Source organism: Notothenia rossii, assembly GCF_949606895.1.
Source record: "Notothenia rossii genome assembly, chromosome: 4".
NCBI classification, from domain to species: Eukaryota; Metazoa; Chordata; class Actinopteri; order Perciformes; family Nototheniidae; genus Notothenia; species Notothenia rossii.
The window spans coordinates 26,102,425-26,164,526 of NC_136902.1; the positions used below are offsets into that span (position 1 = coordinate 26,102,425).

The following is a 62,102-nucleotide window of genomic DNA, read 5'->3' on the forward strand; positions in this document are numbered from 1 at the left end:
AGCCTAACAGTTAGCTACATAGCTAGCAGTGAGTTAGCGTTCAGACACCTGCGCACACACTCAAACTGACTCGTGCACTGTAAAAACTGGGATTGGGGTCAATTAATATTAAATAAATAATACCAAGTAAATTATACACAATATAAATGACTTTGTGTAGTTTGGAATCACATTAAGCTAAATTCAAACAATTTTGAATTATTTATTAATTGCATTTCACTTAGTTTTGCCTCAATAAAATCAGCTGTGGATTACTGAGTAGAAATTAATGGTATATTTTTAGTAGCGTCAAAAATGCAAAATATTGATACATTTGACTCATTGGGAGGTTGTCAGTTCCACTGCCTTTACACTTCCGCCCAGGCATTTTGCGGCACATGGTCATGTTCATCGTGCGTCTGCCACACTTCACTTCGAGACTGCCAGTTTACCAAAGGTAAGACCTGCTTTATTGTTGTTAATTAACACACATTTTTTAAATTACGTTGCTGTTGCAGTTGAACATCGTTTTGTGTTACTCTAAGTTACCAAACATGCCAACTTTACTGGATGTGCATGGCTAAACTAACTTTTCAAATGTAGCTAACGTTAGCATTAGGGTTTCAGTCAGTCTGTGTTGTCTTTGTCTCGACTAAAAGCATTGCAAGGAGAAAGAAGGTCGGTACTATCTGACAATAATGTTTGTGTTGACTGTTATACCAAATTCACTGAGGAACTATTTGCGTGTGCATTGCTAAGTAGCATATAGGCTAAACCAACTTTTCAAATGTAGCTAACGTTAGCATTAGGGATTCAGTCACTAAAATGGCATAATACCGGCGTAACAGTAATGGCGCAGTTCCTCCTGCGCGGTTTAAGCGTGACGTGTCGTGCTGGGGCCGTTTTTGGTTGCGTTAACACTATGCCTAGTTCCGGCCCGGGGGTACTTTTTCTCCTTTTTTCTGGCCCGACAAAATCTTGGTTCTATCGGGGCCAACAAGCGGGCCAGCAAACAGGCGGAATATGCTAAACTAGTGAGAGAATCGCTGGCAAGGGGGCTACAACTACAACAAAATGAACATATTTTACCGTGATTTAATTGTAATACACGTTTCAAAATGATGCCGAAGTAACAACATACTGATACCGGTTAGTAAAAACCATGAATTAATGCTTAGACATGTCTGCAGACAGACGGCAGGCCAAACAACTTTTTAAAATGCGTGTTTCTTAATGGAGTAAACTAAGCTAACGCCGTGTGTGCTCCGACCGTCCACACTCACAACAACGGCCTATACAGACATTAATAAAGCAGCGACTGTATTCGCCATGACACAGACAGTCTGTGGTTTGTACTTGTTTAACTTTTGTCTAGTTTCTGAACAGATATGAGGAGCTGTGGCTCTGAGTGCTAACAGCTAACGGCTGATGTTGGTTTTCTGTGGTTCGCATTGATTTTTGTAGTATGGAAATGTAGTGGTATTAAAATGGTCATTTTAATCTTAAAGGCCCTGTGAAGTGTGCACCTGTGCATGATCTGTTATGCTAATACGTATAGTAATGACCAAAATTGTCCATTGGAACCCATATCAACAATTTTTGGAATAGCAACAAATTCTACGAGTTCTGAATTTTCCGGGGAAATCTGCAGTCGACCTTCGCCTTCGTGGGCGTGGCTTGCGATCTACTGCGTGACGTCACGAGATGGACGCCGCCGCACTGTTTACATTCACCACCGTTCGTTTTTTCTCTTTTTCAAAGTCGAATTTCTCAACGTTTTTGAGCTAGTATTTTCCTGGAAAGTGTGTCGGAGTCGACTGGAAGTGATTGCCAATCAAGAAAACCTGACAATGGAGGCGACAGTGAAGAAAGAGGGATGAAAAACACAGGGGAAACGATGCATTGCCGCTGGCTGTAGTAATGTCAACTCTGCCGAAGTGGCGATGTTTCTGTTCCCAAAAGATGAAGGTGAGCCTGGCTGGTGTCATTGTTTCGTAGATTATTTGATTGATCATGATAAATAAAGGCCAGTGGTCGATTCGAGAGAGAGAGAAAGAGAGACTGACAGAGTTACAGGGTTGTTGTTAGCATCTGGTGCTAGCTCGGAGCTAACGGAGATTAGCTGTTTCAACAATAAGGAGAGGGAGAGTGCTCTCCTGTGGGACTGAGAGAGATAACGTCAGCTCAGGGAGGTAAACTGTAGCCTAAGTTATCTCAGTGGGTTTGGTCATCGATGTAAACAAATATTTCCATCTATGTAATATTAGTTGTATAAAATAGGTTAAGAAATCCTTCCAATGTTTTTTGATTATTGAAATATATGTTTCATATGAGTGTTGAGAGCTGTATCCATAAATCTCTTAATGTTGCCCTCAAAGTGCACCAGATTGATCACTTTCCTCATCTATCCTGTCCGAAAAGCTGTCCAAATCAATCATTTCTCTCACACTAGTATCACTTTCCAGAGTCTCCGCCATGTTTACAATCGCAACTGGGTACATCTTGTGACGTCACAGCCACTATCGTCTGCAACTTCCGTTTGGCTCAGACGGCAAAATTAATAATTCATTAATTCATTAATTATGAATTATTAAAAATTATTTTAGCCATGAACAGGCACAATGATATGTAAGGAATGAAACTGCCATTTCATTTTGGTGCAAAAACATGCACTTCACTGGGCCTTTAAGGAAGAAAAGATAGCAATTATCCTTGAACAACTTATTTATTATATCACCAGTAATTACTTGCTACGGAAACCTCATGCTCACTTGTTTAAATTTTAAACGAGAAAGATCACATGTTTGAAACACGCGGTGTAACAAATGTGCATGATAAATGGGCGGCGGTGGTGGCGAAGTCCTTAGGGAGTTGGCCTGGCAACTGGAACCATTTCAACCAGTTCAAGTCCCGGCAAGACCAAGTGCTACCGAGGTGTCCCTGAGCAAGGCACCGTTCCCTACACTGCTCCCCGGGCGCCATTCAAAATGGCAGCACACTGCTCCTAAAATTAGGATTGGTCAAATGCAGAGAAACAATTTCCCCACGAGGGATTAATAAAAGTCCGTCTTTTATTAAATGCATTTGTTGTAATACAAGTGTTTGTTTAGCAACTTCTAAGATTTTAATGTTTGATTTTAAAGTTATGTGTTTGTTAAATGTGACTTCATCCAATGGAATTAAAGGTAATATGAATTTCGTTTCAGGTGCATGAAGAATCGTGGAGTATTATCAAAAGTATGTTTCACACTTGCATGCCATGATACAACATTTCAAGTAAATGTTTTTGCACAGTTTGTTTTGCAATACAAAATGTGGTTATTACAGTATTCTATCAACTTTTGTTTGTTAAAAAGCACATCTACTCGAGCTTTGATCATCATTGATTTTTAAAACCTGTTGTGCAAACCTTAATTTGAGTTTAGCAGCAAACATAGAACTACTTATACATTATTTCTCAGAGATATACATATAAGTAAGCTAATATTACACATGGTTTGTACATACTTTAACATAGCCTAATTTCCATTTACATATATTGTTATAGGTTGATATTTACATGTAGATATGTACATTTCTTTATGTAATGTAACACAAGACAAAACGTTTATCGTGAAAACATATTGCGTTTATAAATGTCTAAAACAAACTTTATGTTTTAAGATTTATGCTCAATATTTACAAAAAACAAAATGAAAAGTGTCTTGTCTCCGTCATGTCAATGTGTAATTATTAAATCCATAAGGGAGGTTAATTGAATAACCAAGTGAAATAGGCTTTTTTGTATTACCTTAGGTCAGGACCTATGGGATGGCAGTGTAAGATCTGCAAGACTTTGTCTGACACAAAGGGGAATCTACTCAAGCATTACAGACTACAACACGCAACATTTGGTCGTGGGCAATCACAGCCATGTCTTTATGAAAGTTGCCCTTGCACATTTAAAACGCAGGGTGCACTTCGTACACATTTGTCCAAATGCCATCCAACTGAAGAAAGTCAACAGCCAGGAATCATCCATGCTTTCAAGTGTTTAGTATGCCATAATTTTTGTTCTACAGAGAAGGAATACTTTCAGCATATTGGAAATCATCTGGGCCCAGGAGTTCAAAACTTTTAATCTCAATCAGATCCGATCAGATTTTGAAATCCCACTTTTTGTGATCCAGGATCAGACAAGTCGGCCAAATGTTGTCCCTGGAGTTCAAAGCAATTCAGGATAGGATCACCCTGATCCAGATTACGATTTTTCAAGATGACTAGATCCTGAATATCAGTGCTTTAATCCTACCGATCGCCATCTAGTGGATATGAAAAATAATACAAGGAAGACAAGAGACCACATTGCAGAGACATCTATAATGTCTATAATTATATTTTTTTATTTGAAAGGTGATGACAGATGATGGACTTTTTTTTTGTTTAAGATATTTTTACTTTTATCTAAATTACATTTTTGATTGACAATCTTTGCTGTTACACTTTTATGAGCATCAACGTTTATGTCATCAACATTTGGTTGAAAAACAAATAGGCCACCACAAACGTGAGCAAAAATGGGAAAAATAAAATGTATTTCCCATGAAGGCTAAAAAGTGTGTATTATTTCAGTTAACGAACGTTGCCATCTTATTTAAATTGAAACATATTTTAAAATAAATTGTACAGTACATTTTGCTCTGGTAATCCACTGGAAATCCACCCCTCTGGTGGGATCAGGGTAATCCAGTTTTTTGGGATCAAACTGATCCCAATCCTGTGTTGTCGGTTTGAACTACCCGTTTTGAAGATTTGATCCAGATTAAAGCTTTGATTGGATTTCCTGATCTGATCGGATATCAAAGTGATCCTAATCCTGTTTTTTGGTTTTGAACTCCCCAAAATCCAAATCTGATCTGATCAGATAGGGATTAAAAGCTTTGAACTCCTGGGCCCTGAAGAGTCAGGAAACTGTCTTTTGTCTATTTGAGGGATGCAACTTTATGACAAATGTATACAATACATTTTTGAAGCACAAAAGCAGAAGACACACATCATATTGTTTGAGTGATTTTAAGCAAGAAGTGTATGCTAGTCACCGCAATCAGACTGTTGACCAACCTGAATTACCAGAGGTTGGTGAGGGCACTAATCTAGATTCTGATCAGGAAAGTGCATCAGACTTGGTTCTTCAAAGAATTGGCATACTACTGCTGAAGTTGGAAAGCATCTATAATGCCTCAGTTAGGTGTATTGATGCCTTGGTGGAAGATCTCCACTTCATTTCATCCTCAGCATCTGTTACAGTTGTTAGAAACGTAGTTGATTCAACATTGAGGATTTATAAGTGTAATGTTGACCAGCCCATCATAACTGACTTAGCGCGAGTTATAAGTGCATCCTAATTTTATTTTACCTGCTCCAGAAGGATAACGTTTTTGTCGCATCACATGGTTACACTGTTTATAAAGGAATCATAAATAATCCTTGGAAGTGTATATGCAAAGTCCAACATTGAACAATGACATTTGCTAGCCAAAACATTATATGCACATGCTGTGAAGTCATATGATTAAACCCAGAATGGGAAAATCATGAAACATGGAAAGACAAACAAAAAGATCATAGTAGGTGCTTTCTGCTTTTAAAATCTTGTAAGAATAATAGGTTAAATTGTAATATTAAAATAAATTCTGGTTTCATTATCTGTCTTTCAGATCCAGGATGAGTTTCACAGAATCACGATGGTGCACCTGGAATCGAAGTTCATGTCCCAACTGGATGAATATACTCCTGGCCTTCTGAAACTGTTCCACTCCAAGGGAGGAACCATGGGGTTGAAGTTGAAAGCTGTCCTTATCCAGGTACCCTTCAATGAATATTATTATCATGACAAAAGGAGGTAATGCAAGGCTGTAATTCTCACAAAAGAAGTAAAATAGTTTTCAGCTTTATTAGGATCAATACTTACTCAGGTTTATAATGTTAATTTTAAGTTAACATCTTCAGAAATGTGTGCATTCAATTAGATTTTTACTCGAGGTCAGGCTAAAAGTCTACTTGACACAATTATATTGAAGGGTGTTTCTCATTCTTAGTACTTCATATTTATATTAAAGCGGGCGTCAGAACATTTGAAATGCCTCTGAAAATAGGCTTGTCCAGGACAATATTTTCAATAGAATAGACCTCAATGTTAAAAAATATACTTAAACACTGAGGGTGTCAAAACAATTACACATTATAGAACAATTGAATTTCATCATATTGAACAGGTGCATGTATTTTCAGTAGCCACTGAGTGTACATTGTCCCTAATTACCAAAATGACAGCATTGTAACTATTTGTAATATATATATATATGTTATTTACAGCATTGGTTGGTTGGGGTTGCTTTTAACACTGAATGATTATATAAAAGATATGTATGGTGTACTTAAACTTGTTAGATTGTATGCCAACAGCTTAACTGATATTTGTCATTTACTGATGCGTTTCTGTTTTTTTTTTTTTTTTAAATCAAACTCTTATAATATAAGTAATGAGCAATAAAATAAGGTAATGTTTATTTTTAAAGTCACAAGAGAGGTTGTCATTCGCTGTCTGATTATTTACCTTGGGGAACGTACTGATCAGCTCTTAAAAGAGTATGATGTAAGTGTATCCCCCTCATCTCTCTCTCTGTCTTCTCTCCTGGTATGTCTTGGCAAGGTCTAATCATAAGATAAAATGATAAATATTTTTCCCAGAAAGAAGCAGGATCGATCCAGTTGCTGTAATTGACTGCCATCTTCCGAAATGGTCTTACAGTGAATTATCAAGATTAGTTGACCGGTGGCAAGCTTTTGCTAGAAAATGTAAAATAAGATATTCATCAATACACAGGTGTTATTTATACATTAAAATAGCTATGGATTTATTTAAATTTAAAAACATTTGACTCAATTCATAATTTATGTTGTAATTAAATTGTTGTTGGTGAAATAATCAACTAATTCTTAACTTAGCTGGGATAAAAATATGCTATTACAAAATGCCTTATGTTCTATTTTTCTAAAACAGTGATGTAATTAGGGAGCATTCATTTCAAGTTTTCTTATCCAGTAAGTTGTAAGAAATTTGGTAAATTATTATATATTAATTGTTATCACCTTCTCCTTTGGCGGAACATTCTGACATATACAATGTTTTTGTAATTTCAGGATGCAGACAGCGCATCACAGGACCTTGCTGTTCAAGGGATGGCGATCTACAGCATCAAGACAAATGCTTCAGAGGGTTCCCATGACATCGGCATTGTTGTAGAGGGCTGACTTCTCAGGGGACCATTCCAAGGGCTTGCTGCATTCTCATTGGGATTGCATATGCAGTCAATCTTGCCTATCCCAAGCAGCTAAACTACACGTTCGAAGACTTCCAGAAACTCTTTCTGGAACTGGACTGTTCAAAGCTGTCCCCAAAGTTGAACAGCCTGAAAAGTAAGCTTCTTGCTCAAGCAAGAAGCTTACTTTTGGTTACGTACCATCAAAAATGGCACATGGTTACCTTCGGCGTTTTGTTACATGTTTGAGAAGTTTGTTCCTGTTTATTTAAGGACGCCCTTTTGAAGGATACTGCATGGTTTGTCTATGGCCTTACTGGGCTCCTGGAAGTGCCATCGTGTTTTCAAATCGGTATTTGCACAAGCAACATTCATGTACCTTTAGTTCCATTGTAATTCAGGATGTGAACAAGAGATTTTAATATGCATGGTAATATTTAAATTCTTATTTTAGATTATATACGGTATTTTTATGTAAAGTTGCAAAAAACTGTTTAAATAAATGTTTACCTGTACGTTATATGCATTGTCATGTGATGACTTTAGTAAACTGTGGCACTAAGAATGCAGAATATTGAGTAGATAAGACATATAATTATTGTGGTAAAAAAGTGACAATTAATAGTATTGAATAGACTTAAAGTAATTTTTCATCAATTAACACTTGTATTTAAACAACTAATTTATGTTAAGGTAGATAATATTGGCACTGTAATTGTGTTGAATTAAGAACCAATATGCTAAAATATGAGTAGTTATACCTTATTTTATCCAGTAAATCCAAATCATTTTCAGCCAGATATTCAGTAGATCTAAATCAATTTCCCCCAGTTAATTAGTAAATCTAAACAATTTGTACTATAAAAAATAGTAAATACAATTTCAACAGAGATTGAATAAATCTAACTTATTTTTGCTCAGATACTTGGTTAATAAAAATCAAATTTCCTCGTGAAATTGATTTGGATTAACTAAATATATGTTGCCTGTTTAACTAAACATTTGGCCCACTATTAGTTAATCCAACACATTTGAATTGTTTTTTAGTTAATTTGTACTTATTTTTCTTGTTTAAATTTAGTCAATTTATTCAATCATTTTTAATCAAAGTTGTTGAAATTAAATTCTACTAATTATATTAATTGTCACTTTGTTACCCCATTTTTATTAAGTAACCAATGGTCTTATTTTTTAGGGTGTGTGCCTGACTCTACCAACAGGCTTTCATGATTCTGTTTGGATATGCAAGTATAAGTCATGACTCATGATAGCTTTTTTCATTAACACGCTAATTTGATATGAAAATCAATGGAGACTGATTTAACTTTGTAGGAAAACCTACCGTCCGTGACTGCCCCTGAGCTGTGTTTTATTTGTTAACTTCATATTTTTCATTTCCTAAAACATTTATTTCCCCTCATATTAACAGTGTGGATCATTGAGACAGCGTGGTGTCCAGAGTCTTATCCCGTTTTCCCACTTCCTCTGAGGGGACAGCACGGAGGGGGTCATGAAGAAAGAACTGCACCAGCTTCATCCACGCTGGCGTTACTGTTATCACTTGCTCAGTGTCATTTCATTTGACCAAATGTCTTTACATATACATTTAATAGATTATATTATTATCCACCTTTTTGTTTAATGTCATTTAAAACATTCTTTGAGACTTCATCTTCTGGTTCAAATTTCAATAAATGTAATTTGTATAATCACTCTTTTGTCTTTATTCTACATGGAAATGTTAGAGATTCCATTCAAACCTGTTGATTATTCATATCTTCCTCAGTCTACGAATAGTATGTCGAATTTTTAATGCTAAATGTATCATTTTCTCACAGGATATAGAATGAAACAACACAGTTTTTATCCATTGTGTATGAATGCTTCAGCTCTTCAGACCAACATAGTATACTGAGCATGTTCCTAATTGTGTTGGTATGCAAACTAGGTCTGGTCGGTTTATTAAAGCAAATCTGCCACTTTTATATTGCAGAATTTGTTAAATTAAAGCAGTCTTTAATTGTTTGTCCTAAACATAGCAATATATGCTTTTTTTTTTTAAATGTAACATGTCTTTGGAAAATAATAGTATACAGTTTATATTGTGTATCACCTTTAGCTTGAAAATACACAGATGTGTTTTTTTAATCTAATAAATAGACAGACAGACACTTTATCAATCCCAAATTGGGAAATTATTTAACAGCAGCAGTGTGTTCAGGTTTTAAAATATTTAAAGTTGGAATAAAGTATGACCTACACATCACAAGTATAATGCACAGCAATCCATGAGAGAAGTCCGATATGTTCATGAAACGCCCCAGGAGGAGACACCGACACTAACGTGGCCGAGTGGACTCCGGAGTTTGCTGCATGAGTTGCACTGTATGATCTCTGGTGTAGTGGGCTGTCACTCAAAATTTATTTTATTTTGCTTGACTTAGTTTTTTTCTTCTTTTAAACTCATAGTTTTGCTTTATTCTGAGAAAGTGTTGCTTTATCTTTATGATACAAAACTAATCCCATACTGATGGAGTGTAGATGTGGACATAGGTGCATTCGATCAGCTGACTGTTTTTACAATAAAAGTAGTTTCTTAGTGTACTGGACTTAAAATCTCAGCATCAGCTTTTAATTTTCCTCTTGGATGTTCTTCTTGACCCTCAGAGAAGGAGAACATGTCGTGTCTTTCAGGCATGTCCTTTCCTAACAAAAATTACAGGAAACATAAAACATATTATTGCAGAACAAGTGTGTTATTTATGAAAGCGGTGTGTTTGTGTGTTTAGGGGCTGTAAATATAATTATTTTGTAATTGTAATTTTTTTTTATTTCAACAGTGAGCTACAAAGACAATCAGATTATGAATGAACAGTATGAAGTTCATCAACATTGAAATATATTTTATTATCAAAATAATATTTAACTGTTATCAAAATGTAGTGCAACTGTAGAAGCTTGCTCTGTTGTCTCACTGAAAGAATAACTTTTACCACGTTTTTTACAGACAATATTGAGAGATAAATAGTAGCAGTTCTCACTGTGTTAAATATCTTTGCCTTCAATACATTAAATTAGAAAGCTGACAAAATCATATTGCTTGTTAACATCTAAATGTCACTTTTTGCATGGAAAAAACCCTCAACTTAACTGATGTGTGATCTAGTATTTTTTAATGGAATGTATATCAGTGTATTAAAGTCAATACTTCATTCATTTAAACCAATATCTTTCTTGATTCTTTGTACAGTATGAAAAATAGAGTCTTTATACCTGTGCTGAAGTTCACTGCTGTGAGGAGTCCAGTTCTGTCTCTCACTCTCTGGTCTAGCCTGTCTGCATCACCTGGAAACCTTAAACAAACAGATATATGTAAAGTACCATGTGTACAAACAATATAACTGATTCTCTTCTGTTGAACATTTTGTGTATTGTCCGAGTCAGGGTCCTTTTTATTTTACTGTAACTTTGGAAGTTGTGTTACCAATGCTTACTGTTTATTTGATACCCATTTGGTAATGCAATTAATAACAACAAGGTTTGGGTTCGTTCTTCAGATGACTGTGACGTTAACGTGTAAGCTCAATAATGAACTCCAGATCAACCAACCATATCGTAATATCTAAGTAATCATCTTGTAATATGACATTAATAATTGTGATATACACACATCTTATTTTGAGGTTGATTTCACATACACTACTTCGACATTAGCTTGTCTACATACTTGAGCACAGCCAATTTAAATTAACCTTAGCGATGCATACAGTTCCTACCTACATAATAAAATATCTCTCTAAGTTACAAGGATGACCTTATTTTATCAACCTCAAACAGAAGCCTTTTGTTGTACAGTATTATCCCACTTAACGCTTAACACTTGTCTATTTCGTTTTAACCTTTATATATAGTCACAGTGACCACCAACTGGCGGCTCGCGGGCCACATCCGGCCCGCGAGACATTCTCATCCGGCCCACACGACTGGGGTGACTGTGGCGTTGGCGGAGTGGTTACTGCGTTTGGCCCCCACCCATTTTTTTTTTACAACGTCTTGTGAGTAAGGTGCAGTACCGGAGTCCAACAGAGAGGCAGCAGCTGCGGGTCAGTAGACTGCGTACTGCGAAACCTTCCCTGCCTTGAAGAAGAAGTGATCCTTCGTTGTGAAGAGTCTGGTTAATGCGCTCCGCACCACAGCAGTTGCCCCGCTGCAGAGAGGCAGGAGCTGTGGGACAGTAGCCTAGAAGCAGGATTGGGTTGTAACCCTATGGTTGTAACGGAATACATGTAACGGCGTTACGTAATCAGAATACAAAAATCAAGTAGGCTAACTGTATTCAGCTGGCGTTACATTTGAAACACAAGTAATCTGATTACAGTCACTGTCGTAAACCTGAAGTGAATATATTTTTGGAATACTTATTGGAATTATTGGTAGAAAAGTTTCCTCACAAAATGTAATATTCATTACCGGCAGAACTGTGTGCACACTGCACAGCGCTGCAGCACGTCTGTGAGCGAGAGAGAGAATGCAGCGTGTCTGTGAGTCCCCGCCCCCGCACGCAGATGAGAGAGAGAGATCTCTTTTTAAATATTGTAACGTTCACAGATGGAGTCAGAAACAGGCTTCTAGTTATTAGGCTTTAATAACTCTTATTTCTTAGGATCACAGGTTCAGGAACAGGTACAGCTTGGGGTTTACACTTTACACACTCCCTCTCTCCATCCACACACCTATATATACCAGTGTCTACGTCACAACCTCCCCGCCCTCCCCCGTCCGCTCCCCCAACCACAGGCCCGCACCTAGACCAGCATCCTGTGCAGCTCTGTGATTGGCCAAGAGACGGGGGATGCCTGAGTGACACCCTCAGCCTCCTATCAGGGTCGCTACACTACCCCCCCACTACAAAGTTCCTTGCCCACGAGGAACAAACAAAACTCAGCACAAACACTACAACAACACACTGAACTTGATTAGGAAGGTCTGGGTGGACTACCATCCCTTCCAGTGAGACCAGGGCGCATTCTTGCCCTCTACCATAAACAAGGGGTCTCACTAAAAAACTCTCCTAACACACAAAGTCTCTGAAACGACTCGGGGGTCGTGCCTGCCTTCTCGGCAGGGGGCCTGGGGTGGCCGGATCCGGCCCAGGCGGGGAAAGGGGAACGTGAAGTGGGTAGCACTCCGTCCCGGATGAGGCCCTGTTGCTCCGCTCGCCGGAGGACCTGAGTGAGGAAGTCGAAGGGCCAGCCGTCGGGTTTCCCTGTGGGGAAGCGACTCCTCTGTACGGAGCCAATCTGTCTCTGTGGAGAACCACTTTTCTCTCCTTGGGTGGCAGCTGCACCCTGTAGACCACTTCCCCCATCCTCTCCAGTACTCTGCAAGGACCCACCCACTGGCTGTCCAGTTTTGGGCACCGGCCTTTCGTGCGTTGCGGGCTGTAGACCCATAACCAGCTCCCCAGCCCGGAAATGCTGCCCTCTTGTCTGGGTGTCGTAGTTCCGCTTCTGTCTCACCCCAGCGCTTTTCTGCTGATCGCGGGCAAAGGCGTGCGCGAAATCGAGGCGGTCCTGAAGTCTCCTGGCGTACTCGGGCCCTGGAGGCGAGTCCAGGGAGTCTGGTGGCTGACCAAACGCCAAAACAGCCGGGGTGCGAAGCTCTCTCCCAAACATGAGGAGGGCCGGAGAACAGAGTGAGGACTCCTGTACTGCCGAGCGACATGCCATGATCACCAGGGGCAGATGCTCGTCCCAGTCGCGCTGATGCTGAGACGTGAGGATGGCCAGCTGTTGTCCCATGGTGCGACGGAATCTCTCAACTAGTCCGTCGCTCTGAGGTCGCAAAGGGGAGGTGCGTGTTTTGTGCATGCCCAGTTGTGTGCACATGGAGGCAAACACCCGGGATTCGAAATTTCTCCCCTGGTCACTGTGCAGGGTCTCCGGTACTCCAAACCGGCTGAACATGCCGGCCACCAAGGCATCTGTGACTGTCTCTGCTTCTTGATCAGGGAGGGCATACGCCTCTGGCCATTTTGTGAAATAGTCTATGGCCGTGAGCACGTAGCGGTTACCCCGGTTTGACAAAGGTAGAGGCCCCACCACGTCCACCGCCACTCTCTCCATCGGGGCCCCCACGGGAAACTGTTGCAGTGGAGCATGGGAACGACCAGGGGGGCCCTTCCGAGCCATACACGGGTCACAGCAGCGACCGAAGTCCTCGACATCCCTCCTACACTGCCCCCAGTAGCAGCCCTGACGAAGGCGCCGGAGCGTCTTGGTGACGCCAAAGTGCCCAGAACCTGCGGTTCCATGCATGGCCTTGAGTACGGCCTCTTGCAGACCCCTCGGGACCACCACTTGCCACCTCTTCTCCCCCGTTGCTGGCTCCTTCCACGCCCGCTGTAGTACACCCTGACACAAACGTAGAGCCTCAAACTGAGAATACAGTCCCTTGGTCGCTTTAGAGAGCACGGACACTTCCTCCCACGGTGGCCGCTGCTACGACTCGACCCACTGCACTACAGGCTTTAGCACGTCGTCCAGCTCCTGCTTCCACTCTGGCCCGTCCACTGCCCGCTGCTCCACCCTGAAGTCGAACACTTGGAGCTCTTCTATCCACCTGGTGACCTGCCCTGCGTGCTCTTTGAACGTCATGAGCCACTGTAATGCCGAGTGATCCGTCCTCACCATGAACGCCTGGCCACACAGGTAGTATTTAAAGTGCCTGATGGACAGCACCACTGCCAAAAGTTCCCTGCGAGTGACGCAGTAACGTCGCTCTGCTTTGTTGAACGCCCGGCTGAAGTATGCCACCACCCGCTCCCCCTCTGGTGTAGTCTGAGATAGCACTCCACCTACCCCCACCCTGCTGGCGTCAGTGTCCAGGGTGAACGGCAGACGGGGGTTGGCTGGTGCGAGAACAGGGGACTCACTCAAGGCCCGCCGCAGGCTGTCAAACGCTGTTTGACATTGGTCGGACCACAGGAAATCCCTGTCCTTCTGCAGCAGCTGGAACAGGGGTGCAGCAGTGCAAGCAAAACCCCGTACAAACTTCCTGTAGTACAAAGCCAGGCCCAGGAAACTCTTCAGCTGTTTCTGGTTGCGAGGGTTTGGCCAGCCCGCTACCGCCTGCACTTTCTCTGGCAGGGTGCCGATGCCCTCACCCCCCACTTTGTGGCCCAGGAAAGTGACCTCTCTCTGCATGAAATGACACTTATCTGGATGTAGCTTCAAACCAGCGGCTCTGATCCTTTCCAGCACCACTCGCAGAGATCCCAGGGCCGCCTCAAACGAGTTGCCATGCGCCAGGATGTCGTCCAGGTAAACCACGCACTGCTGGCGGGGAATCTCCGACAGCACCCTGTCCATCAACCGCTCAAACGTGGCCGGGGCATTGCAAAGCCCAAAACTGAGGACCTTCAACTGCCATAGTCCCCGGCCGGTACAGAAAGCCGTTTTTGGCCTAGCCTCTGGGGCCAGAGGAACTTGATAATGACCACTGCGGAGGTCCAAGGAAGAGAACCACGATGACCCGGCGACCAGGTCCAGGGACTCATCGATGCGAGGCAGGGGGTATGAATCCTTCTTAGTGACCCCGTTCACCGGTCTGTAGTCTGGGCACAGCCGCCAGCCACCGGTCTTCTTCGGAACCATGACTACTGGAACGGCCCACGGGCTGTCGGAGGGCTCGATGATGTCTGCCTGCAGCATGCTCTGCACTGCCTAGTCGCAAGCCTGCTGACGAGCTAGGGGAAGTCGGCGTGGGCGACACTTGATGGGACGCGCGTCGCCCGTTTCAATCTCGTGTTCTACTAGGTGCGTTCGGCCCACCTCCTCCTCTTTCATGGCGAAACTGCCCTGGAACTCTAGCAGCAGCTGCCACAACTGCTCTTGCTGCTCTGGATTTAGGCCGCCACAGTTCTCCCGCCACACCTCCAATACTGCAGGCAGAGCCTCTTCCACCCCAGTCTGGGGTAACTGAGGGGGGGCCGTGATCGGTTGGCACCGTCCGGGGGTGACTGGTGCAGCATTGTCCTGAGTGGGCATCGCCACGGATACGGGACAGGAGGAAGGATTTTCTTCCGTTCTTAGAGTACTCACAGTGGGTGTCAGGGGTATCCCCGCAGGTTCAGCCGGGACGTGGATACGGGTCATAGTGATCACCGGCCTCCCATGGAAACTCACTGTGCCGGCTAGAAAATCCAGATGGCACCCAGACGCCTTCAAAAAATCCAGACCCAGAATACACGGGTCCTGCACCTCCGCTATCCACACGGGGTGCTGCACTTCAACTCCCCCCACCGACACAGTCAGCGTGCCTCTTCCTTTCATCTGCGCCAGCTCTCCCGTGACTGTGCGGAGACGCGAGTTTATGGGCTGGGCTCTGTATCTTCCCCTTTATGCGGACCCCCCGTCGTTTCCCTGGGTCCGGCGTGCCTTGGGGCAGTCTCTGGCCAAATGTCCCGGCTGACCACAACCCCAGCAGACCCTGGTACTTGGTCTGCGTGCTGGCTGCAAAGAAACACCCCTTATCATTTCCGTCATCTCGGTAACCCATGCCGGCTTCTCCTCCTCTCTGCAGCTCCTCGTAGCCTGTGTTACCGGCCTTCCGTTGCTCCTCGCAGCTCCCCTCCACACATCCTCTCTCTCCACAGCCATCTCCAAGGCTGCCTGCAAGGACTGCGGATGCTGCAGCTGCACCTCGACCCTCAAGTCCACAGGTAGGAGAGCCCGGATGAACTGATCCCGTGCCAGCTCGCTCTGCACTCTGCATATGCTCATACGCCTGCCGCGTCAGGCTCTCCACTACATTAGCCAGCTCCCGCAGCGTCTCCCCAGACTGCCTACAGCGGTTGCTCAGTTCATTTCGGATCAGCTCTGGCGGAAAACACTGTCCAAACCGCCTCTTCAGAGCCCCCGCTAACGCCTCGTAGCTGAGTTTGTCCTCCGGGCTAAGCAGCAGCAGAGATGAAAGAGCCTCCTCTGTGAGGCACAACGCTAGCTGTAGTGCTTTGGTCTCTACTGACCACCCTCCGGCATGTGCAAGTAGTTCAAATTGGGCATGGAAAGCCTCCCAGTCAGCCTTACCCGAGTACTTGGGTGTCTTCACGGACGCGGCGGCTGCTACCGGTTGATGGGCGCCGCCATTGTTGTTTACATCCCGCTCCGTTTTGGCGCGAAACGCAGCTGAAGATGGCGACATTCCCGTGTCTCTAGCCATCCTCACTGCCGCCTCCCTCAGGCTCTTTCTCGCCTCCCGTACCTTCACGAACTCCCCGCTCATGTCCTTCGACCACCCGCATGCTCCGTCTTCCTCTCCATCCCTACTTTCCTGCTTCACCCCTATCTTGCTGAACTCTTCCATCTCCGCTAGCTTACCGGCTAGCTCCGTGACGCAGTTACGAACTCCCGTCCCGGATAGATGTCCTCCGTTCGAAAAGTCACTTCTGACACCAATGTAACGTTCACAGATGGAGTCGGAAACAGGCTTCTAGTTATTAGGCTTTAATAACTCTTATTTCTTAGGATCACAGATTCAGGAACAGGTACAGCTTGGGGTTTACAGCTTACACACTCCCTCTCTCCACCCACACACCTATATATACCAGTGTCTACGTCACAACCTCCCCGCCCTCCCCCGTCCGCTCCCCCAACCACAGGCCCGCACCTAGACCAGCATCCTGTGCAGCTCTGTGATTGGCCAAGAGACGGGGGATGCCTGAGTGACACCCTCAGCCTCCTATCAGGGTCGCTACAATATATTGAAAGTTAGAAACGGTGATGGTTAAATAAAATGTGCAAGATAACGTTTATGTAGCATTTATTTATTGTCGAAATGATGACATTTCATAACGTGATCAAATAAATGTCCTGCTGCTGCTGAATGCCTGGGGCAAGTGACTGGAAAAAGTTTTAAAAGTTATTACATCGTTTCAGATAATATTAATAATAATAATATTAATGATAATTCATTCTATTTAGGGGCGCCTTTCAAAGCGCCCAAGGACACCTTACAATTCATAACATATTCCAAGGAAAGGTTTTAAGACAGTACAAAGAATGCAGTCCGGGTGATGTTTTTTATGTGGGGTGCAGATGAGAGGGAGCTGTCCAGAATGACACCAAGATGTTGTGTTTGAGTTCTTGATAAGCCATTAAAACAGTAAAATAAGTGTCTCCTGTGCACCAAAACATACCTATCTGTTATGGAAAAAGAAAGTATTCCAAAAGTAATCTGAATACGTTTTTTAAGACACGTAACTGTAACTGTATTCTGATTACTTTCAGAGCATGTAGGCTATTCAGTATTCAGTGACTGATTACATTTACAAAGTAACCCTCCCAACCCTGCCTAGAAGTGATCCTTCGTTAGTGTGAAGAGTCTGCTATAAGCTTTATGCCTCCCCCAGAAATCGCTGGCCTGCGATAGTGTCTATTGGATACATTTTGGCCCTTGGACAAATGTAGTTGGTGATCCCTGGTCTATGATTTTAACTTGAAGGCTACTATTAGCATCTTTAGTACCGATGTAGCTACCCCTCGCTTACACGATACGTAGCTGATTAAAATTGTTAACACATAAATAAAGTACTCGAATTTCACTTACCGCAAAACCGCAATAATGCACCGTCTGTTTTAACCATAGAGCGAGTCACAATAGTCCGATATATAAGCATGAAGAACAAACAACCACGGCCGGATCAAGTTGTGTTCCCTGGATGAACTGAGCATGCAGAGTCCCTGTAGCTAGCTTCACGGAGCAGCAGTCATTGAACGGAGCTGTCACTCAATGTGACCACGCCCTAATTTATGCATAACTTTAAGACTGAATATTAATTAAACAGATGAGTTGAGAAAGAATTCACTCCATGATCCATAGACAGGAAGGGGGAATCTAACTATACTGAGAATAAAATGTTTTGAAACCACGATGTAAACATGTTTATTTCTGCTGTAAAGTTGGGCATTTTAACATAGGGTCTATGGAAATTCCCTTCTGCAGACTGCTCCTACTGGCCACTAGATGAACTGCAGTTTGAGGCACTTCCTGATTCGCATCCCGGAAGTGGCCCAGAGTTTGCCACTTGGTCTGGATCTGCGAGCTAACCACGCCCCGTTCATTTGAATATAAGAAATGGAAATGCAATGTGAAATAAAAGTCCCCTGAAATAAATGTGGCATTATGAAATGTAAATCCCCTGAAATAAATAAATGTGGGATTATGAAATAAAAATCCCATGAAATAAATAAATGTATATTTAAATGTACATTTATTTATTGCCGTATTTATTTATTTCAGAATTTATTTCATAACCTTATTTATTTATTTCATAGGCATATGTATATATATATATATATATATATATATATATATATATATATATATATGTATTTAGTACATTTTGGCTTGAACGGCATTCCATAGGCCGGAGCCTTCAGTCATTTGCATTTTGCAGTTGGTGTTTTAAAATCTATTGTTGTTTAAATAACTAAAACATTTTTTCCAATCTTTATTTACTCAACGCATTTGCGTAAAATAAGAAAATATGCATTTCATGTTTAATTTTTTATATATTTGTATCGAATGGATGCGTGCTCTTTTCCATTGTAACACTTTTACAATACAGAGGACTGTCAGGGGGAGGGGTGATGCTGGTGGGGTGATTACAAATGAAAGTGAAACTGTAGCTCTCGCAGTTCTGCCAGTAGGGAGGAATAACGAAGCACTTAGAAGAGGAAAGTCTGCATTAGAAAAGAACGATTAAAGGATTTAATCCTCACATGCACTGGTAAGAAGGATGCCTTTTGTTTCTTTCTTAAACTTGTAGGCCTACTTGTAGCCTATGTGTAGCTGTTTTTTAATAACTTGCTTTCATGTATGTTTTGCCGCGTTTCTATAGACATGACAAGCTGTGCATGTTCTATGTAATACTCCTTTATGCTGGATAATTGACCGCATGTCATGGAGTGCAGTAATAAGGTATCCGTAGACCTTTATATGAGGCAACTTTATTTACCTAACAGGTCTTCAGCCATGGTACATAGGCCTACTTCTAGATGCAGGCTTGCATACACTACTACTTAGTATCACTTCGCGCCACATCAGTAACATCCTGAAATGTACGCGGCACTATAAAGGCTACTACTGTCTATATACGCCACATGCTTGCATACAAGCAGGGCCGGCCCTAGACTTTTGGGGGCCCTAAGCAAGCTTTGGTTTGGGGGCCCCCTCACTCTAGCGCGTTCTCACTACACACAACACGGAACCAACTTTTGTCTTATGATGTTAGCATAAGCACACATATTGTATAAATAAGCATGTAAACACCGTGGACCTAACATCGTCTAAGGGGGTCCTCACCTCCTCTAGGGGGGTCCGGGGGCATGCTCCCCCGGGAAGATTTTTTTTAAAATATTGAATTTAAAAGCATCAATCTGGTGCACTTTGAGAGAAACATTAAGAGATCTATGGATACATATCTCAACACCCATATGAAACAGAACTGTAAACAGATTTTTCTTTATGGATATCTTACAAATCACTTAAACTGTATTCTTGTTTTGTCATATAGTATTTCATAACTCTTTTTCATTTATTCTCTCTGGCTGTCCATCATATAATGTTCACATAGAAACTAGCTGTCAATAGGAATATCATTCAGAAGAATTATAATTTCTTGCAAAAATCTGTCAAAAAAAGAGGTTGCACATTTAAATTCCAGTGTTGTTATGGCAACGTCAGTGGCCAAACAGCCACATTTACTGCTGCAAATACATTCAAACATGCTGTTGACATGTAAAGCAGTGGCAACTATGCCACCATTTCAGCTGACTTTTTCTCAGAAATACTGTCACATAACATCCATATATTTCAGTGCTAGGTTGATGCTTAGCTAAGCTAACTGTGAAACACTTTAACTGAAAGGACTCCAGATCAAATGTGTACTGTAAGGTAGCTTCTAGCTTCATGTTGAACAGTAAGTCAACATTTCCCAGAGAGCTTTCTTTGAAATCACCAGGTAACGCTAAAAAACATTACATTTAGATTATATGACAAAGTGTTTATTTAATATATCTGGCTAGCTATAGCTACTTGCTAACGGTTTAGCTTACCACCGCGATTCAAAGTAACGTCAACGTAGCTGTAATTTATGCTTTGCTTACATGTTCGCATAACTTGGAAGTTTACTGACATGTACATACCTTGTTTACCTGGCTCAAGTGGTGGCTCTGGGGTTGTTGTGTGAGCCACCACTTGAGAATTGTCGTATTTTTTAAGAAAATGTTTTCTTATGTCCATCTTCAAAAACTCTGAGTCCGACTGACAGTTTATTTTAAACATTGTCACAGCTCACAGGATAGGTACCTGTCAGCCAATAAGACAGATGTTTATTTCCATTCAACTCTCTGGCTGGTCTGGTGTCTTGCCTCTGTTGCATTCACTGAACACGGGAAATTACAATCCTGCCGTCCTCTCTTGTGTCATGATGAGGTTCAGGTAAAGCACGGTTAATGTATTATATTATTGACTCAATAATATAATACATTACTTTGAGAGTAGGCAATCAAGGCATATTAACACAATTAATTAAACATACTTATCACGGCGACGGTGTACTGATATTTTGTTTATTTTATTTTTTTAAATAAAAAAAAATATATTTTTTTTTTGCTCAGCGGCCGCTTATGTCGCTTAATGGGTCGGGCCGGCTCTGCATACAAGTTGCACTTCTCTATACTCGAACGTATTGCTGATCGCCTGATGGTGTCTGAAAATGTGCTCACAATGCCTTTGTCTTTACCTTTTGAGATAATTTGCTGTGCATCTTATCTTTTATAATGTAAACCAGGGGTGTCAAACTCAATGCCTGCGGGCCGGATGTGGCACGCAAGAGCTTGCAAAGAATATAATTCTAATGGAGCCTCGCAGCAGCGAAACTAACGCAATTTAGTCCTCAGTTGAGGCTCCCTCCATGAGGCCCCCTCCACGAGGTCTTCGTGATCGGCCTGTAGGGAGGGACGGCCCTGCACATTTGCAACTGATAACACTGGCAATGATTTTATATGTATAGACTATTACAAAAAAAATGCTTCAAAAAAGTGGGGGCTCCGAATAAGTGGGGGAACAGGCACAGCACAGCAGGGTCTGGAACAGGGGGTATTTATGAAGGTAGATATGGTGCAAAATGCGAGAGCGTGTAAAACCTGATGTGAGCACTTGCAGAAAATAAATCTGAGCTTGTGTGCATACATTTACACTTGTATAAAAATATCCACCTAACTGTGAACCAAATGTACACTTGTATAAAATATCCAAATTTGAAGTCACAGAAGAAAAAAAAAGTTTTGTAGCTTGTAGAAAAAAAATTAACTTAGTGATGAAATGTTCACTTGCAGAAAAATACATATTTTTTAAATATATTTTCCATTACAACTGCAACTTGGTTATTACAACCTCTCAAATCAGTCATTACAACTTGACGAATCTGCTCTGTTGCAGTATAAATCGACGAATCTGCGGTCTTGACTTTTGCTACACTCCTTGCGATAAATGTGTCGTAAAAGTAATTTTCACCTGTAGATCAGCTGTATAGGCTGATTAAAGATAAACACATTATTATTCACTAAAAACATGTCTCTCTCTGATCGATGAGGATAACTTAATCTCACAAATTCATGGGATTTATGTAACAGTAAGACAGAGAAATGTAAGTGTGCATCCACATACAGTATTTTGTGTCTACCATACATCAATACACACACAACCATGTGTTTATGTTACCAAACTCATTTTTTAAATAAATTGTACTGTTGGTTTAATTGTTGAATATTTGCTTGCAATTATTTGCCCTAGACTTCTGCTTTCAGACGTAGTTTTTTATGAAGTTATTACCAAAACCAATAATATCCAATACAGACGCAATAATGTAATATAATTCATTACTTTATATTTATTATATATTTAGATATGTATATTTATACAGTATAGTCTTAAAGTTACAACCGGCCCTTTGTGTGCAACCATAATGCTGATGCGGCCTGCGATGATATTGAGTTTGACACCCCTGATCTAAACTTTGTACATTTATAGTATAGCTTCGTATTCAGTTGTAGGAAGGGCTAACTATTCTGGTATATGAATCTCAAGCCTTTCTTGCTAGCTTGTAAGGTGAAAATACTAATTTATATGCATTTTTGTATAGTTTGAATCTTTATCACGCCATATTTGATGTGTATCAAGCGATTATATGGTTATTCATTAACCCTCTGGAGTACAAGGGTATTTTCTCGATTTTTAGATGTTTCCTTAAATCACCTTTAAAATGTATTTGTTATAACATGGCACCCCATGTTACATATCAAAATGTCCAGGACAGTCTCTGGTCTTACTAGAAATGCAAGTCACTCACCTTAGAGCACTGTCTGATGAGATAATTAGCTTTAAAGCTGAACATTTGACATCCGATCTTTGGACATTTTGAAAACTTGTGAAAACACAGATTCACTCATGTCATCCAATTTTTTTGGTGTTTAGATTTTGTTTAGCAAAGTTCTAGGTTCACAAACGTAGTGAAATATATGAATTACACTGTATATAAATGTGTAATTCATGTCGAACATGAAAATAATTTAATTCGAATTTTGAGTAAAATAGGTGTTTATCACTCTACTTTCACCACAGCACACACTGAGATACATTAGGACTGAATAATGACTTCATATTACACACCAAGGCTCATGTGATTTGAACAAATACATATTGAGCATTAGAACTTTTTTTTCACCAACAATTTATTATAAATATGTTTTTTTCAACCAACTATTTATATAAATATAAGAAACTGGAAAATCTCACTATTTACAATATTGAACATCAGAACTTTCAACCAACTATTCATTATACATGTCAAGACAGTGTCAAGGTCTTTGTCCGTCTTCCAAGACAGTGGGTCTGGCTGCTGTGTAGGTGGGGGTGAGGTGGGGGTGATGGTGACGTGTGCTACGAGAACTCCAAGAGAACTCCTTGCTGGCTGGGTTGAAGGTGATGTTTGTGTTGGAGCCTTTGTGCTGAGGTGTATATTGACCTTGTGGCAGTCACAGATGGATGTGGAGGCAGCTGTGGTGATGCTGGTCCTCGTCTTGGTGGTGATGGCTCTGGTGAAGTCCCTTGAGCCACGGTAGATCTTGACCTGGGGGCAGGCACAGATGGAGGTTCTGGCTGCTGGAGAAACGCCGACTGTGGGCCACTAGGCCCAGGCAGATGTGAATCCTCTCTATAAAACTAATTAAAATGTAGGACAATAATTACTACTCATTTCATTGAAATAAAGTTCTGTAAAATGTTGCTCAAGCACAGATAACAATGCACACATAAAAAGAAAGTTTGGCAGGTGGAACAGGAATCTTTCTCTCTCTCTCTCTCTCACACGCAGGTATTTCCAGTTACTTTACAAGTATAAAATCACAGACACACATATACATACATACATCTGATAACAAAGTCTCATCTGTACAGGACAGTATTGTAAAAATAATCACAGGCACATATAAATACATCTATGACAAAGTCTAATCTGTACAGAACAGTATGATAAAATAATCGATGGCAAAAACATGTCTATAGCCACTGTAAATGTCTCCGTTGTAGGACAAATAAAGGATTATTTGAATCATCTACACATTATAAACTTACTTCTACACACCAAAATAACGTTTACACATAAAACACGTTAACACAGAGTAAATGTTGCTAATGGAGAGTCTATTTTGTCCCAAGAAAAAGTTAACTGTTAATTTTCGTGGTATTCCCCACAAAATGCCAGTTCACTATTACTGATATATATTTTTTTCTTGGTGGGTAGGTCCTTAGTGATTTCTCGAGTGTCCATTGGTCATTTCAGACCAACATGGCTGGGGCCGAGATTTCCTTGACTGACACACCAATCCACCAATCCCACACAGTGTAACGCAGAGTCAAGCTGCTTTGAGCAGCCCTATTGGCTCTGAGTCGAGTAAAGTCTCACGGGAGGTACCGCTGGAAAGCTACACGTCCAACAATTCCGCGGTTATCAGAATCATATTTCTACTCTTTATAATCAAAAATATATGATTAAATACGTCAAATATGCGCACCTCAACGAACCGGCGCGTCCACCGACTCCAGAGGGTTAACCACTGACTTAGTTACAAGATGCTAGTGTAGACATAATTCCTTATGTGTCATTTATACATAGGTCAGGAGAACTGAATTAATGTTCCATTATTGTTTCAGGGAAATTCTATCCTTGTTTATGACTTGTTCACTTTATTTAAAGGCTTCAAGTATGAGCCCTTTTTATGTGTTTGTGCCATATGAAACAAAATATATTTAAATGTAGCTCCCTAAATGTCTCTGCATCTGAAGGAACTTAATCCTCCGGTATCATTCGATTGGACCACGCCAATTAGTCATTCGAGACAAAAATGTCAACTGCAAAATACTTTGATAAAAACATTATATTAAAAGTTTTTTTTCACAGGTGTTTTGGGTTCAATCTTTAAAGCAACTTCTGCCCTAATAGAAAATACCAAAAATGTAATAATTTTCAGGATTTTAACCCTTTAAATGCCATTTTGAAAACATGAAACCGCAGTTTTTTTTCATGATGAAAACAGAGAAAATGAGTTATTTTCCAAAAAATACATATCTGGTGACTGGCTCTTTTTTTTTTTTATAACACTCTTGGATATGTCAAAGATTAGCAGCAAAATTGATTTTTTTGCATTATTAGTTTTTGCACAAAGTCAGATTGAACAAAAAAAGTTACATATTAGTCATTCGGGACAAAAATGTCCACTTCCAAAAACTGCTCTAAAATGAAAAAAGATTAATATTTTTTAAAACTTTTTGGTGTTAAATCTTTCAATCAACTTCAGTCCTGATCAAAAATACCAAATGTTAAATTATGTTCAGGATTTTAACCCTTGAACTGCCAGTTTGAAAACATGAATTTGCGTTTTTCTATGAAAAACATGCACAAAAAGGCAGTTATTTTCCATATAATAAATGTTGGGGGAGTCGGCTTTTTTTTTTTTTATAAGAGTCTTGGATATGTCAAAGATTAGCAGCAAAATTGATTTTTTTGCATTATTAGTTTTTGCACAAAGTCAGATTGAACAAAAAAGTTACAGGGTTAAAATCCTGAAAATGATTACATTTTTGGTATTTTCAATTAGGGCGGAAGTTGCTTTAAAGATTGAACCCAAAAAAGTAGTGAAAAAAACTTTTAATATAATGTTTATATGAAAGTATTTTGCAGTGGACCTTTTTGTCTCAAATGACTAATTTGCGTAGTCAATTTGTTACACAGTGAATTAAAGACCGATTTGAAAAATTGAAATGGGAATTCCAAACTAGATCGAGAAAATAGCCTTGTTAGAAATAATCAGGCCATTTGCACCAAAGTTATTGCAAAATGAAAAGTGAAAAATGACCCATATGGACAAAAACGTCCACAGTGATACCGGAGGGTTAAGCTAGATAATAGTAGCAAAACACGTTTGTTTACCTGATGTGTCATTATTGCTGTTTTAATGTTAAAATGTAGCCGATCATTGTATTCAAGCATTCTTCATTGATGCATTTTTTTATTCGTGTAAATTCTCGAGCCCATTAACGAGTTCAAAAATGTAACTAGCTTTGTAAATTACCAACAATCTTTATCTATTTAATTTGACAATTTTGCAGTACCTCTGAGGTCCATTGAATGGGGCTATGAGGCCCTCCACTGGGCCCTGGACAAAAGCTGCTATATAGATTGACAGCCTTCGTTTCAAAGACAAGTCCATGTACAAAACAGGATGGAACCATAATAAGGAGACTTTGCTGCAACTATTGCCTGGAGAAAAGGCAAGGAGCTGGAACATTATGTAAATCAGTAGGTGCAAGGATCACCATACAACCGCTTTGTCCATCAAAGAGTACAACACAGACCATTATTGCCTCAAAAATCAACATGTCTCAGGCCGAAGACACATCAACTGACCAGTAAGTACAACTTTTTTTTTCTATTGACTTAATCTCACCTAACACAGGATGTGAAAGTCAAACCATATACATAGTGCATGCAGTTGCATGCTAAATGTAATATTGTTGAAAAGTGAGCATAATCAAAGTAACATGAGAAATGCATTTCACCTCCAAGCTCTCGAGTGATATTCATCTTTTTAGTTGAACGTTTGAAACAGTAAGAAGAGACAGAGAAAAATTCTCAATGGAATCACTTTAACATAACAAGATAAATGTTGTAAATTCTGCTTTGGGACTCCAAAATAACATTAAAAAGGTTCACACTGTAAATGTATCTGTGTTGAAGCCTGCTTGGGCAAGAAAGACCAGTGTCTCCTGCACCCAGCGATCTTTCCATGAAGAGTGACTGGTCCAAGGAGGAGCCTTTAAACTTCAGAGAAAGAGAACCAGGGTAAAATATGTTGGTTAAGTTGAACATTTGAAATGGAATTAGAGACAGTGAATACATAATTAATCTGAAGAGAATCACTTTGAAATATTGAGATAAATACTGTCAATAACACTTTTTGGCTCAACAATAATCTTTTTAAATGTGAAAAAATGTATCTGTGTTGTAGCCTGTTTGAGCCAGAAAGACCAGTGTCTCCTGCACCCAGCGATCTTTCCATGAAGAGTGACCAGTCCAAGGCGGACCCTTTAAACTTCAGAAAAAGAGAACCAGGGTAAAATATGTTGGTTAAGTTGAACGTTTGAAAAATAGACATAGAGACAGTGGATACATAATTAAACTGATAAGAATCACTTTTACATATTGAGATAAATACTGTCAATACCACTTTTTGGCTCAACAATATTATTAAAAAAAATGTAAAAACTGTTTTCTGTGTTAAAGCCTGCTTGAGCAAGAAAGACCAGTGTCTCCTGCACCCAGCGATCTTTCCATGAAGAGTGACTGGTCCAAGGAGGACCCTTTAAACTTCAGAAAAAGAGAACCAGGGTAAGATATGTTGGTTAAGTTGAACGTTTGAAACAGTAAGAAGAGACAGAGAAAAAGTCTCAATAGAATCACTTTAACATAACGAGATAAATCTCGTAAATTCTGCTTTGGGACTCCAAAATAACATTAAAAAGGTTCACACTGTAAATGTTTTCTGTTTTAAAGCCTGCTTGGGCAAGAAAGACCAGTGTCTCCTGCACCCAGCAATCTTTCCATGAAGAGTGACTGGTCCAAGGAAGACCCTTTAAACTTCAGAAAAGGAGAACCAGGGTAAAATATGTTGGTTAAGTTGAACGTTTGAAATCCACATAGAGACAGTGGATACATAATTAAACTGATAAGAATCAATTTTACATATTGAGATAAATACTGTCAATACCACTTTTTGGCTCAACAATATAAAAAAAAAATGTAAAAACTGTTTTCTGTGTTGAAGCCTGCTTGAGCAAGAAAGACCAGTGTCTCCTGCACCCAGTGATCTTTCCATGAAGAGTGACTGGTCCAAGGAAGACCCTTTAAACTTCAGAAAAAGAGAACCAGGGTAAGATATGTTGGTTAAGTTGAATGTTTGAAACAGTAAGAAAGAGACAGAGAAAAAGTCTCAATAGAATCACTTTAACATAATGAGATACGTCTCGTAAATTCTGCTTTGGGACTCCAAAATAACATTAAAAAGGTTCACACTGTAAATGTATCTTTGTTGAAGGCTGCTTGGGCAAGAAAGACCAGTGTCTCCTGCACCCAGTGATCTTTCCATGAAGAGTGACCGGTCCAAGGAGGAGCCTTTAAACTTCAGAAAAGGAGAAGCAGGGTAAGATATGTTGGTTAAGTTGAACATTTGAAATGGAATTAGAGACAGTGAATACATAATTAATCTGAAGAGAATCACTTTGAAATATTGAGATAAATACTGTCAATCACACTTTTTGGCTCAACAATAATCTTTTTAAATGTGAAAAAATGTATCTGTGTTGTAGCCTGTTTGAGCCAGAAAGACCAGTGTCTCCTGCACCCAGCGATCTTTCCGTGAAGAGTGACTGGTCCAAGGAAGACCCTTTAAACTTCAGAAAAGGAGAACCAGGGTAAGATATGTTGGTTAAGTTGAACGTTTGAAACAGTAAGAAGAGACAGAGAAAAAGTCTCAATAGAATTACTTTAACATAATGAGATAAATCTCGTAAATTCTGCTTTGGGACTCCAAAATAACATTAAAAAGGTTCACACTGTAAATGTTTTCTGTTTTAAAGCCCGCTTGGGCAAGAAAGACGAGTCTCTCCTGCACCCAGCAATCTTTCCATGAAGAGTGACCGGTCCAAGGAGGCCCCTTTAAACTTCAGAAAAGGAGAACCAGGGTAAGATATGTTGGTTAAGTTGAACATTTGAAATGGAATTAGAGACAGTGAATACATAATTAATCTGAAGAGAATCGCTTTGAAATATTGAGATAAATACTGTCAATAACACTTTTTGGCTCAACAATATTTTAAGATATGTTGCTTAAGTTTAATGTTTGAAACAGTAAGAAGAGACAGAGAAAAAGTCTCAATAGAATCACTTTAACATAACAAGATGTAAATTCTGCTTTGGGACTCCAAAATAACATTAAAAAGGTTCACACTGTAAATGTGTTGTGTTTTATAGCCTATTTGAGCCAGAAAGACCAGTCTCTCCTGCACCCACCAACATTGCAGGAGATAATCCTCTTGTCTTCATGTCTAAACAAAGATAGGGAAAACTGGTATTGATACTGGTTTAACTTAAAATGCAGGAACAATGGGAAAACATTGCAAATTAAATCTTTGAAACCTAAAGCATACATTTGACCTAAAACATAAAAAGTGTATATTCATATTTGTCTCAGTAAATGTATCTTTCCGTATTGACACAAAAATGTATCGCCTTTGCCCAGCAGCGCTCCCATGACAACAAGCAAGGATGAAGAACGCAGAAAAGGTACTCAAACATGGAGCTACACAGTCAAAGAATCAAAACATTGCAAAAACAAACATATTTTTATTCACATGCCATTTGCCTCTTGGTTTAACTGCAAGTTAACAGAATACATAATTTGATAGAGTTTTATTAAAATTGTGTACAACTATTTTGTAATTCATGTATATTTTCTTTATAATTTACTTAGGGAAGGATACACACAAACTAAGAGAAGACCTAAAAAAGAGGATCGGCAAGCTGCATGAAAAGGAACCGAAAGTAACTGACACTAAACTCTATGAGATACCAGCTGAGAAAGACAAGGACCCTAAAGCACTAACCTTTTCTACATTATTTCAAAAATCAAAGAAAGATGAAGTGCGAACAGTGCTAATGAAGGGAGTAGCTGGAATTGGTAAAACATTTCAAAAAAAGTTATTCATGGTAGAGTGGGCAAAAGGAAGCTCTATCAAAAAGATAGACTTTATAGTGTCGTTAAACTTCAGTGAGCTGAATTCAATGAGCGCTCAAAGCCTGAACAAACTGATTGGTCATTCCCTCAAGGTTGAAGAACATGGAGATTACAAGTTTGACGAATGTAAACTTGTTTTTGTCCTTGATGGCCTGGAAAAATGTGAATTTCCTCTGGATTTTGCAAAGAACAAGGACCTGGAGGATATTGAAGAGCAAGCCTCGATGGATTCGCTGCTAACAAGCCTCATCAAGGGGACTTTGCTTCCCTCTGCTCATCTTTGGATCCTCTCTCAACCTTCAGGAGTTGAGAAGATTCCTCCTGAATACATCCAGCGAGTGACAGAATGTCGAGGTATAAAACTATATCAGTTTTAATAGTTCATACTCCATATTGTGTGATCTGCTGTTTTATCCTTTATCAATAACATTGTTTTGTTTATTATTCAGAAAACTTGAAGCGACGGCAGAATCTGGCCTCAGCTCTGAGAGGAAGATTGCTTGAGGAAGCGTCTCCATATGAACATGTTAATACTCCTAACCAGAAAAACACCGAACACATCATAAGAGAGGTCAATGGAGAATCTGTGAAACGGGTGAATGCCGTATCTGACATCTTTAAAGAAGAAGATAGAAAAACGATCCGTACTGTGCTGACTATTGGAGAAAGTGAAATTGGAAAATCCTTATGTGTGCAGAAATTCATCAGAGAGTGGGCTAAAAAGGACAACGGCTATTTAACTTGGTTTAAGGCTTTATGGGCCAAAGCCCAAGCTAAAGAAGTAGACGTTATATTTCCACTTAACATCTCAAAGCTTCAAACGATAAGAAACAATGAAACCAGTTTGGTGGAACTTCTTTATGAATTCGTCAAGGAAACAAAGGAAAATGTAATCTCTAACATTGAGCAGTTTAAAGTTTTATTTGTCTTGGATGGATTTAATGCTTACCAACCTCCTCCTGACTTTGACAACAAAGACAAAGTAACTGATGTCAGAGGGCGCGCTTCAGTGGATGTTCTACTGACAAACCTCATCAAAGGAAACTTGTTTCCCTCTGCCCGACTTTGGATAACCTCCCGACTCAAGTTGCCTGATGCATGTGTCCACAGGACGACAGAAATACGATGTAAGCTAAAGGGTGTGGAGGAATTCTACCAAAGGAAACTGTATAAAACATGGTTAAAGTACATAGTGAAAGTGGTCCTAAGTGACACAAATGGGTACCATTTTACAATAAGACTACCCTTATAAAGGATTCATTAAAGGGTTTATAATTAGGTTATGAATTAGGTTGTAAACACTTTATTAATCATTAAGAACCATTTATAAACCAGTTCTAACATGCATCAACACAGGCTCACTATTTGGCAAGATGACTAAGCCTTGATGTAACACGATCCACTAGAGAGAAAACTAATCGCATAATTCATAAGAACTACCATTAGTTAGGAAATTCTGCTGCCATTTGTTATTTGAGTCAAAAAGATGGCCTGCTCTAACAACAAATGAAAAGCTGCTATCTGAATGCTACTCTTTGCTAATAGAAAGAGAGGGACAAGTTTAGCCAATATGTGTATTTTTCTGACCTTGCTGTCAGGACTCAGAGATACTTTCACCGGTGAGCCCCTTATAATGTTTTACTTGCTTATGCAGCAAAAATGATGGCACCGTAGGGTACCCTAAAGGAGGTCGGCATCCAACGGTAGAGTCAAGTAAAGAAAGGATATACCAATTTCTGCTTTATTATAGCCAATAACAATCCAATAAAATGCTTTCAATCAGCCTAGATTCTGATCCTGAGGATCAGCCTGGAATTTTATGTATGGTATAAACTGTCTAATTTCTGTCCTCACTAACTTAAAACAATACTCTTCTGCAGGTAAGCCTGATGCTGCATCTCACCAGACACTCAAAACCCAGCTGAAGGAACAATTTACCCATGTGAGTGAGGGGATTGATAAGCAGAAAACCTCTGCTCTTCTTAATTCCATCTACACAGATCTCTACATCGTCGAGGGAGAGAGGGGAGAGATACATTCTCAGCATGAGGTCAAACAAGTTCAAGACGCAAAGTTCAAACCAGTGACACAAGAAACATCGATTAAATATCATGACATTCTAAAATCTGCACCTGGTGAAAATAGACCCATTAGAACTGTGCTGACGCTAGGATTGGCAGGCATTGGAAAGACGTTTGCTACAAAGAAGTTCATGTTGGACTGGGCTGAGGGTATGGCCAATGGGGAAATATTTTTTATATTTCCACTTTCTTTCCGGGAGCTGAATTTGAGAGAAAAGGAAGAACACACCTTGGAGGAACTCATTTTTCAGTTTTGTCCAGGAATGAAGACATCAGAAATAAAAGACTATGACAAGTACAGCATTCTGATTGTACTGGATGGTCTTGATGAATATCACCCTGAACTTGACTTCAAGAATGCTGTATCTTGCACAGAGGTGAGTAAGCGAACCTCAGTGAGTGTCCTACTAACAAACCTCATCCAAGGAAATCTGCTGTCCAAAGCTCAAATCTGGATCACCTCCCGACCTGCAGCCGCCAATCATATCCCTGCAGATAAAGTTGACCGGGTAACAGAGGTGCGAGGATTTAATGATGAGCAAAAGGAGGAGTACTTCAGAAAAAGATTCAGTGATAAAGATTTGGCAGAGAAAATCTTGTTGCATGTCAAGAAATCAAGGAGCCTTTACATCATGTGTCACATTCCTGTCTTCTGTTGGATCACAGCAAGCGTTCTGGAAGACGTTGTGAGAGAAACTGAAAAAGAAGGAGAGAGAGCAAAGACAAATGAAGACAGGATGCCCAAGACTTTAACTGATATGTACATATACTTCCTCCTGTTACAATGCAAACAGGCTAATGTCAAGTACGCTTCAGATGAAGCAGGTGACAATTCTAAAACAGATTCATGCTGGAATGCAAGGAACAAGGAAACAATCATTTCTCTGGGTAAAGTGGCTTTTGAGGGTCTAAGGGAAGGGAACCTTCTCTTCGATGAACAAAAGTTGAAAGAGGATAAGCTTAACATCCAAAAAACTGCAGTCTTCTCTGGACTTTTTACTCAGACCTTGAAAGAAGGATGTGGGCTGTACCCACAGAAAATGTTCTGCTTTGTTCATCTGAGCATTCAAGAGTTCCTGGCTGCTTTGTATGTCTTTCAAACATTCAACAACACAGGTGAAAATCTGCTTTCCATGCCCAATCCAACAGATAAAGACATGCCTGAAGGATTCTACACGACAGCGATTGACAAAGCTTTAGATAGCAAAAATGGGGACTGGGATCTGTTTCTCCGCTTCCTCTTGGGGCTCTCTCTGGAAACGAATCAGAGTCTAGTGCAAGAACTTCTGAGGAAGACAGAAAACAATGTAGAGACTAACAAGAAAACAATTCGGTACATCAAAGAAAAGATTAAAGATGAGAAGACTCATGCAGATAAAAAATGCAATCTTTTCTACTGTCTGAATGAGCTGAATGACCACTCTCTGGTTGAAGAAGTGAAAAAGTACCTCCGCTCAGAAAGTGTCACATTTGAACATTTCACCACCTCCGAGTGGTCAGCTCTGACTTTTGTGCTGCTAACATCAGATGAGAGGCTTGATGTGTTTGATCTGAAGAAGTACCTAAAATCAGAGACTGTTCTTCTTGGAATGTTACCGGTTGTCAAAGTGTCCCAAACTGCTTTGTGAGTACTTTAAATGCTCTTACAACTATTTTGTTATCTTGCAATACACACAAAGTATATTTATTAAGTTTATTGATGATGCCTTTTACTATGTCCTTGATGGTCCCATTTGGTCTAACAGTGGTCTATAACAAGTCCGGATTGGACAGTTCAGAAAAACTCATTTATTTGTATAAAAATTCAAGCAGGTAGACACTAATTGGAACGACAGTCTCACATTTGACCTGCAATTATAGTGAGGTTGAGCGATTCTTTAAGACTTTTAGTTTTCAGAAAGAATCTGCATTTCCAAACAAAAAACAGCAAGATGTATTAATGGACCCATGTTTTCACAGGCTGAGCTGGTGTACTCTCTCTGAGGAGTCCTGCGGAGGTCTGTCATCTTTAGTCCTCAGCTCCCCATCCAATAATCTTACAGAGCTCAACCTGAGTCATAACGACTTGCATGATTCAGGTGTGGAAATGCTTGCTGAGGGCCTAAAGAGTGTACACTGTAAACTGGAGATTCTCAAGTAAGTGGACAATGCATTTACTGTACGGGTGGTTGCTTTGTGTATGTTTAGTAACATTATTCCAAAAGAATGTCCATTGAGCAATGCAGCACATCTTTATTTAAAAAGGTACGTTTGTGTCTTCAGAGACCATGATCGTTTTTTTAAACCTTGCTTCTGTGTAAGGCAGAATACACATAGTTAATGAAAGTATTCAAATGTAATATCAGACAGTTTTTTCAATGATTTATACATTGGCCTTGGAAATTAAATTTGGTTGGCTGCAGATTTCTATTAGATATGTAAAAAATACAGCATAATAGACACACTTTTGCTTCCCCATCAATGTTTCAGAACATTTCAAATCCAAAAAGAGAAAAATGATAAACACACAGAGAAACGTTAAAAAGCATTTCTTGAATGCGTGTGTCTGTTTGTTTGTGTGTTGCCTGCAGGCTGTCAGGTTGTCAGGTGACGGAGAAAGGCTGCTCATTCCTGGCGTCAGCTCTCGAGTACAAAAAACACTCCCTGAAACACCTGGACCTGAGTTACAATCACCCAGGAGACAATGGGAGGAGGCTGCTCTCTGAAATATATGAAGATCCAGATTCAAAGCTGAAGACACTCTGGTATGTAAAGAAGTCATGTACAATTAAGAAAGTAAACTTGTGATGTCATCAAGTATAAAATCTATTGGTGCTCCATGGACGATGAATGTAAGAGTGATTTTGTGGACCGAAATGTGGGGATTATGGGACAAGCCTTTTTTGCTGTTTCATTAATTATGTCCATATGCATTTTCCTACATCTTTTGATATTGAGCAATGTACGCAAACACAAGAGCAATATATTGAATAAAAGGCTATATTGTCTTGTGATGCCTTGCTACAGGGGGCTAAAACATGTGCAATAAACAAGAACGCTTTTCAAAGTATTGAATTGAATTTCTGTATATATCAACCCTGTCTTTGTTTTGTGCAGTTTGGATCACTGTGGAGCGCATCGTATAAAGCCAGGGCTGAAGAAGTGTAAGTCTTTATTATTGTTGTATTCCTTATTATTATGTAAGATGTTATCACTTCAGTATAGTGTTAGACAAGGATTAAGTGGAAGTAAATTCCTGATACGTTTCAAATTAATCTCTGATAATATGCCTTTGTCACCTAATTTAACATGTAATATAGGTTTCGATAATGTACACACTTCTTTTTAGATATGACATCCGTTATATACTAAATAGATTTGTATTTGTATTTGATCTAAACAACATAAGATACAGCTCTTATAAAACTAAATTATGAGTCTGTTCCTATTTCAGATGGTGCTGATCTAAAGCTTGATGAAAACACAGCAAGCAAGAGGCTTATATTGTCTGAGGAGAACAGAAAAGTAAAAACTGTGCGGACGGTGAAGGAAAAGGTGGAGCGACCTGAACACAAGGGCAGGTTTATGAGGAGCCAGGTGATTTGTGGGGAGGGCATGCAAGGCTTCTGCTACTGGGAGGTGGAGTGGGAAGGGAGGGTTGGCATCGCAGTGACATATGAAGCAGTGGGAAGAGGATGGGATAGAAGTGGTGGCCTAGGATGCAACGAGATGTCCTGGAGTCTGCTCTGCTCGAGGACTCAGTACCATTCCATACATGGAAAAACATGGAAACTTATTGAGCCCAACAATGAGAAGACATCAAAAGATATTACGTCCAAAGACGGGAAGACTTCCAAAGATAGGAAAAAGTCCAAAGATGGAAATACATCCAAATATGGGAAGACGTCCACAGACTTTAAGTTCAAAGATGGAAAGACAACTAAGGATTGGAATATTTCCAAAGACGGGAATACATTCAAAAATATTAAGTCCAAAAATGGAAAGACATCCTCAGATGGGAAGATGTCCAAAGACCTTGAGTCAAAAGATGAGAAAACATCCAAATATACTAAGTTCAAAGATGAGAAGACATCAAAAGATACTGAGTCCAAAGATGTGAAGATGTCCAAAGACATTGAGTCAAAGAATCAAAAGACATCCAAAGATACTGAGGCAAAAGATGAGAAGACATCAAAAGATACTAAGTCCAAAGATGCAAAGATGTCCAAAGACATTGCGTCAAAAGATGAGAAGACATCAAAAGATACTGAGTCCAAAGATGCAAAGATGTCCAAAGACATAGCGTTAAAAGATGAGAAGACATCAAAAGATACTGAGTTCAAAGATGGGAAGACATCAAAAGATACTGAGTCCAAAGATGCAAAGATGTCCAAAGACATTGCGTCAAAAGATGAGAAGACATCAAAAGATACTGAGTTCAAAGATGGGAAGACATCAAAAGATAGGAAAACGACAAAAGATGGAAATACATTCAAAGACTTGAAGTTCAAAGGTGGAAAGACGACTGAGGGTTGGAAAACTTCCAAGGATGGGAATACATTAAAAAATGGGAAGACATCCTCAGATGGGAAGACGTCCAAAGCTGAGAAGACATCCAAAGACTTTGAGTCAAAAGATGAGAAGACATCCAGAGATCCTGAGTTCAAAGATGGGAAGATGTCCAAAGACGTGAAGTTCAAAGGTGGAAAGACGACTAAGGATGGGAAAACTTCCAAGGATGGGAATACATTCAAAAATGGGAAGACATCCAAAGAACTTGAGTCAAAAGATGTGAAGATGTCCAAAGACATTGAGTCAAAGAATCAAAAGACATCCAAAGATACTGAGGCAAAAGATGAGAAGACATCAAAAGATACTAAGTCCAAAGATGCAAAGATGTCCAAAGACATTGCGTCAAAAGATGAGAAGACATCAAAAGATACTGAGTCCAAAGATGCAAAGATGTCCAAAGACATTGCGTCAAAAGATGAGAAGACATCAAAAGATACTGAGTTCAAAGATGGGAAGACATCAAAAGATACTGAGTCCAAAGATGCAAAGATGTCCAAAGACATTGCGTCAAAAAATGAGAAGACATCAAAAGATACTGAGTTCAAAGATGGGAAGACATCAAAAGATAGGAAAACGACAAAATATGGAAATACATTCAAAGACTTGAAGTTCAAAGGTGGAAAGACGACTGAGGGTTGGAAAACTTCCAAGGATGGGAATACATTAAAAAATGGGAAGACATCCTCAGATGGGAAGACGTCCAAAGCTGAGAAGACATCCAAAGACTTTGAGTCAAAAGATGAGAAGACATCCAGAGATCCTGAGTTCAAAGATGGGAAGATGTCCAAAGACGTGAAGTTCAAAGGTGGAAAGACGACTAAGGATGGGAAAACTTCCAAGGATGGGAATACATTAAAAAATGGGAAGACATCCAAAGAACTTGAGTCAAAAGATGGGAAGATGTCCAAAGACATTGAGTCCAAAGACGAGAAGACATCAAAAGATACTGAGCCCAAAGATGGGACAATGTCCAAATTGCCTCTTTATAAAAGAATAGCAGTATTTCTGGATTGGGAAGCTGGCACTCTGACCTATTACGGTGTCACACAAGAAAAGCTGAGCCTTATACACACCTTCCATGCCAGATTCACTGAGCCCCTCTTCCCATGCTTCTGGTTTCAGAAGGGCTCTGTGACTTTGTGTAAAATAGACTGAACTCCCTGAGATAGGGGAAGTCTTCCATTGATGCTCCATTTGACTTCAATGGAATAGCAAAACCTTGCCTGCATCGTATCAATACCATGATGTAAAAGACTGAAAGACACTATATTAACATAGTTCCTCTTGCCGGAAGATGTTTGATCAATTACTGTTTACTTAAAGTGGACCAATCATCCTGTATTTCAATAATATAGTGTAGGACCATACCTATATAAGGCATATTTATACTTTTTATTTTTCAAAATACCAAACAGATCATGCATTTTAGCCATTACTCATTTCGCTCAATTTAAAACTGTCTTTTCATGGGCTGATTCTGTGAGAACAGCACCATCTACAGGCCTGGCATATGTACTACAGTGTCTCCAGCACTTTCGAACTGCCATGTCCGTGGCTGTCTCCTCCTAATTGGTGGAGTTGGCCCAATAGCCGTAGCGCCACTTCTGTGACGTCATAGAACTGTTCAAATCTGGATCAGTCTGTATCAGATCCGTTGAAGCCCCTTTTTAAGAGATTTGGGTATGGAGGAAAATAGAGAGGGTTGTATTTTCTGACACTTGGTGAGTTCCCTGGAACACCGGGGACACATATTCATGTATAAAAGACGTACAAAAGTGCATTTTGCATGATAGGTCACCTTTAAGTAACTTTCTTACCTATAGCCTGAATTGATGAAAGTATGTTGCAGTTCCTTAAACTACTGTAGTAAGAGTATGCGAACAGATGATCCATATATATGAGTAAGCCGAATGGTGTCAACTTTCCAATTAAATTACAAGGAAATATTCAGTTTTTACAATTCAAAGAATTTCATGTAAGTAAATGTGAGATGTACTGTCATAAAAATGAAAAGTGTTATAGAATAACTGTATGCTAACTCTTGAAGCCGCTTATACAGAACAACTGATTTACCGCCATTATATTGATACATTTTGTTTTAAATGAATGTAATGTCATTGATGCTGTAGGGCATTCGCAAAAATAAAAAAATATATTTTAGTTTTATTAAACCGAAGTGTGTCTTTATATAAAACATATACGTATGCATACACACAATTGTACATCTTCGTTTGTAAATATAATATAATTGTATAATACTTGTATTGGTTTTATATTCTACCTTCTTCTATTTTGTTGTCCATTTAAATTGTGGTCATATCAAATTTCCTTCAGTGTCCTTCAGATGGCAATCTGTGTGTGAAGAGCAAACAACATTGTGCAGAATGTATTTTATAATAAAAAGATAAATAGATAGACAGTTAGATAGATTTTGTTATTCATCTCAAATTGGGAAATTCTTTGGTAACAGCAGCAATGTTATAAGGCATTCAAATGTTTAAAAGGTGAAATAAAGTATATACATAATAACTTAAAGATAAACAGCATATAACAATATATACATGTCCACATTAGAAAATACATGTATCACAAAGAATATACAGTATACATTTGAATGTTTTATAAAAGACAAATACATTACAGCATCAGAAATAGATATGTAGCAAAACATATAGACATGTATAGGTAGTGTGTACTGGAAATTATAGTTGTGCAAAGGAGCTTTTGTGCAAATTGTTCATGGTGTTGGAGAGGGACAAAGATCAACTTCATACCAGGAGGTCTTAATGCGTAGATTAAAATGTGTTTATCCTTCCTAAAACAATATTCACATATCCATATGTACACTGTAACAATGTTCAAGTCCTCCTCTTTACTCTGGTCATAAGAAGAGTCCTTACTAAAAAGCTTCCAACGTAAGCTGAGGCAAAATCCACAGTCCTTACATAGTGTAAATGTATGTTCTTAAATTCATCAGACAATTAGGTATTTTCCACTTTTTTTAACCTTCAGATACACTTTGAGGTATATTGCACAGATCTAGGATTTGGAGACCCCATGTCTTCATTTTGAAGAACGGGTTCTCCTGATGGCTGGTATGAATGGGAGGAATCACTGTGGCAAAACTGTTTTAGCGTACATTTTGATAACTGGAATTGTTTAAAGAAAGATAGGAATAAAATAGAATCTGTGGAGTTATGCTTGGAGGGAGCAATATTGTATAAGGCGTCTGTCCTAAAGTTTGTAGCTGTTTTGGAAAGGCAAGTGAAGTTTAGCCATCGCACAGATGCAAAACAGAATGAGTCCTACCTTTATGTTTTATATTTTAAATAAATGTGTTAATGAATTCCTAGATTTTTGGACAGACTTTCTGGGAGACATTCATAGTGTTACACTTTCTGAACATATGGTCAATAGCTGCGTCTTTCTGCCACATATCAATTGTTCCCCCTTAGTGTCAAGTTGTCTTCTCCAGATTATCCTTCCCTCCAAACCGGGTAGGCTCTCACTCTGTTATTTGGTCCCCTGATCTCTCTTCCTTATATAAAACACTTTACTTCATCTGGATCAATATTAAGAAGTGACGTGCATTTTGTGGAAAGTGTTACCTAGGAGAGAAGGAACCCTTGTCAACGGAGAGAAATACATGGCTGCAGCGTTCATCTACATGCAGGATGGGATGTTAAAACAATGGCACATTGAGACAGACAAATATGAGCACTGGGATTGAGCCTGGTGGGATAAATGATTCCCATTTATGTTCTTTAAAAATGTTGTTTTTCACAATCTTTGTTATTTGTTAGTTTATTGTACATTTGTAAGGGACAAGCACAGAGAAACATTGATTTTAAATTTCTAACAGGACAGAGAAACATTGCCAGTTACAGCAGCAGTGTCAGTGTGCTCGACACGTGTTTATTGCGAAAGCTGCCTTCTACTTAATTATTCTACCTTCATCTGTGGTACTCTAAAAGCAGTGACAAAATACATTTGATTCCAATGTCCACTGTATGTGCAGCCTGGCATGTTTGAGCAAGTCTGTGTACATGTGTAATTTTAGGCGGTAATGAAATACACCTGTAAAGGACAGGCCAAAATGAAGCCGGAGGATGTGACAAACTGAGAAATGAAAAGGATGGGACATTGTAGCAACCAGCGCACTAAAGGCCTCTTTGCACAAGCTGCCTCTCTGTTTTTTATTAATCCAATTCATGACCAAATCTTTGAAGAGGCAGCACAACTCACAATTCAACATTTTGTTCCGGGTCCACATCATAAACCTGTTTAATTCATTCAGGATCTTTCCTGTTCCAGCATATTTAACTTTGTAACCATTGAGCTGCTGCTGCTAATTGATGACACATTCAGAGCGCCTCTTGCTCTGCCTCTGTCTCTGAAGATTTGTTTTGATTCCAGAGCTGCCTGTGAAATCCATGAGCTGGATGAATGAGTGTTTGTGTGGATTTACAGAGTGGAGACAAAGCACTGTGTGTGTGTGTATGTGTGTATGTGTGTATGTGTGTATGTGTGTGTGTGTGTGTGTGTGTGTGTGTGTGTGTGTGTGTGTGTGTGTGTGTGTGTGTGTGTGTGTGTGTGTGTGTGTGTGTCACAGTGTCAGTCTTTTAGAAATAAATAAAAAGGTTTCCTCACCCCATCTGCTTATTAGTTAGTTCCTGGTTTTATTTATAATGTAAACCACACTGTTGTCTAAAAGAGCCTTTAATCGTTATTAATGTTGAATTGCCCAAGCAGGCATGCACTCACAGATCTCCAGGGTTTCTTACTTTTGCTTGGAATGACTTGGAAGGTTAGTGGTTTTCATAAGTCTGAGATTCTGCCCTCAAAGTGCTCAATGGTGTTCTTACCCCAATACAAGTAGAATTTTTTCATTAAATTAAATAAAACATCATAGATGTGGGAGCAACAGGACTTGATCCCAAACAGACTGTAAAGAAATGGGACTGAAATGGAAGCCGGTCCAGATGTAGCCTTATTTTTCCGTATCCAGCTCTGAAAGAGGAAAACCTCATGAAAAACCCATTGCCTCTTATTAACTTATTTCATGTAATAATAATAATAATAATAATAATAATAATAATAATAATAATTATTATTATTATAACTTATTTCATGTCTCATATAACTGCACATTTTTTTCTTTGTTAACATGGAAAATAAAAGGCCTCCTATTTCCTAAAAGCAAGTCGAATCGTTAATGAACAATAACCAATTACATGTGCTCCTCTCTTCTCTTTGATAATATTAGACATACTGTAGGACACATTGTGAATTGGATTGTTGAGCAACAGGACTACCTTACACAATACAAATTTTTCAGGTTCTGTCAGAAGTATCATATAGAAGGACGTCAAATTAAAACAAACCCCCATCAGTTAAAGTCCTGCAGAGTAGAAGATTGAAGAAGTTTGTATTTTTTTTACATAATTCTTTGAATTCAGCATCATATTTAGAAATCTCCCCACATGATTTTTATTAAAAATATAGGGCATATGTTTTTTAAATACAGAAATCCGGCATTTTGTAAAACAAGATTCAATGACTAAATTGGTTGTATTTTTACAACGCCTCAACAAACTATAAGGGCACGCTTTAAGATGCACTGTCGTCCAAAAGTAGCATTTTCAAGAAAGTTCAAGTTCATGGGATCTTTAACCATCTAGGACTGTGTGCTAATCTTTACCCTAACTTCAAAATAAAACCATCATCTCTAAAACTGAGATGAACCTTTGTGCTAAAAAACAAGTATCATCCCTCAAAAAGCCATTTATAGAAGGAAATACGCCCCAGAATGTTTCTCACGTTTCCCATGTCTTCACTCTTGGCCCTTAAAGAAAGAAGTGCAAGGGCACTACACACATAGAGAGACACACAAAACCAACTCAAAGCTGACCATAGAGCAGTGATTTACAGTCCTCTGCATTTGACTTTCTCTACTTTACACAAAAACAAATATTTAAACTTGAAAGTCTCTAAATATGAACAAAAACATTCATTCAGAGCAGTGATTTGTGACTCTACTGTCTCTTTGTACCAGGCTGTTTGGTTCCCCGACGTAAACCCCATTCACAGGCAGGGTCAACTATGTGAGGTGCGTTTGATTTACATCGCCAGGAACATACTCTAACAGTTCAAGCTGTGATGGTGCTGTGATTTAGTTAACTGCAGTTCAGACTCAACTGTTGCAACTCAAGCATTAAAAAAATGTCAACTCTGACATTGGGGGGAATGAATGAAAATGAGGGCTTTCAGCACCCTTCACTCCCACCACATCATGAGTGTGCCCGGCAGCCTTGACAGACAAAGTGAATTAGACTCTGATCGCTCTGGTATCACATATTTGTGAAACAACGTGTGTGTAGCTCTAGGGTCCAAAGTGTTATGACATTCAATACTTTGGCCAACAGAAGTAACGTATTGTGTCTGTGTGAGGTGTACTGACAGTTTGTAGTTGTGTTACTGTGTGTGTGTATTAGCTGTCATTTGATCCATCCTCAGGTCGCTCGGCTCCCACCCTGTGCGTCCACTCTGCTTCTCACAGACCAATCACATTGAACATTCCTTCACCTTCCCAGGATCCCCGGGACCCAGGGTGCACGACTGCAGGGCGTAACCATGGCGTTGAGGTGATGAGGTCACCCCTCCTTTGGTACTTTAGTGATTAGATGAGAGCTGATGCTATGAGATAGGAAGGGATAGAGTGAGAGACAGAAAGACAGAGAGAGAAAAGGCAATAAAACACACCACATTAAGACAAGTTCTGATACACACAAACATGTTTATACATCTTTAATTATTGGAGCCCTTAATAACAAAACATTTGCTGAAATAATGACTCACCCTCTTAAAGTCTAACCTTCTTCTTATCTTAAATAAAATCCAAACCCCTCAAAACACCCTTTTTGTGGAAGTGACAGTGGTCCAAAAAGCACCTCACCATGAAGCCTAAAACTCAAATCTGCCCTACCAAAGATAGACGTAAAAGAGCACACACACATAAACCTTATCACCATGCGACCATCGCCCTGATTGTTGATGCTCAATCCGTATGCACTTGACACGCTTTACATTAGTGAGTGTTTAAATTGATCACCTGTCAAGCATCGTGTAAACAAACACACTCTTACCACCATCCATTCTCAGCTAGTAAAACAGAAATGTGAGCGTGCGGACGACAGACCCTTAAGACGGTCATGGTTAAGATCATCGATGTGTCTTGAGGGCCGCACTATGTTCTTTAAGGCTCACTAAAGAAGATCTATTTCACTGCCCTGCCATCATTTCAGTGTCCTGTTGAAACTGTAGCGGAACAGAGGTCAGGGTTAAGGCTTCAAGACGTACTGCAGCTAAAAGCTAAAGCGTATATTTGGGCCCTAGTAATAAACCCCCTTCCCTCAACCCCAAGCTAAAATCCTTAATTGAACCAAGTCAAATAATTTTTTTAATCTAAATCTCTTTTTCAAGCTCATTCTTAACGCAATGAAGCATCACTTTTTCTCCAATCTTCCTCCACATGTCCACGCCCTTAAACAACTCACCAAAATCGGGTCAACTCCTTCAGACAAGACTATCTGTAATGCCAGTAAATCTTTATAGGGTGATAAAAGGATGAATAGTGGTTTCACATTTGGGTTTAAGCCAAGGCAGCACTTAAAAACAGTTGACAGGACAAGTAAATCATTTCTGCATCTCCTCTATGTATTTTACTGTGCTGAAAGCTTCCGATCTAATATGTCTCCTTATTATTCCAGTCAGACACTCATTTCTTGCGTTTGGTTTTTATAAGCTCAATACATATTTATTGTCTGGAAAGATCTAAAGTATGACTGATGAGATAGTTGCATTGGCCCCTCTTTTTCTAATTGTTTTCTTCCGTGTCCTGTTTTCGCCGTAAATTGATGACGGAGGTTATCGCAGAGCCAACATGTGTTTCTATGTAGCAGCTCCCCCTTTCATGTGAGGCACACGCTAAGAACATACAGCCGTGGCCTTTTATTTATGATCCACCATCAGCCTGTTTTTTCTCTCTTTTTACACACACACACACACACACACACACACACACACACACACACACACACACACACACACACACACACACACACACACACACACACACACACACACACACACACACACACACACACACACACACACACACACACACACACACACACACACACACACACACACACACACACACACACACACACACACACACACACACACACACACACACACACACACACACACCTACTTGTTGAGAGACTGAGTGCAGACAGTCAGGATGGAGAAGAGTGTTAAAGGATATATGACCAGTCCTGTCACATAAAAATACACACACAAACGTATCATACACACACACAAACACATACACACTTAAACTCTGGGAAATCTTAAACATGTTGTTGACATGTATATAAGCCCCACACAGCAAAACATTTAATGCTTTCAATCCACGGGAATATTGAAAATCTATTCTCCCCCCTAAAACATATTCATGAATCTTTATGAAAATATGATATCTGTGGAAGTATTGAACAGTGTATTTCAACATCAATGTGACTATGGATTCAATCTATTGAAAAGTCGTTTGTGTTTAAATTAAACTACTGTCTTTTGAGAAATCAATTGAAAGCGTAAAGAGGTACAAATGACTGATGTTTTCTCAACGTCATAATTTTATTTCCAATTATATGTGATCAATAATCTAATTTAGGGACAAATACACCTGAAACTTTCGTGTAGAACGTGTTGGGTTGATGTGTTGTGCAGAAAAGGGTCAAGGCTCAGTAAATGGTCAAAGACAGATAGGTGTAGAATCTGACACTTTTACTGACAGCGGGTTAAAACACACACAATACCAAATAGGCCATGGGAAACAGGCGTAGGGGTCAGGGGGAAGTCATTTTTAAGATAAACAGCCATGATGAGATCAATGGATACATAAAGACAATGAAAACAATGATGACTCTGAGGGAGGTTGTATTTGGGGAGCGAGGATATTATGAAGCATCATATGAACGCAGCAGTGCCATGTTTATGCGCATATGTTGTGCTTATCTCTTCTGATTGTCTATGTTGTCACTGGGTTCATTTCGTCCAGATATGCCTCACACGTGGCCGAGACATGTCGCTGACAAACTCACACAAATGATGTCTCCTGGGGACAAGTGCGGCATACAGTCTCGCCAAGGACAGGAAACTCTGGAAAGAGCTCATTGTTCACTTATTGCTGTGTCACTGAGGAGAGAAGATTTGAAGAAAGACATATGGTGCATGGTTTTCCTAAACAACACCAGACAAAGCTGTAATCAGCCATGGACCAGGTTTAGCCCCTTATCTAATGCAGCATTCCCACTGCATGTTACGGCATGGCAATACTCAACTCCATCAGAGTTCCATTAGCTACAGTCAACAGTGCAACATTGGACATTCTGCTTAAATTATGGCAATTATTTTATTGCTAAGCTACCATCAGTAACGACCACCATTTTTTGAGTGTATTAAAAGAAACACATTAAAATTACTATAAAACAGTCACATAGTGTCACGTTAAACATGATGTCATGACAGCCTTACACGGCATAGCTATGGCGTTCATCTGAGAGTCCCGCCAAAACTGAAAGGGTTCTATCTGTCCTGAAAACTGAATCTAGAAAAGTACCAAAATCAGTTGAGTCAAGTCAAGGCTAGCCGACCATGCAGTGAACATTACGTAAAATACACATTTGGTAAAAAGGAGCATCAGTTTGTCTGTGTTTTTGTTAACTAGAGAGACTGATCAAGGAAATACAAAATTAAACTAATATTTGGAATGATACTCATGATGAAATTCGAAAACCTTTTGCTGCATAGTTTTGTTATAACATTTTAATTGTAGCTCCAAAGGTTTTTATTACATACATGCAGTAGTCCATTTGAATCCACCTGCATTTTTGCATGAATCACCCATTGTTGATTTCAAATAAGCCATCTAAGCAATCTTTTTGTTTCAGATTCAAGCTCCAGCCAAAGCGTTCCAAAGCCAAGTTAAAACAGAATCAAGGGCAAACTTGAGTCAGCGTTAACAGCAAAACCAAAATAGTGGACGGATAGCTTTTAACAGACTGAGCATGTTTTGATTCTGATACAATTCTTTGAGCTTATTCTTTTAGCCTTTGCCTGAATTATGAGTCAAGAAAATAGTTGATATCAGATACCTAACCCAAATAAAATCAAAGGAAAATCCACTTCATCTATGTGGTCTGCTGCCGGATTCTCATCTCCCCTGTGGTCGGATCAACTTATTGACATTAGCATGGCCATGTATCATAGAGTCGGGTATGTCTTCCCATGGTGCACACACACACACACACACACACACACACACACACACACACACACACACACACACACACACACACACACACACACACACACACACACACACACACACACACACACACACACACACACACACACACACACACACACACACAGTGTAGTGTTGATTACCTGTGTCCAAACACAGCGTGCTTGATTAGGGTCGCCTGCAGCCTGCAGGTAAAGAGTAATTGGTTCCAGATAACTCATTTTGTGTATTTCTCTTCTTTTTGTGCAGGCTAGTCAGCATCTGAGCGATATGTTTAACCTTTTAAAACAACATGTATCTTCTGTATTCTCTTCCTTCCTTTCTTTAGTCTTCATCCACTTCATTGTAAACACCCGCCACGGTGTAACACTAATTTTGCTAAATAAGGCGCAACGTGTATTTATCCTAACTCTAACTCTCATGCCATGCGTGCGTCACCCATAGAGCTCTTCTGAACCATTCATTTAAATTCCCAACCTGTCACTTAGGGAATCATATTTGACTTGACCCAGACTTTAGACTGACCTTCGTTCCTCCTGTTACTCTGTGACCTTCGGGCCTGTGGAGACACACGTGTCAAAACAACATTTATCACCTCTGCAGCGGCTGCTGTTCCCCGAGCGATGTCCTCCTTCTTCTCCTCTCCCTCCTGCTTCATGTCTTCTCTCGTGGATTATTTTCCCTTTTTCGTCCATTTTTCTTATCTTCATTATTTTTGCCCTCCTCTTGTGTTATATTTCAAAACTTTCCTCCAACTACTTATCACTTTAAGTACACAAACATCTATTGTGCTATTCTCTATAACACAATACTTGATTTCTATTGTTACAGGTTACAATCACATACCATATCTCTTCATCTTCTTCTAACAATCTCTCCTCTCTCTGCCCAAAAAACTTTTTTCGTTTACTTCTTCTTTTAATATTCTCCATCCTTTTCTGACTTGTTTCACTATCCCTCCCTTCTTCTGCTCCTCTACCGTGGAAAGATAGATGTTGTGGTGATAAATCAGAAGAAGTGAAGCGGTGTGGAAGACCAGTGTTGAGGGTCAGCGCCTTGGGAACCCTCATTTTATTACTCCCATCGGGACCTCCAGATTCATCGTACCATTGACGGTCCTCGGTCTTAGTCTCTTCGTCTGTCTCATCGCCCCTATCTCTGTGAATCTTTTGCTACTGCTCTCCTATTCCTTCTCTTCAGCTTAGTTAGTCTGTTTTTCTAACAGGAATTATGATTATCTGTTTAATAAAGCTTTTTGTTCAGACTCGGTTTATTCCAGCAAGAAGTTCAAAAAAGGCTAATATCATCACCCATGTCAAGCACTACATTTTAGGGTCCGAACATGGCGGCATAGGGAAAGTTCCTATTTCCACCTCAGAATCAGAATCAAGTTTATTGCCAGGCAAGTTTACACATACAAGGAATTTGCTTTGGTGTCTGGTGGTGCAAACATAAACAATCTAAGAAAATAAGTTGCAATAGTAGATACAACATATAAAGATAATAATAAGTATTTTTAAGAAACAATTTAGGAATTAAAAAGAATAAAAACCAGTATTTACAACAAATGTAAATATAAGTAGAAAGCTAAAGATAAAAACACTGATATATGAATGCAAGAGATGATGAGTTCAAGGTCAACGCTTCCAAAGAGGCATTCACATATTGTGAAAAAGTTTAATGAAACTGGTTATTTAAGAGTGACTTGGTGTATTTTATATTAATTAATGAGATGAATAAAAGAAGTACAGCATTACATTACAACTAAAAGCCATGGCAAAGTAACTAAAGACATGCCGAACTTCAGCATAAGAGCACTACAGAAGGTTGCAGTATGCATCAACCTTGCCTCCTATCTTAAAAAACATTGTTTCTCTTTGCAGCATAGCAACATCATTTCTATAAAGTTTGGACAATCAGCTTCTTAAATCCAGCAAGTCAAGGTGCATCCACGATAAGCTGCAGTATGGACGGGGTATTTGTAAATACATATCTTTCCTTGTGAAGTTTTATGATTATAGACTGTACAGTGAATAGAACAGCTTGATATTTTAAAAAGAGGGCAATTAGATATTTATTGGTTACCCTTATGTCTTTAAGCGGGTCAACTGCTCAAAATCAATTACGTTTTCATAGAAGATGAAATTATACGATAAACAAATGAACATATTTAAATTAAAATGGCAACTAATAGTTTTTTCAAGCTGGAAAGACCTTCAAAGCAATGCAGAGTCATAGGAATTGGTTGAAGGTGTTTGAAAGAAGTGATCAAAGCAAAAATGAATTTACTGAAAGATAAATGAAGACTTAGAGGTCCCATGTCATGCTTTTCCGGTTATTACCCGTCCCCTTGTGTGTTATGAAGGTTTAGCTGAATGTAACCGTTCTGCAGAGTCACAAACCCTCAAAGTAAAGCCTGTAGCTAGTACAACTCTAACGGCCCGTCCACACTACAGCTTCGACAGCTTCAAAAACGCGTCTGCCCATTCACTTTGAATGGGGTGACGTCACGTTGCCTCGCTTTTCGCCGAACTGAATTGTGGGTAGCAGAGCGGAGCTTTCCTGGCGTTTCAGGCTGCAAAAGTTGAGCAATGTTCAACTTTTGAAGCTTCTGAAGCTTTCGTCAGCCAATCAAATCATATGCCAGTACAAGCTCTAGCCAATCAAACCGCTGCGTGTGTGTCAGGGGCGGGAGATTCATGCGATTGGTTGTTGGTCGAGCTTCAGACACGCCCGCCGGCAAGCTTTTTTTGAAGCTGTAGTGTGGACGGGCCGTAACACAGAAAAGACCTGTCTATGCTGCCCCAGAACGCCTCGTTGGAGATTTTCTTTTTCTTCCTGGGTACAGTGACGTGCCCATACCCAAATGGACCAATCCGTGGAGCCGTTACGTTACGTCCGCGGAGCCGGTGTTCCTCACACACATTCAATCTTTTCTCAGCTGCAGCTCCGCCGATTTCTCCTCCCTGAGACGGCGGGACATGGCGACGAGACGTGTGAGCATACACACAAACTCCCAACCAGGCTGTGGGTGTGTGTGTTCGGGCTGGGTTTCGCTGTGTCTCGCTGTCTCGCAGACGGCCACTGGTATCTTAGGGAGGGGGGGGCAGGAGCTCCAACAAGCCGTTTAGGTCAGAGAGTGAATACACATACTATACAGAGATGCTGTATGAGAAACTAATGTGATTTTGGAAAATTGCACAATATAAATCTATTCTAGTATACCTCAACAATGGAATTATGATCAGTAGAAATGGCCATAACATGGGTACCTTAAACTGTATATCATTAAGCCATTAAGTTATGTCCACATAACCGTCATTAATGTCATAAATCACCCAACAATGTGAAAAAGTTCAGGAAAGACGCAGTGACGACCGATGCGAAACCCCTGGAAACAAAAGAAATATGGAGCAGCAGATGCAGCAGCAGCAGCAGCAGCAGCAGGTTCATATGTCCAACATTCCCTATACCTCTTCGGGCGTAAATCAGCTAAACTTATCATTGATTCGGTATGCGGGACTAAAATCCCACAAAGCGTTTTCCTAACCTTTTTACAAATTCCCCCGCAGGACACACAGACATACCCAGGGAAGGATTATCATGTTTTTTGAGAGTGTGATTAACGTTCAAACTTAGAGCAAATCACTCCCATTCACTGCCGACATACCTTGAGGCTTAGTGCAGCAATGTGTGCTGTAGATGGTTTGCTTATAACTGTGAAAGTGTGTGTCTGGAGTGCACAGTACAGTATATGCCTGCCAGGTGCAGTAGCAAATCAGGTATTTTCATTTATGTCTAAAGGGAGAGAAAAAATACATAGTCTGGTTCCTCTGTGCTGGGCAGATTACAGTGAATAGTTGTTCTGGTTTTTTGTAAAATCAGAACCCCAATAGACCAAGCTTAAGTGAGCTATAAGAATATGCTGCTCCTCTCGTACACAAATAAACTATCAGGGAGTTTTCTGCCTTTCTGCAATGTTATGTATATATAAATACTGTTAAGAGCTTTAAGGCACATACCAGCTTTGAAAATGTGTTATTTCTGCATCTTTGGAACAGAGAGTTTAGCCTTTGGGAACATGAACAACTCTTTTCCAAAGCCACAAGGAGGAGAGGAGCGGGGAAATGTAATGTCATTAAGATGTATAACCCGGAGCTGATGCGAAATGGGAGACTGACTGTGTGGGAAATGCTTGTCTAAACTTTACATTCAGTGGGGCTTCTGACCACAGCTGTACTTTTAGTTTGGAGAGTGATCGTCAGATAATCCTCCTGCCATTTGTCAGAGTCGCCTGCTTCTTAATTAATGTGTTCGGTAGCTGAAATTACACATATTTCATTATACAAACACAAGAGTGAGCTAGTCAATAGACAGTGGTATCATAGTATTTTATGGAGAATCACGGATAAAGACAACCCTAACTATCTTATTTACATATTAAGTGCATGAAAGATGCAGATAGAAACAAATAATTATGAATAAGAGGCTAAAAATGTATTATTCTGACATTCATAAATCAATGACTTTCAGTGACATAATTTAATTTAATGTTAAGCGTTTGTTGGCTTGCTGTACTTACTCTCTTCCAGTTAATCATGTTTTCTGTCCTGTTTTTTTGTCTGTTTTTTCCCACACTTTAACTACATGTGCCAAGGAAAATTTGTTTTTTTGTGCACCAGGAATGTTTTAAATCGATTTTTAAAGCATTTCATTAAAAAAAAAAAATGTTGCTTTTGATCATCAATAACCAAAGTCATAGTTTTTCATGGTGGTAATATGGCTACAGAACCCTACATTAATAATGCACTTTGTATAGTGTTGGTATATATTATGTGGAGTTGATGGTGGGTCTATCCTTCATAAACTAATGACATAATGCAGTAGGTCTAACTACTAACTTCTATAACTTTGACACTGTACTTTAAAAAGTAGACATTCCTGTTCTTCAGAAGGCAAACACTAATTCAATAGCAAGCACAACATAAATTAGCACATATCCCATTCTGAGGAACTTCAGCTAACAGTCAAATTCAGAGATCATTGTATGTTTGAGAAGTATGTAACATATATATTCCTTTATTCCTCAGCATAACATTTGAATCTAGTCTAATCAATGCAGATTAGATATACCAAAATAAATCAACCGTAAATTCCCCAAACATTACTCATAACTTGGGGGTTTTGGTCCATAAATTGGACCAAGCATATCCCTGTCAATGCCAGGCAGTGTGTGAGGCTCAGTGTTCATGGATGAGCAAAATAATTTGGAAGATTGTTTTAGCTGGATTTCTCCTTTAGAGTCGAGCCATGGGAAACCGTACTGTGACAACAGACTCCCTGCAGAGCGCACCAAATCACACAGCTCTGTTCCAACAACAGCATGTGTGTGTTAGCATGTGCAGGAGCGTGTGTATACAGTATGTCTCCCTATTAGTGTGTGTGTGTGTGTGTGTGTGTGTGTGTTTGTGTGCGTGTGTGTGTGTGTGTGTGTGTGTGTGTGTGTGTGTGTGTGTGTGTGTGTGTGTGTGTGTGTGTGTGTGTGTGTGTGTGCGGGTGTGTGTGTGTGTGTGTGTGTGTGTGTGTGTGTGTGTGTGTGTGTGTGTGTGTGTGTGTGTGTGTGTGTGTGTGTCTGGTCTGGATCATTTTAAACACGCATTCCTGCTGGGATCTGTGCATCGGCTGCAGATTTGTACGAGTATTTGGGATTGATAATCAGTTTGGATCATCTGAGGCTACTGTGATATTCAATCTTCATAACACGCAGTGTGTGTGTTGTGTGTGTGTCGTGTGTGTGTGCACGTTTGTTTGTGTGTGTGTGTAGCCTGACGGATTGCCTCTTTGGCAGAGAGATTTGTCACTCAGCAGGGGAGTGCATGGTAGAAACACACACACACTGAACACAGTTGGGTTCAGTTCTGGAGGTGATGAGAGAGAGAGGGGGATGAAGAGTGTATGCTGCAGGTTTCGATGGGACACTCTCTCAGGATGTGTGAATGTGTTTTAAACATCACTTAAAAGTTGAGTGTCTGCAAATTTACTTTCTAAAAGTGTGAATCTGTGAGGTTGCAAATGAGAAAACTGCATATGTGTGTGCGCGTGTGTGTGTGTGTGTGTGTGTGTGTGTGTGTGTGTGTGTGTGTGTGTGTATGTGTGTGTGTGTGTGTGTGTGCGTGTGCGTGTGTGTGTGTGTGTGTGTGTGTGTGTGTGTGTGTGTGTGTGTGTGTGTGTGTGTGTGTGTGTGTGTGTGTGTGTGTGTGTGTGTGTGTGTGTGTGTGTGTGTGTGTCTGTAGCTCGTAATATGTAGTGACAGTAATTCATGGCAGAGTGATGGGGGTGTAATGCTTACTGTCACACTGCTGGGCATGTCAGGAATCCTCTTCATTGGCAGAGTTGCTGATGGACATAGAAATAGAGAAAGGTCTTACACTCGCAAGAATGTGTGTATGAGGGTCCATGTCAATGCAAAAATAAAACTACACTTCTACTTATTGTTTTCTTCTAAAACTCTGGTCACCAGTTAATCACATTGTCTTTGGAGAGTTTGAGGTTGATCACGAAAGGTCAATTGTTAGTTTTCAGAATCCTCTCTTAGCTCCTACAGAAGGACTTATTTAACATGACTGCAAAGGTGATTCGTATGGAGGCCTTCATTTTGAAGGACCTACAGTAAAACCCTTGTGTTTGTCACCATTGCCTACGATATTGGTGTGCTTTACCGCTATTGCTTTAACTCTTTTAGCGAATCAGATTTGAATACGGATCTACAGTAAACGGAGCAAATAGTGGTGATGTCATGTCAAAGGCTAGTGACCGCTGTTCAAAAATAATAATAAAAACATATTTTAAAAAAATAGGCTTTTTATATACTAGATCCATATATATTGAAGTCCTTTGAGCATCGATCTCTGAAGTTTGGATTTCATTTTTTAAAGATCAATATCAGAAGACTTCAATGGCATCCAAAATTCAACGTAGAATAGACACAGTTTAAATACCAAGAATATGTGATAGACGTGAAGGAGTGTAAATCACCCAAACCATTTAAAATAAAAAGGGAAATAAATATAACTTTTTTAACCAGTGTTTGTGGACATATATGTGTCTATCTGGAGTGCCAAGAGACTGGAAACCCCTTATTCCACTTATATTTACCCCAGTGGCTTAAGACCTATTTTTCCAAAGCTTCGCCATATTTTTCAGAGAAAGACGTTATGAGAAAGATATTGTGTTTTTTTTGCATTTAAGCACGTAAATAATACAAATATGAACCTGTAAAGGATCATTATATGTCACCTTTCAAACAGCTCAGTGTGGAAAAAGGGATAATGTTCACCAACACTGCAGAAATCCCCTAACAATAAACACGTGTGTAAATCTGTGTGTGTCTGTGTAGGTTTGCACTTGTGGTGATGGGTCTGATTATCCTTGCTCTAAAGGTGGGGATTACCCCCGCTGACCCCAAAGTGAAGACACATCCATAATGGACGACACACACACACATTGGTAGGGTCCGGGGATGCTTCCAGAAAGTTTACGTAGAGTTAACCTGTGGTTTGACTCTGAAGTCAATCCAATGGTATAAACAAGCTTAAATCATCACATGATCTCATCAGCACCCACAGAGAGAGGGAGAGAGAGCTTGGTCTTATCATCACCTTAGCAGTCCAAAGGAATTTTATAACAGAGTGGTCTGGGAGAGAAGGAAGTCAGGGAGCTGAGGAGGTTTAGAAAAGAGGGGTCCGAGGAGAGGAGAGAGGGTTAAGGCAACATATGTGTTGAGAGGAGCGGAGGAAATGAAGCTCGGGGGATCCCGGACAGAGGGGAGCTGGTTTGGGCTGTTATAAACATCCAGATTGAAAAACAGGGACAAAGGGCTTTTCTCAGCTTCATCTATTTACCTTTGTATGACCTGAATTCATTCTGCTTCACACTCAAGTCATGTGAACTAGTGTACCAGTTACCAGTAAGTACAAATTCAATTGCGGAATAGAAATAGAAGGGGTTCCTCATGAGAGCAATTAAGCAAGTTCTTCCTCAACAAGCTTCAGACGGCAACCCAAATAGGACATTTGACATCTAGACGGCTGCTCAATTTGCATTGCACATGCGCGAGTCATAAACGTCTCAAATATTTATACATCTGACAAAATGAAGACTTTTGTGTTTTCCAACAATTTGAGAGAATACATCTCTAAAAGGGGAATTTTATTGTCATATAAGAAAAATATTGATCTAATAACAGAGATTTGTTCTTGAATCAACTTTTTTCATTCACAGTTAATGTATTAGATATGAATGATTAATGCCATACATGTTTGCATACATTCACAGTAAATATGTCTTCAGTATAGCTGTCTAACAGAAGTTAAATCCATTTCTCACTTATTCTCATCTCTCTCGTTCAGATTAATGTTTTCGGGTTTTTTGAGCTTTTCTTTCTTCTGCTTTGCGAAACGCCACTGTGTCAAGTGCCCTATGTAGGTTGCCCTATATAGCTGTCCAATATGGCGGACCATCTCATGCTTGCGCAATGCAAATCGGGCAGAGATGCAAATCGGGTAGTCACAATTTCTGCAAATTTGAGAGTGCACCGGAGTGCACGCATGAGTTTTCCCTTAAGCCCCGCCTTTGTTCGCCCGCTCTTCCTCATATTTCCTGAGTTGATAGAGCTTAATATAGGCCAATAAAATTAGTAGAATTGCAGAGGTCGCAGTTGATGTTTAAACTAAGGTGAGCTGGAGCTGATGGTCGCTGTTGGTTTCACAGTTGTAAGTTGTATTGATGTGCTTGGAGCAAATAAGTTTAAGATCAGTAGAACATTCTCATACAGTTTTGCTGCATATATTTCAAGAAAATTAACAACGTCACATATGGAACAAATAAAAGGTAATTAATAATACAGAGGAGGGAAAACAGCCTTTACATTTCTTCAGAGAGGAACATCAGAAAGCTGACTGATTTGTATTCATGGCATGCCAAACAATGGAGAGTCAAAAGGCAGACACGTCAGTAATCACTGTTCAATAATTAATGACTGTCTAGGATCTGCTCCGTGAGGAATACCCAACAAATTATTTTCTCTTCTTATGTAAATCAAGATGAATTCATACATGTGTGTGTCGCTGGTTGAGAGAAAGGCAGGACAGATTTGAGAAGAGAAAAGGGAGTTGGATAAGAGGGGTGAGGTTGAAAACAAGTGGGAGAGGCGGGGTGCAGACAGAGAAAAGTGGGACGCTCTCCTGGAGGCCCCATGTCATGAGATTCTCATTATTTACCTCCTTGGATACCAAGAGCCCTCCCAGTGTCTTTATATTCTCCTTTCTCATCCGTCTTTTCTCCTCTTCTTAATCTCCTCCTTTTTTCTTTTCTCTTTTCTGTTTTGTAACTTATATATTGACCATCTTCCTTCTATTTTTTATTTTCCTCTCCTTTTTTCTTTCAATGTCTTCAGATGGGCTACTGTGAATAAGAGGAGAATCCAGGATCAGATTTCTCCAGGATGGTTGTCCATCATAATGGGGAAGCCTTTTTAAATAGTATTGTTATTTTTCTAACCCAGGGTTTTTGCACAACATGGAAAACACACAAAAACTGGTTTCAACAGTTTGTTCATTAAATAAATACAAAATGTTAGATGCTGGATGGAACATGATCTAAAATGAAGACAAAAAGTAGTGCACAGAAAGCTTTAATGTGATGTGTTTTCAGCACATTGCTCCTCAGATTAATTATGCTAAACTAGCCAAAGGTCTCAAGACTGGTCTAACAGTCAGCATTGGATCAACTGAAACACTTAATGCATTGAATACCTTTTATTACAGAAATAGTTGGACATTTTGGAAAAAATACCTTTTCTCTTTCTTGCTCAAAGGTGCTTTCACATACAGCAGGTATGATCACAAGGCTTTGCAAGCGGTTCCACTCATACTACACTTGATGGTCCGCTTATTTTTTGTCTTGGCCGGTGATGGAAATGTTATGATTTCTTGCTATTAACAATGTCATCTTCGGCTCAAAATATTTTTTGTAAATTCCTCACTTCAGACTGAAACATGATGTCATTTATCTAGACGTTAAACTGTCTGGCAATGCAATAAGATGGTAGAGTGTTTTTGACCTGGATTTTTTGTGTTTTGAGTGTTGCAATGGAAGATTCCTGAACATTTAGGTCAGAATGATTTTTTTTACAAAAGGTATTTACAATCCAGACATGAATAATTCTGAAAGGTCTTCTGTATTTGTAAAGGGGGCTTACACTTTAAAAATAAGTGTTGTTGCTCAGCTATTTTTCTTGGCAGGTTCATGAAGCAATTCATATATAAATCATTATCGTGTTGGGCTCAGGTTTTAAAACAGACAACCAACAGGCCACCAAAGAGGTGTAATTCAATGATAATCCGGAGGCAGAATACGTAGATTCTTGTTAGTAAACCATAAACCACAGGACAGAATCTTTTCTCCTTCTTGGGCATTGTCCATATTTGAAGGCACTGAGGTAATCCTTAGAAATTGGAAGGGTATCCTTTTCTTTCTTTGGGGGTTAAAACCAGTAATCCTTTAAAAGTGGACCGACTCTTGTTCTCTCTCTCTTCATCTTGCCGTCTTAAGAAAGGAAGTGTAATCTGCTTTTAGTTTGGTGCTGGATTTTCCCCTCAATAGGCATCTGGGGATGTGAGAGCAGGTCGAGATGATGGATTGAGTGCATAAGTGGACAAGTTGAAAAGCCTATTGTTAGGAAAAAGAAAGTGACAGAGAAAAGGAGAGAACAGAAAAGAAACAGAAAACATGTAAGTGCTTTGGAAGGTTTTAATGAAACATACATGTATATCAAAAAGGATAGACAAGAATAATGTGAGACTGATTGAAAGTAATAAGAGACGAGTTAAGTAAAAGGCAATAAGAAAAGGGGGAGACGTAAAGAAGCAAACATCTCTGAACCAACATACCGAACCACACAGGATATTAAGTTGGTGGTCAGGCGTAGAAGAGTGATTGTTAGGTCGTGTTGAAGTGACTAAACACACACACATACACACACACACACACACACACGCACGCACGCACGCACGCACGCACGCACGCACGCACGCACGCACGCACGCACGCACACACACACACACACACACACACACACACACACACACACACACCCACACCCACACCCACACCCACACACACACACACACACACACACACACACACACACACACACACACACGCACGCACGCACGCACACACACACACACACACACACACACACACACACACACACACACACACACACACACACACACACACACACACACACACACACACACACACACACACACAGACACACACACACACACACACACACCTTAAGTAACTGAATCTCCCAGTAGGAGCCAGTGTAGTTTTAACCCTTGACCTCTTGACCTCGTCTTAGTTACTGCGCAGTTAGCTTAGCCAATGTGAAAATGTGAAACCATCAGATACTTGTGGTAAAGTTGCAGCCAGGGAGTGATTATATGTTGATAAACCACATACCTGAACAAAGCTGTTGAATCGCTCTGTAGCTGATTTTACACAATGCATTACGTATACTTCTTGATACTCTGATTCTGCAAGCAGTCATCCTTTTCGTTGGTGAATCTGTTCAAACCTTTTTGCACATAAAATAAATGTCATCCTTCTTTTTGACTAGGAGACAAATTGGCTTGATTTATGTGTTGCGTGAGGGGAAAAATACCAACCCTGTCTCCTGCAAAATTACGTTCCCATACAAATAAACTGCAACCTCAATTATGTTTAGAGGGAAACATATTTTCTCCTGGAATATGGTTTCAGTTTTAAACAGGTGGTTAATGTTGTAAATTGAAAGAAAACCAACAACTCAGCAGTTGTGTTTACAAAAGAACATGGTTTGGCTTGAAATAAGCAAGTTTGTTAAGGACGTAAATAAAGAAGGTGAGCCAACAGTGACTTTTGGTTTCACCCGGGACACGAATATGAGTCTAGGGTCAAACAGAGTCCGGCAGTGGCTCAGTCAGTAGGGGCTTGGACTGGGAGCTGTAGGTTCGCCAGTTCAAGCCCCCAACCAGACCTAAAAAATATGGAGTATGGACTTCTACTTGGAGAGATCCCAGTTCACCTCCTGCCCTGCTGTGGTGCCCTTGAGCAAGGCACCGGACACCCCCCTTCCCCCCTCACTCCCATTGCTCCCCGGGTGCTGCCCACTGCTCATACTAGACTCCTGGTACTAGGATGGGCTAAATGCAGAGGCCAAATGTGTGTGCTCTGCATGTGTGACCATTAAGAGAGCGTTTCATCCCTTCCAATTCTATATCTATTCTATTAAACCCATCCACCCCAAACCTCCTCCATACACAGATGTATTTAAGAAGACATATTATTCTCATTCTCAGGTTTCTTAAAAGTCACCTATTATGCAAAATCCACTTTTTCATGTCTTTTATACATAAACATGTGTCCCCTCTGTGTAAAGAGATTCTGAGAGTTTCAGGAAAAAAGATTTGCTCACTTTTTGTCCTGATCCACTCATATAAAAACCTGTCTGAAAATGAGCTGATCAGATTTTGGCCGCTTCTGTATCCATTAGCCAATAACCAACCAAGGTAACACCCCCCACCTTATCACCTGAATCTCCTCCTAGAGCACCATTGTGTTCTTTTTAACCAAATATCTCTCAGAGGGGCGTGGGGAGTGGCGCCTTAATTTCATCTAAAGTAACAGACAGAGAATCAGCACTTTTGAAACAAGGCTGAAACAGAGGGGTTTATGGGACGCTACAATGCACGATCTGTTTGGTGTTTCGAGCCAAACACTTCAGAGACATGTTTTGTATATATCTGAAACCTATAATATATTGATGAAAAACAGTATAATAGGGGACCTTTAATTGTATTTTGTGCCTGTGACATGTTTACATGCTTTAGCCAGAGCCCAGTCTGCTCTGAATGGTTAGCTGGTAGGCTCAGTTGTGATTGGTCAACATGTGCAATGTGCCATATCTCTAGCCAATAAAAGAGTGCTCCTTAGTGTTGTCAATATGTACCAGAGGTAAAAAAAGAGACAATTTCTGGCCAGGGGCGGGAGAATTCTCGCCTTTGCAGACCATTTCAACGCCCAAAAACCTATATAACACACTAACTACTAGGACTGACTCAGCATGTGACGGACCCCACGCACAATAAGGGGCACACTCTGGACTTAATCATTTCAAAGGGTCTGAATATCTCTAAGGTTGTGGTGACTGATGTTGCACTCTCTGATCATTCCTGTGTTTTCTTTGAGAGCTCTATTTCTGTTCACAAAAATGTTAAAAAAGAGGTAACCACAAAGCGATATTTAACTGAAAATAATAAGGAAATGTTTGTTCCGAATTTTTTTTCCACACTTGCCCTTGCTAATATCTCAGTAAATTAGCTAGTAGGTCATTGCAATTCAAAAATAAAATGTTGTATAGATGCCATTGCTCCAACTAGGGTAAAAGAAGTGTCTGGCAAGAAAATATCTTCATGGAGAAAGGCCATGACCGTGAAAACAGAAAAAAGAGTGTGTCGGAAAGCTGAACGCAGGTGGCGAAAAACAAATCTCCAGGTTAATTTTGAAATCTATAAAGAGAGACTTGGCTTTTATAATTTGGAATTGAAAAATGCACAACAGTCTTTCTTCTCTGACATCATTCCAAAAACAATAATAATAATAATAATAATAATAATAATAATAATAATAATAATAATAATAATAATAATAATAATAATAATAATAATAATGATGCAATGAATTTGCCTCCTTCTTCACTGACACCATTTAGAAAATCAGACAAGCAGTCAGTGCATCTGCATCAGGTACAGCAAATGTGTTGCCCCTGTGTCCACCTAATATCAATTCAAACACCATGACACAATTCCATCAGATTAATGATAAAGAACTAGAGGACATTATACAACATCTGAAATCCTCCTCCTGCTGCCTCGATATTATTCCAACCGGATTTTTCAAAAATGTTTTTCATTGCATGGCCTCAGATCTCCTACAGTAAACAAGTCTCTTCACTCAGGTGTTTTTCCACAGACCCTGAAAACTGCAGTCATGAAACCGCTCTTAAAAAAGAATAACATGTCAGCAGGCCACATCATGTAGATAGCCAGTCACCCTCAGTGAGGCAGAGTCAGACCCACATTTGCTCAGCGTTGCGTTCACAATACATACATAAAAAAATAATTCCTCAGGCCAGCAGGCCACTTAACAGACAAGGCCATCGGGAAACCTCCCGGTCCTCCCGATGGCCAGTCCGGGCCTGGACTGCTCTTATAAAGATCTTCAATGACATCCACTTAAACACAGACAGTGGCAGAACTTCAGTGTTAGTATTATTAGATCTCAGTGCTGCGTTTGACACTGTTGACCACAACATATTACTAGACCGACTAGAAAACTGGGTGGGACTTTCGGCAACCGTTCTAAATTGGTTTGAATCGTACTTAAAGGACAGAAACAACTTTGTTTCTGTAAGGGAAACTTCTGTGTAGCAATGCAGTGGGAGTCACCGACTCATGAAGGGGACACGGGATGAGCAGGAGCTTTGATGCCAAGCACTGATGGTTTATTTGGAGTTTCGGCCGGAGAGTTGACAAGACAGGTGGTGTGTTCACTCGAGGTTTTAACTAGTTTGGAGTGTAATAATCAACATTCTTCATCAGTGAGACTAAACAATTATGGACCCTGAATCTAACTAGAGCTCCCGTCCATAGAAAAGAATGTGCGCCAGGGAACCTACGTCCCTGAATAGTAAATTACCTCATGGCGGCTTGTCATAGACTGGCAATAACAATGCGCACAAGTTGCCCCTCCTTAAAAGAGATAGCAGCAATACCCATGGCCGTAGAACTATGCCATGGGAAAGGAGACAGTGAGAGGAGAAAATGATGAACTGTGTCAAAGGTTGAATACCTAGGCAAATTATTTCCCAAACAGTTTCTATAGGTAAATACACATCTGAGTTGACAAATATGACATGTGGGGTTCCTCAAGGCTCCATCTTGGGGCCTCTTCTCTTTAACATCTACATGCTACCACTGGCTCAGATAATGAAAAACAACAAAGTAAGTTACCATAGCTATGCGGATGACACACACATTTATATAACCATTTCACCAGGAGACTATTCTCCAATTCAAACACTGAGTAAGTGCATTGAACGAATCAATGACTGGATGTGTCAGAACTTTCTCCAATTAAACAAAGATAAAACTGAGGTAATGGTTTTTGGAGCAAAGGCAGAACGTATAAAAGTTAGCGCTGAGCTTCAGCCTGCAATGTTCAAAACAACAGATAAAGCCAGAAATCTAGGTGTAGTCATGGACTCTGACCTGAGTTTCAACAGTCACATCAAAAC

The 62,102-nt window shown here is 39.9% G+C and overlaps 2 protein-coding genes across 6 annotated transcripts in view; both read left to right on the forward strand.

The window, feature by feature from the left end:
• LOC307037932 (uncharacterized protein) overlaps positions 1-8,965 on the forward strand; it is a 9,221-nt gene extending 256 nt beyond the window's left edge. Inside the window, exons 2-7 of one of the 5 annotated variants that reach the window (XR_013807834.1) lie at positions 364-436; positions 3,186-3,216; positions 3,775-3,797; positions 5,676-5,822; positions 7,162-7,632; positions 8,710-8,965. Coding sequence is in view for 4 of the 5 variants with exons in the window: in XM_079679158.1 (XP_079535284.1) it covers positions 364-436; positions 3,186-3,216; positions 3,775-3,797; positions 5,676-5,822; positions 7,162-7,272 (385 nt within the window). In the remaining variant the exon portion in view is untranslated. Of the gene's footprint in view, positions 1-336; positions 437-3,185; positions 3,217-3,774; positions 3,798-5,675; positions 5,823-7,161 lie in introns of all 5 variants that reach the window. The other 4 variants (XM_079679158.1, XM_079679159.1, XM_079679160.1 and 1 more) reach the window with 4 other exon arrangements.
• Positions 8,966-18,974: 10,009 nt separating this feature from the next.
• Positions 18,975-38,498, forward strand: LOC307035349 (uncharacterized protein). Its single transcript, XM_079674545.1, has 18 exons — positions 18,975-19,071; positions 26,013-26,312; positions 26,641-26,745; positions 26,912-27,016; positions 27,187-27,291; positions 27,457-27,561; positions 27,728-27,832; positions 27,998-28,102; positions 28,269-28,373; positions 28,539-28,643; positions 29,201-29,244; positions 29,432-30,049; positions 30,145-30,822; positions 31,576-33,400; positions 33,736-33,912; positions 34,347-34,520; positions 34,873-34,919; positions 35,210-38,498. Exons 2-18 carry the CDS (start codon positions 26,281-26,283, stop codon positions 37,480-37,482), a joined length of 6,708 nt encoding a protein of 2,235 aa, XP_079530671.1. The 5' UTR covers positions 18,975-19,071; positions 26,013-26,280; the 3' UTR covers positions 37,483-38,498.
• The last annotated feature ends 23,604 nt before the right edge of the window (positions 38,499-62,102 follow it).

Excerpts from the sequence above, each read along its gene's own strand:
- LOC307035349 (XM_079674545.1), top strand. The coding sequence starts at position 26,281 with ATGTCTCAGGCCGAAGACACATCAACTGACCA. Across the intron at positions 26,313-26,640 it reads GAAGACACATCAACTGACCA|CCTGCTTGGGCAAGAAAGAC; the intron begins GTAAGTACAACT and ends TCTGTGTTGAAG. Across the intron at positions 27,017-27,186 it reads TTCAGAAAAAGAGAACCAGG|CCTGCTTGAGCAAGAAAGAC; the intron begins GTAAAATATGTT and ends TCTGTGTTAAAG.